The sequence below is a fragment of the Primulina huaijiensis genome, chromosome 18 (assembly GCF_012295235.1).
Source record: "Primulina huaijiensis isolate GDHJ02 chromosome 18, ASM1229523v2, whole genome shotgun sequence".
Taxonomy (NCBI): Eukaryota; Viridiplantae; Streptophyta; class Magnoliopsida; order Lamiales; family Gesneriaceae; genus Primulina; species Primulina huaijiensis.
In genome coordinates, this window is record NC_133323.1 from 15,465,713 (window position 1) to 15,537,801 (window position 72,089).

At 36.4% G+C, this 72,089-nt stretch overlaps 1 protein-coding gene across 3 annotated transcripts; it reads right to left on the bottom strand.

The window, feature by feature from the left end:
* Positions 1–18,948: 18,948 nt before the first annotated feature.
* LOC140964426 (phosphoglucomutase, cytoplasmic-like) lies at positions 18,949–41,048 on the bottom strand. 3 transcript variants are annotated; one of them, XM_073424207.1, is made up of 19 exons: positions 40,877–41,048; positions 40,669–40,760; positions 39,667–39,748; positions 38,674–38,729; positions 29,291–29,404; positions 29,129–29,191; positions 21,842–21,961; positions 21,634–21,734; positions 21,292–21,351; positions 21,094–21,193; positions 20,833–20,990; positions 20,664–20,759; positions 20,499–20,562; positions 20,326–20,407; positions 20,034–20,209; positions 19,856–19,932; positions 19,640–19,775; positions 19,448–19,564; positions 18,949–19,312 (listed from the first exon to the last, which is right to left on the bottom strand). In XM_073424207.1, the coding sequence occupies exons 2-19, from the start codon at positions 40,747–40,749 to the stop codon at positions 19,241–19,243; spliced, it is 1,755 nt and encodes a 584-aa protein (XP_073280308.1). In that variant the 5' UTR covers positions 40,750–40,760; positions 40,877–41,048; the 3' UTR covers positions 18,949–19,240. The 3 variants fall into 3 exon arrangements, with proteins under 3 accessions (XP_073280308.1, XP_073280309.1, XP_073280307.1); XM_073424208.1 differs by having other exon boundaries at positions 40,850–41,048; XM_073424206.1 differs by having other exon boundaries at positions 40,881–41,047.
* Between the last annotated feature and the right edge of the window lie 31,041 nt (positions 41,049–72,089).

Sequence of the window (72,089 nt, forward strand, 5' to 3'; positions counted from 1 at the left end):
GCTACTCTCTTTATGAAAATATTTCCTGAGATACGTTAGCACAACACACAAAGCTTACATCCCGAAATAGAGGTGGTCGGTACGGTATACCGTACCGAAATTTCAGATACCGTATACCGTATCAAAAATACCGGTATGAGAAAAATGACACCGTTATCTTATCGAATTTTTTGTATACCGAAAGTCGATATACCGAAAATTCGGTACGGTATCGGTAAAATACGGTCATACCGAAAATATATATATAAAAATTAATTATCTTGTAATTTCAAGGCCAATGATTACCAACACTAACAAATCCCTCAAGACAGTCAAAGAAACCAGGAAATATATATACAAAACAAATCCATAAAAAAATAAATACCAACCACAACATGTGTCTGGATATCCAAGACATCGATTAACACCTATAAACTTCAACCGCAACATATGCGACTTCTTCATCCGCTATATTTGCAACAATGTCTGAGGTCCTGTGATTTCTGAAGCCTGTCAGCTTTTCAACAAGTCGAGGATCAGCATCAAGTCCTCTAGCTAGCTGTAAGGTTAGGCTATAGAGATAAGCCTTTTCAACAGTTTAGATTCTCAACTATGAGTTGAGTTGCTTCACTGAACTTTGATTTTGACTATTGCAACATGATGAGTCCAAACAGAAGTTAAATCCTTTATTTTGGTACGGTATCGATATATATCGTTTTATACCAAAAAAAAATATTTTTTAATTTATATATTATTTCGATATTTCGGTATTTCTGTATATATCGAAAATTTCAAATTCCATACCGTTACCGTACCGAAAATTTCGGTATTGGTACCATACCGTACCGAAATTTTCAGTTTACCAAAAATTTCAATAAATTCAGTATTTTTCGGTACGATAACCTCGGTATACCGAATATTTGGTATTTTTACCGACCCCTATCCCAAAATACTAATCTTAAACTCATGCATTGTAGTGCCCAAATTTTGTACACGTATAACCCATGCATTTATTTAAATTGTTAATGCACTTGATTAAATTGTTAATGCATTTATTTTATTGAGTTTTAGCCATGCATGATTTATTTAAATGTATTATTTTAAATTATTCATGTTTATTGTGATGCACGTTAAAATATCTTTCGAGTTTCATGTTTCAGAAGATCATTCGAAGCGGGATTGAGGAAAAGACCGGTGACGATTTTGGTAATTTAAAATGTGGTATTTTATTTTAAGTTAGGATTGGAGCAGAGTTAAATGTTTTATGTAGTTTTAGCATTTTGAAAGCCTAAATTATTTATTTAGTAAATTTATGAGTTTAAAACTTTTAAGAAATTATCACTTGTGCAAGTTATTTTAAATTGAGGGATTTTATTAATTAGGGGAGAATTATCATTTTAAATTAGCTTGTTAATTATTGAATTAAGCAATAATTTCCCCTAAATTAATTACTAACACACGCACGCACACACATTCTACACACTAGAAAGCGTGAAACACACACAACACACACTACACAACTCATTCTCAGATTTTAATTGAAAGAAAACTAGGATTCTTGGCAAGAAAAGTAGCCGCCCCTTCCATTCGATTTTTCCAGCAAGTTCTCGTCGGTTTTATTGCAAAATTTAGCGCCACAATCGTCCCGGATCGAGCCTCGCACCGTCTTTGCTTCGGTATCGTCGTATCGGTATTTTTAAATATCAAAAGACATGTATATTCCTTCGTTTCTGTATCGATCATGTCATATTATGTGTGCGTTGTTATTTATGCATAAAACCATGTATATAATGTGTAGAAGTTTGAGCAATCATGTTTAAATCCTTTTGAAACCCTTTTTAGATCTAAAATTTTCGTTGTTACTGTTCTGATTAAAACTGCGAATTTTCGGTCAAAGTTTTGGGAAAACTTTCAACGCAAAAAACGTATAACTTTTTGATACCTTCGATTTGATATAAAATTCGAAATTTTTGGACGAAAATTGAGTGAGTCATGGCGTTTTTTGTGGGACTGCTCAAACTGCGACTTTTACGTAAATTGTGTTCTTGAAGTTAATTGTTGCAGGCTTCGTTGGGGATCAACGGGTGATCGTTGCTGCGTAAAGGCACATTGGTAATGTTGTTTGAAGTACTTTTGAGGTTTCGTTTCAGGTCTTTAGGCCCTTTAATACGTTAGAAGTCGTAGGAAGCGATGGGGTGTCAAGCTTTCATGTTTCGGGTTGTATGTGTCGTAGGTTGGACGTCGTTATTTTTTTTTTGGGTGTTCGTACGTGTTTAGTTCAATGCTTTGGTGTCTTAAGATGGTCTCAAGGTGTTTAATTTTGTTCCATTAGTTGTTCGATTGGGAGAATAGACATTCTGTAAGTTTTCCTCGCAGGTTCAGAAAAATCGAGGCCACACGGACCCTGGCACGGGGTCCGTGCCTTTGTTTCCTTCGAGTAACCATTTTTGCGAGATGACACGGACCCCCACAAGGACCAGGGCATGGGGTCCGTGCCTTTGTTTTCTTTTGATGTCAAATTTGCGCAGGTACACGGACCCCCACCCGGACCTCAGCACGGGGTCCATGCCATCCCTTTTCTTCACGAGTCATTCCACCGCACCTACACGGACCCAGAGCCGGACCTGGACACGGGGTCCGTGTACTTGAGTTTTGGGAAATATTATGGTATGCTTTGAGGTTTGATGTCTTGGTTTAGTGCAATGTGTAACAATCTCGAGTCACGAGAATTTTAGAACGTCCTAAGGAAATGTATGAACTTGTGGGTAAGCTTGATTGTTACGTTTGAGTTACACCCGTTAAGTTTATGAATTCACGTTAGTATGTTGCAGCAACGACCCCGATCGAGGTCCAACGAATCCCTCAACGCCAAGTAAGTATGTATGACATGCAAGAAAATATTTTAAGTTTTTAAGTATGCTAAATGTCTTGTGACCAAATTATGTTTTGGATTGGAAAGCGTTAAATTATGAACGGGGACCAATCAGCGCGTTAAATTATGAACGGGGATCTCATGTATGTGGCAGTGGATACGTTCCTGTCAGCCCAGTACTGTGGTTTAGTCTGATCAAGCGTTTATTATGTATGGGTCACTTGCTTTGAATCATGTCTCTACGAAAAATGATGAAGTTATGTATGTTCAAGTATGTTCAAGTATGCAAGCATGTTAAGAAAGTTTATGTTGACGGCACGTCTAATTATGTACGTACGTATGTTCAAGTTCATTTTGCAAGTTCAAGTTTCAAGTATGTATGTCCTATTTTATAGTTGCATGTGGTTTTATTATGTATTACTTGCTATTCCAGTTTATACGTGTTGAGTCTTTAGACTCACTAGACTTGATCGATGCAGGTGAGGATGTCTATGAGGAGACAGGAGGTGGCGACCAAGGAGAGGGCTTGGACTGAGCGGGAGGCTAAACCCGAGGACCGCCCACGTCATTTTTAATATTTTTATGCAAGTTTAAATTTACTCTGATTTTATGTTTTGAACAATCTTTTCTTTTAAAAATTTTTTTATTGGAGATGGATGATTCCAAAGATATTTTTATGAACGATGAGTTGACGACCGTATGGATGTTTATATTTAAGAAAATTTTTAATTCTTCCGCAAATTTTAAGTAGAAAAAGTACGGTACGTGACAGTTGGTATCAGAGCGGTGTTCTTGTAAAGGGTTACGCCTACTGCCAGTTGCAAGAAGCTCACGAAGTCACACCTCAAGTCTGTAAGTTTTAAAGTTTTGCATTATGTATGTAGTGAGCATTGAATCATGATTTCAGCATGTCCATGTATTAAGTTTAGATTTCGTGCATCTTATAATATTGTTATTATATTCATGCATTTTGGGTTTACGTGTTGGGTAAATCGTTGGAACAGTATGCCTCCCAGACGGGTGATTAACCGGGAAGTCAGGGACTAGAACAGAGAGCATCGAGATGAGGAGAGGGTCACTCCTCCTCGTCCACCTCCAGATATGCAGGCGCTGATGCTTGCAGGTATGACACAGTTTTTTGCGCAGTTTGCGGGGAACCAGACTGCAGTTAATGTAGAGGCGAGGCCCCGACCAGAGGCTGTGTACGAAAAGTTTAGGAGGATGGATCCTAAGGAGTTCTCGGGGACTACTGACCCGATGATAGCTGAGGGATGGATTAAGTCCATCGAAGTGATCTTTGATTTCATGGAGCTGCCGGATGCAGACCGAGTCCGTTGTGCCATATTTCTTCTAGCGGGGGATGCCAGGCGTTGGTGGGGTAGTGCGTCAGTGGCAGTTAATTTGCCGACCTTGTCTTGGAATGGGTTTAAGGAAATATTGTTCGCCAAGTACTTCACTGAGGAGGTACGATCCAGGCTTACCAAAGAGTTTATGACGCTGCGACAAGGAGACAGCAGTGTTGCAGAGTTCGTTAGGAAGTTTGAGTGAGGGTGTTACTTCGTACCCCTCATTTCGAATGATGTCCAGGCAAAACTGAGACATTTCTTGGATGGATTGCGGCAAATCTTGTGCCGAGACGTCAGAGTAGCTGGTCCTACTACTTATGCAGTTGCCGTGTCTAGAGCTTTGGTGGCAGAGCAAGACCAGCGGGATATTGAGGCAGACAGGCAGGGCAAGCGGCCCTATCAGGCTCCACCACAGCAGCAACAGCAACAGCAAAGACCCCCATTCAAGAAACCTTACCAGGGGCATCCAGGAAAGAAACCTTATCAGGGACCGCCTAAGGGCAAGGGTCCGATTCAGCAGCAGGGGGTGCCTCAGAAGCCCGCTGTTTTCCAAGTGTGTCCTAAGTGCAACCGTCAGCACCCGGGGCAATGTTTATATGGATCGCGCAAGTGTTTCAAATGTGGAGCCAGTGACCACATGCTGAAGGTGTGCCCACAGTGGAAGCAGCCAACTTAAGGAAGAGTGTTCGCCATGCATGCACAAGAAGCAAACCCAGACACGACTTTGCTGACAGGTAAACTTTTCTACCTAAGCTCAGTATTATTTTTGCCTTGCATGTTTTGAATTTTAATTGGTATTGTTAAGGTGCTAGTAATATTTTTCGAGTGATTCGGGATAGTAATTTTCTACTATGCTTGAGGTTAATGTTAGAATTTTTGGGGATATAAGTTTGTGTTGTGCTAACGTCCCTCAGGAAATATTTTCATTAAGAGAATAGCCACTCAGGCCCTGATAGACTCAGGGGCCACCCATTTTTTTATATCAGAGACGTTCGCCAGTCACTTGGATATCAAGAAGATTGGTCTCGACGTGAATTACTCAGTGACAGTCCCATCAGGGGAAGAATTATCAGCTACTAGTGTGGTCAGGGACATTGATTTGGAATTGCAAGGCCACTTAGTGTATGCCGACTTGATCGTCTTGCCAATGCCGGAATTCGATATTATCTTGGGTATGGACTGGTTGACAAAGAACAGAGTCTTGATCGACTTTCAGAAGAGATCAGTTTTGGTTAGACCATTGGGCACGGAGTAGTTTCTGTTTGAACCAGCCAGATGGAGAAGTTTCCCTCGTATGATCTCCTGCATGCAGGCTAGGAGACTCATTTCTAAGGGATGTCAGGCTTTCTTGGCCAACATCGTATCCACACCAGACATGACCACTCAGTCCTTATCAGACGTGCCAGTAGTCAGCGACTTCCCAGACGTCTTTCTCGATGACGTCACAGGTCTTCCACTAGAGAGAGAGGTGGAGTTCGCTATCGATCTTATGCCAGGCACAGTGCCAATCTCTAAGGCACCGTACCGACTAGCTCCACCTGAGATGTTAGAGCTCAAACAGCATATTCAGGAGCTTCTGGACAAAGAATTTATTCGCCCTAGTTTCTCTCTATGGGGCGCACCAGTGCTGTTCATAAAGAAGAAGGATGGGAGCATGAGGCTGTGTATCGATTACCGAGAGCTGAACAAGGTAACGATCAAGAACAAATACCCACTTCCAAGGATCAAGGACTTGTTCGATCAGTTGCAGGGAGCTTCAGTGTTCTCTAAGATAGATCTTCGATCGGGGTATCATCAGCTGAAGGTGAAAGATGCAGATGTTCACAAAACAACCTTCAGGACCAGGTATGGGCATTACGAGTTCTTAGTGATGCCGTTTGGATTGACGAATGCTCCAGCAATTTTCATGGACCTCATGAACCGAGTATTCCAACCTTATCTTGATAAATTCGTCATAGTGTTTATTGACGATATCCTTATTTACTCGAAGAGCCATTAGGAGCACAGTCAACACTTGAGGACGGTTTTACAGACCTTGCAGAGTCGCAAGTTATTTGCGATGTTCAGTAAGTGTGATTTTTGGTTGGAGAAGGTAGCGTTTTTGGGGCATATAGTGTCTAGCAGTGGTATTGAGGTAGATCCAGCTAAGGTAACAGCCGTTAAGGAATGGGTCGAGCCGAAGAATGCTTCAGAGATCCGCAGTTTCCTAGGCCTAGCAGGCTACTACAGGAAATTTATTCAGGGATTTTCTTCGATAGCAGTGCCACTCACTTCACTGACAAAGAAGAATGCAAAATTCGTGTGGAGTGATGAATGTCAGAAGAGCTTTGAGACATTGAAACAAGCTCTTATTTCAGCGCCGGTATTAGCCATGCCAGCAGGACAAGGCGACTTTGTGTTGTACACCGATGCATCTAAGCTCGGTTTAGGCGCAGTATTGATGCAGCATGGTCGGGTTATAGCTTATGCTTCCATGCAGTTGAAAGTGCACGAGAAGAACTACCCGACTCACGAGCTTGAATTAGCCGCAGTAGTCTTTGCGTTGAAGATTTGGAGACACTACTTGTATGGCGAGAAATGCCAGATATTCACAGATCACAAGAGACTCAAGTATTTCTTCACGCAGAAAGAGTTGAATATGAGACAGAGACCGTGGTTGGAGTTAGTAAAAGACTACGACTGCGAAATTAGCTACCATCCGGGGAAGGCTAATGTTGTCGCAGACGCCCTGAGCAGAAAAGTAGCAGTCATAGCACAGTTGTCAGTGCAGAGACCTCTTCAGTCTGAGATTCAGAAATTTGGTCTAGAGATTTATCGCAAGGGCAAAGCTCCGAGGCTGTCTAATATGACAGTCCAAGCTTCTTTGCTAGACCGTATCCGAGCAGGTCAGTCTTCAGATGAGCAATTAGAGAAGTGGAGGCTGAAGGATGAAGCTAAGGGCAGTGCACTTTACACAGCTTCAGATGGAATTGTGAAATACAGAGGTAGAATGTGGGTGCCTAGTGTTAATTCGATCAGACAGGATATTCTGATAGAGGCACATGCATCTCCGTATTCAATCCACCCAGGAGGTACCAAAATGTACAAAGACCTGCAGATCTTGTATTGGTGGCCAGGGATGAAGAGAGACATCCGCAGATTTGTGTCCGAATGCCTCACTTGTCAACAGGTGAAAGGGGAACACCAGAGGCCAGCAGGGATGCTTAAGTCACTCCCTATCCCAGAGTGGAAATGGGAGAATATTACTATGGATTTTGTTATTGGTTTGCCAAGGTCAATCAGAGAATCGAATCCTATTTGGGTGATAGTGGATCGACTCACTAAGTCGGCACATTTCTTGCCAGTGAAGACGACTTTCTCCATGACGCAGTATGCGGAGCTTTATATCAGGGAGATCATTCGATTGCATGGAATCCCAGTTACTATTGTGGCCGACAGGGACCCGAGGTTTACTTCATCCTTTGGGAAGAGTTTGCATGCAGCCATGGGGACAAAGTTGCTATTCAGTACAGCTTTTCACCCGCAGACAGATGGCCAGTCTGAGTGAGTGATTCAGATTTTGGAGGACTTATTGCGAGCCTGTATGATCGATTGCCAAGGGACTTGGGAATCTAAGCTACCTCTAGTGGAGTTTACATACAACAACAGTTACCAAGAATCTATAGGTATGGCTCCCTATGAGGCATTGTATGGAAGGAAGTGCAGATTGCCGATGCATTGGGATGAAGTCGGGGAGAGAGCAGAGCTTGGGCCAGAGATACTACAGCACACTGCAGATGTGGTGGTCAAGATTCGAGACAGAATGAAGACCGCCCAGAGTCGTCAGAAGAGTTATGCTGATAAAAGGAGGAGAGATCTCGAGTTTGCCGTAGGTGACCACGTTTTTATAAAGATAGCACCTATGAAGGGGGTTATGAGATTTGGGAAGAGAGGCAAGCTGAGTCCGAGATTTATTGGACCTTTCGAAATTCTTGACAGAGTTGAGACACTAGCGTATCGTATTGCCCTTCCGCCGAATCTGGCCGGGGTACACAATGTGTTCCACGTCTCAATGTTGAGGAAGTACCTAGCTAATCCTTCGCATATTTTGAGCTATGAGCCGCTACAGCTTACTCGAGACCTGTCTCATGAGGAGAAGCCGATTCAAATCCTAGACAGGCAGGAGCGCAGACTCCGGAACAAGGTGACTAAGCTAGTCAAAGTCCGGTGGCTAAACCAATCCGTGGAAGAGGCCACATGGGAGTCGGAAGATGATATATGACTTCGCTACCCGGAGTTGTTCGGTAAGATTTAATTTCGAGGACGAAATTTTTATAAGTGGGGGAGGAACTGTAGTACCCAAATTTTGTACACGTATAATCCATGTATTTATTTAAATTGTTAATGCACTTGTTTAAATTGTTAATGCATTTATTTTAATGAGTTTTAGCCATGCATGATTTATTTAAATGCATTATTTTAAATTATTCATGTTTATTGTGATGCACGTTAAAATATCTTTCGAGTTTCATGTTTCAAGCTATCATTCGAAACGGGATTGAGGAAAAGACCGGTGACGATTTTGGTAATTTAAAATGTGGTATTTTATTTTAAGTTAGGATTGGGGCAGAGTTAAATGTTTTATGTAGTTTTAGCATTTTGAATGCCTAAATTATTTATTTAGTAAATTTATGAGTTTAAAACTTTTAAGAAATTATCACTTGTGCAAGTTATTTTAAATTGAGGGATTTTATTAATTAGGGGAGAATTAGCATTTTAAATTAGCTTGTTAATTATTGAATTAAGCAATAATTTCCCCTAAATTAATTACTAACACACGCACACACACACACACATTCTACACACTAGAAAGCGTGAAACACACACAACACACACTACACAACTCATACTCAGATTTTAATTGAAAGAAAACTAGGGTTCTTGGAAAGAAAAGCAGCTGCCCCTTCCATTCGATTTTTCCAGCAATTTCTCGTCGGTTTTATTGCAAAATTTTAGCGCCACAATCGTCCCGAATCGAGCCTCGCACCGTTTCTGCTTCGGTATCGTCGTATCGGTATTTTTAAATATTAAAAGGCACGTATATTCCTTCGTTTCTGTATCGATCATGTCATATTATGCGTGCGTTTGTTATTTATGCGTACAACCATGTATATGATGTGTAGAAGTTTGAGCAATCATATTTAAATCGCTTTTGAAACCCTTTTTAGATCTAAAATTTATGTTGTTACTGTTCTGATTAAAACTGCGAATTTTCGGTCAAGGTTTTGGGAAAACCTTCAACGCAAAAAGCGTAGAACTTTTTGATACCTTTCAATTTGATATAAAATTCAAAATTTTTGGACAAAAATTTAGTGAGTTATGGCATTTTTCGTGGGACTGCTCAAACTGCGACTTTTACGTAAATTGTGTTCTTGAAGTTAATTGTTGCAGGCTTCGTTGGGGATCAACGGGTGATCGTTGCTGCGTGAAGGCACATTGGTAATGATGTTTGGAGTACTTTTGAGATTTCGTTTCAGGTCTTTAGGCCCTTTAATTCGTTAGAAGTCGTAGGAAGCGATGGGGTGTCAAGCTTTCATGTTTCGGGTTGTATGTGTCGTAGGTTGGACGTCGTTATTTTTTTTTTTTGGGCGTTCGTACGAGTTTAGTTCAATGCTTTGGTGTCTTAAGATGGTCTCAAGCTGTTTAATTTCGTTCCATTAGTTGTTCGATTGGGAGAATAGACATTGTGTAAGTTTTCCTCGCAGGTTCAGAAAAATCGAGGCCACACGGACCCTGGCACGGGGTTTGTGCCTTTGTTTCCTTTGAGTAACCATTTTTGCGAGATGACACGGACCCCCACACGAACCAGGGCACGGGGTACGTGCCTTTGTTATCTTTTGATGTCGAATTTGCGTAGGTACACGGACCCCCACCCGGACCTCAGCACGGGGTCCGTGCCATCCCTTTTCTTCATGAGTCATTCCACCGCACCTACACGGACCCGGAGCCGGACCTGGGCACGGGGTCCGTGTACTTGAGTTTTGGGAAATATTATGGTATTCTTTGAGGTTTGATGTCTTGGTTTAGTGCAATGTGTAACAATGTGGAGTCACGGGAATTTTAGAACGACCTAAGGAAATGTATGAACTCGTGGGTAAGCTTGATTGTTACGTTTGAGTTACACCCGTTAAGTTTATGAATTCACGTTAGTATGTTGCAGCAATGACCCCGATCGAAGTCCAACGAATCCCTCAACGCCAAGTAAGTATGTATGACGTGCAAGAAAATATTTTAAGTTTTTGAGGTATGCTAAATGTCTTGTGACCAAATTATGTTTAGGATTGAAAAGCGTTAAATTATGAACGGGGACCAATCCGCCCGTTAAATTATGAACGGGTTTAGATCGAGATTGGAAAGCGTTAAATTATGAACGGGGACCAATCAGCCCGTTAAATTATGAACGGGGATCTCATGTATGTGGCAGTGGATACGTCTCTGTCAGCCCAGTACTGTGGTTTAGTCTGATCAGGCGTTTATTATGTATGGGTCACTTGCTTTGAATCATGCCTTTACGAAAAATGATGAAGTTATGTATGTTCAAGTATGTTCAAGTATGCAAGCATGTTAAGAAAGTTTATGTTGACGGCACGTCTAATTATGTACGTACGTATGTTCAAGTTCATTTTGCAAGTTCAAGTTTCAAGTATGTATGTCCTATTTTAAAGTTGCATGTGGTTTTATTATGTATTACTTCTATTCCAGTTAAACGTGTTGAGTCTTTAGACTCACTAGACTTGATCGATGCAGGTGAGGATGTCTATGAGGAGACAGGAGGTGGCGACCAAGGAGCAGGCTTGGACTGAGGGGGAGGCTAAACCCGAGGACCGCCCACGTCATTTTTAATATTTTTATGCAAGTTTAAATTTACTCTGATTTTATGTTTTGATGCGAGATGTTTTGAACAAGCTTTTCTTTTAACAAAATTTTTATTGGTGATGGATGATTCCAAAGATATTTTTATGAACGATGAGTTGACGACCGTATTGATGTTTATATTTAAGATAATTTTTAATTCTTCCGCAAATTTTAAGTAGAAAAAGTACGGTACGTGACATGCATAGTTGAAAATCTCTACACAATTCACCAAAAATACTAACTAGGACACTAATAATCCGAAAAAAAATTCGGAACATGCAAAGCAAAATAACACTGTACTGATTTAAATAAGTTACCAGTCAACAGGGTCGTATCTTGGTTCGCCTCCTCTGCTTGCATGGCGAACACTCTTCCCTGGGTAGGCTGTCTCCACTGCGGGCAGTCTCTTAGCATATGGTCGCTGGCTCCACATTTGAAACATTTTCCTGATCCCTGTAAACAATGTCCCGGATGATGGTGGTCGCACTTTGGGCACACAAAGTACTCACCGGGCTTCTCAAAGCCTTCTGCTAAGGAATAGGACCCTTGCCTTTCGGCAGTCCTTGAAATGGCCTCCTCCCTTGTTGTCCTTGAAAAGGCCTCTTATACTGGGGTCGTTGCTACTGCTGCTGTTGAGGTACCTGATAGGGCCTCTTGCCATGCCTATCACTCTCGATATCCCTTTGGTCATGTTCTGCCGCCAAGGCTCTAGACACAGCAATGGCATAAGTAGTAGGACCAGCAACTCTCACATCACGACGCAAGATCGGCCGTGATCCATCAATAAAATGCCTCATCTTCTCCCAGGCATCATTTGCAATCAGGGGCACAAAGTGACACCCCCTCTCGAACTTTCTGATGAACTCCGCCACACTGATGTCTCCCTATCGTAGCGTCATGAACTCTCTGGTCAGGCGGGAGCGTACTTCCTCAGTGAAGTACTTGGAGTAGAAGACCTCCTTGAAAACATTCCACGTCAGTGTTTGCAAGTTCACTGACACTGATGCGCATTCCCACCACAGTCTGACGTCTCCGGTCAGAAGGAATTTGGCACACCTGATCCTGTCTGCATCCTACAGCTCCATAAACGCAAAAATTACCTCGATGGACTTAATCCACCCTTCAGCTATTATCGGGTCAGTAGTTCACAAGAACTCCTTCGGATCCATTCTCCTAAACCTCTCATAAACCACCTCTGGTCTAGGCCTCGCCCCTGTGTCTATCACAGTCTGGTTCCCCGCAAACTGTGCGAATAACTGAGTCATTCCTGCAAGCATCTAAGCCTGCATATTTAGGGTTGGACGAGGAGGAGTGGCCCTCTCCCCATCCTGAGCTTCTCTATTCGCATCCCTTGCTCCACGGGCAACCATACATCTAGGAGGCATACTGTTCTATTATTTACCCAACACGTAAACCCAACATGCATGAACATAATATCTATATCATAAGATGCATGTAATTCGAGCCTAAAACAAGTACATGTTGAAATCATGACTTGAAGCTTACTACATGAAAGAATTTAAAACGTTAAAACTTACAGACTTGAGGTGAGACTTCGTGAGCTTCTTGCAACTGGCAGTAGACATAACCTTTTACAAGAACAACGCTCTGAGAACAACTGTAACATACCATATTTTTTTGAAATAATTGAAATTTGCGGAAAAATAAAAATTTTCTTAAATAAATAGTAAACTTTCAGATTTCGATAAAGATAATCTACTCATCTAAAATATTTGAAGTAAAACCATTACAACCAAAGTTTGCAATAAAAGCACTTGTTTAAACATCATAAAGATATCCCGTGAAAATCAATAAGAGTGGTTGAAATTTACATAAAAATTCTCAAAACGTAGGCGGTCCTCGGGGTTAGCCTCTGCGCATTCCTAGCTAGCTCACTGATCCCCACCTCACGTCTCCTCATGCTCGTACTCACCTGCATCGATCAAGTCTAGTGAGTCTAAAGACTCAACATGTATAAACTAAGATTAACAAATAATACTTGATAAAACCACATGCATTTTTAAAGTAGACCATACATACTTGAATGTGAACGTACTAACATAAACATTGATGTGCCAACATATCGTAAAACTTTTCATAAACATACTTGCATCATACATACTTGAACATGCATAAACATAATCATTTTGTGTAGAGATATGTTTCAAAGCAAGTGACCCATACATATGCGCCTGATCAGACTAAACCATAGTACTGGGCTGGCAGGAATGTCCACTACTACATGAGATCTCCGGTCATGTTTTACTGGGTGGATTGGTCCCCGGTCATGTTTTACTGGGTGGATTGGTCCCTGGTCATGCTTTACCAGGGTAGAGAGGTCCTCGGCCACGTTCACAGACTTCCAAACCCGTTCATATTTGGTCACAAGATTTTGCATACCTAAAAAACATAAAACACTTTCTTTGCATGTAGTACTTACTTAAAAAGCGTCGAGGGCTTCGTTGAAATGCTCTGGACATGCTGCCCTAAACAAAGCAGCAAAGATTCAGGAGATCCCAACGAATCCCACAACCAAACTTGAGAAAATATGAAGAACATGCACAAATTTTTACAGCTTGAGCGGGTTTACGATAAAAATCATATCTCTCTCATTTCTTATCATAAAATTACGAATTTACTGTTAAATCGAGGATAACACAGAGTACTGCAAATCATATGTTGAAAACATGTCTAGAAAACCAACCTATAAGTCACAAAATGCGAAATAACAGAAGGTGATGAATTTTGTGACAAAGAAATTTGACAGCTTGAGCAGTCCTACGAAAATGATCATAACTCACTCGTTTCTTGTTCAAAAATTACGAATTTACTGTCAAATCGAAGGTATCAAAAAGTTATACGTTTTATATGCTGAAGGTGTTTCCATAAAATCGACCAAAAATTCCCAGTATTCGAAAATACAGTAGACTCGATTTTTGATATCCAAAATTTTGATCGAAAATCGTTTCATATATTTTTGCTCAAACTTTTGCATGACATACACATGTTTTTCATGCAATATACATCAAAATAATTACTATGACAAGATCGATGCGAAAAGGAAAAAATATACATGCCTTTGATCTTTAAAACTCACGATACGTCGAATAACGAAACGACGCGGTGCGGGAAGCGATCCGGGTGACTTGAGGCACGATTTTGCTGCTAAAATCAACGTGGTTGCTGGACAAAGAACTAAGAACCCTACCAATTCTTTCGAAAAAGAAATGAAAGGGTGCAAGAGATGTGTGTGTGCATAGGCCAAGTGTGTGTGTATATATAGTGCATGTGTGTGTGTGTAACGTGTGTGCGTGTGTGCGTGGGTTAGTGGGTTAGTGGGGAGTGCATTAAAGGGTTTAATTAGGATATTAAAATACTAATAACCAATTAGTATGCTAAATAAAAAAACTAATTCCCCTCTAAAATAATAGCATCCCTAAATTTGAATTAAAATACACATGTGTTAAACCTTAAAAGTTTAAAATCTTAAAATCACTTAATAAATTAAATTAAGCTTTAAAAATACTAAAAACTTAATGAATCATTTTAAAATGCCACTTTCTTGACTTGAAATAAAATACCACATTTTAAAATCTCCTAAATCGTCGCCGGTCTCCTTTTCTCGATCATGCATCGAATATTCGCCTGAAACATGAAACTCGAGAAAACATTTTAACGCGCATCACATAAACTTGTAAAAATTCAAAATAATGCAATTTCATAAATCATGCTTCGCTAAAAATCATTTTAAAATTAATTAAATAGGTAACAATTTAAATAAATGCATTAGTTTTACGTGTACTGATTTTGGGCTCTACAAAAACGGTAATTTTACACTTAGGAAAATACGAAAACGCTTGGCAGCGTCCCGAAGGATCATAATGCATGTTAAATGATATTATATGATTTAAAATGATGATCTTGATGATAATATGTATTTTTTTATTTATGGTAAAGTTATGCAATTTACACTGTTCAAAATGCTATTTTTGGAAAGCTGTCTTATTTTACGATTTTTAAAGAAAAGAAAATATTTTGAGGGATGTGAATTGACTGTGACAAAAGATATGATATATAATATATGATTTTGTGGGGATATCGTGAGGGGAAAGGGCCCAGTGAGAGCCCGTCTATAGGAGAAGGCCCCCGAAGGAGCCCTGACGATTGTATTTCCATGGTGGAGCCTAGTGCACACCCACATGGACTATGTGGAACTAAGACTGCAGTCGACCAAAGGATAAAAGCTAGTCACTTTCAAGGATCAAACTTCAACCAAAATGATATATGATTGAAAGCTTATGATTAAAATGATTTTATGATATATGATTTATGATGAGGATTATGATTTATTTATGCTTAAAGCTTATTTTAAATGATTTTTAAAGGATTTATTTGTGCTTAAAGTTATTTTAAAATGATTTTACGATTTATGATTTAATTGTGCTAAAATGATTTTAAATGGTTTATTTATGTTCAAAAGTTATTTTAAATAAAAATATGATTTTTAATGCATGTGATTGTATATGTATTAATTGCTATCCATACTTAGAACGTACTGAGTCTTTAGACTCACTAGATTTGTATGATGCAGGATTTGATGATTTATGGGAGGCGCTGACGCTTGATTTGATCGAGTGCAGCAGTACACACTCGAGGGCCTTTATGTTTCCGCACTAGCTAGATATATAAATGATTTAAAGATTATGTTAATGATTTTTATTAGAGATATTTTTATGCTTTATTTTATTGTTAGCTGATCTTTTTAAAGGTCGATTTAGGAATTTTGTTTAATCGATGATTTAGGATTTTATTTTATGCACATGAGATTTGATATGTTAAATTATTATGATTGCTGATTATGTTAAGTTATTTTATTTAGATAGTATTTTTGAGTTTATGATTTATGATTAGTATAAAAAAAATAGAAGTCGCTTCAGTTGGTATCAGAGCCAAGGATCCCAAAGGGTTGTGTACTGTTACTTCCAGAATTCAAATATGTGAGTTTTTACTACTTTATATTTTATATGCTTAAATATTTTTAAATGCTTATATGATGCATGATATAAATTTTAGTTGCATGCTGCATGAAAAATGATTAAATGCATGTAGGTTACGTGGTTGGACGACGTGTACAGAGATGCCTCCTAGAAGGATTTTGCATATGACTGATGAGGTTAGACAAGAGGAGAATATTCCACAACCTCCACCTGTTCAAGATGCTAGTGCCCGTGTACTAGCCGGTATGGCCCGTTTTTTTGAGAAGCATGTAGGGGATGGAGCAAGGGTTAGACCAGAGGCTGCTTATGAGCGTTTTAGGAGGATGCACCCTGATGATTTTCATGGCACTACTAATCCATTCGTTGCTAAGGGATGGATTCGATCTTTAGAGGTGACTTTTCGCTACATGGACATGGCGGACGCTGACCGAGTTCGCTGTACTATCTACATGTTGAAAGGCGACGCTTCCTTATGGTGGGAGGGAGCGGAGCAAGGAGTGAACATGGTGACATTGACTTGGGAGGAGTTCAAAAGGGTATTCTATGACAAGTACTTCACATCTGATGTTCGTTCTAGCCTTAAGATGGAGTTTATGAGTCTCCATTAGGGAGATTGGTATGTTGCTGAATTTGTGCAGAAGTTTGATAGGGGCTGTCACTTTGTGCCCTTGATTTCCAATGACGCTGCTGAAAAATTACGACACTTCCTAGATGGTTTGAAGCCGACTATCTGTCGTGATGTGATGCTCAGCGATCCAACTGCCGTTGCGAAATCTTTTAGAGCCGAGCAGTCACACAAGGAAAATGATTGGGAGTTGCAGCGAAAGAGGAATCGTGCTCAGCAAGCTGGTCAGAGTAACAAGGAGCCTTATGCGGGACCACCAAAGCAACCAGAACCACCTAAACCGCAAGGGCAACAACCTAGAGGGAACATTCCGAAGGCTGATTAGAAATCACTTTGCAAGGAGTGCAATCGTCAACATCATGGCAAGTGCATGTAGGGCACTTTCAAATGCTTCAAGTGTGGAGATTTGGGACACAAGTTATTTTAAATAAAAATAATTATTTATGCTTAAAATGATTTTACGATTTATGATTTAATTGTGTTAAAATGATTTTAAATGGTTTATTTATGTTCAAAAGTTATTTTAAATAAAAATATGATTTTTAATGCATGTGATTGTATATGTATTAATTGCTATCCATGATTAGAACATGTTGAGTATTTAGACTCACTAGGTTTGTATGATGCATGATTGATGATTTATGGGAGGCGCTGACGCTTGAGTGAATGGAGTGCAGCAGTACACATCCGAGGGTCTTTATGTTTCCGCGCTAGCTAGATAGATAAATGATTTAAAGATTATGCTAATGATTTTTATTAGAGATATTTTTATGCTTTATTTTATTGTTAGTCGATCTTTTTAAAGGTCGATTTAGGAATTTTGGTTAGTCGATGATTTAGGATTTTATTTTATGCACTTGATATTTCATATGTTAAATTATTATGATTGCTGATTATCTTAAGTTATTTTATTTAGATAGTATTTTCGAGTTTATGATTTATGATTAGTATAAAAAAAATTAGAGACGAGTTATGTTGACATTAGAAAAAAATATGTATCAGTGTAGAGAAAGTTCTCGAATAAGATAATGAAAGTAAGAAACGATAGACAAAATTATGTACGTATACCTTGACGAAGTAAACATAGAAGTGTATTAATATGTATAAATATTGATGGATTTTGATCTAGGGATAAAGGATGAGGTCGGACGGATTTATTTATAATTTGGAATTCAACTTTATAAAGTTCACAATCTTTAATTTTTCATGAAAAGGGCAGTCACATGCATGCTCGGTAAATTCATTCACTTTTTACTCACGTATCGATGTATAAGAACCTACTTTAGACTAGTTAATTTAACTATGGCTGAAACTAATTAAGGACTGAGAAAGTCCAATTAAGGATTAAAAAAACCCCTTGGTCTATAATGAAAAATCTATAAATAAAAGGATCATGTCATTAATCAAAGTACATTTTTATTTTTTACTCTCAAAGCTTTTTAGCTTTCGGAGTATTATCTTTATGTGATCGTTGACTTGAGCGTTAGAGATTTGTCACCATATATCAGCTGCTCGTTTAACATTGTTCGTGACACAAATGACGACTTTATATCTTAACTTGTCAGAAGAACTGATCATTTTTTCGACTGATCATCCTTATCCACTTGGTTCGGGTAACATTATACTTATATATATAGATAGATATTTGTGTGTACATGAACGTGTATATATTTTTATGTACATTTAACTTAATCAAACGATAATTAACCAATGAGTATATCTAAACTACTTAATTGTCATCCACAAAATTTGGACTAATTAGTAGGAAGATGACCGATGCATGGTTAGAAATCTTGAAACCGAACGAGTACCAATATTATTGCAAATTCTGACTAATTTTACTCTTTTACGAAGAAATAATTCAAATTTTAAGCAATACAAATTAACTTGCTATTTTTTACTTTTCATAAATTAACCCAAGAAAAATGATATTTTATATTTAAAAAGGCATGAAGATTTCAAATTATTTCACTCACTGAATTTACATCAAGTTTCTAAAACATGCGAAGAAAGATAAACATCGAGATTAAGCATTAACCATAGTAAAATGAGGCATCTTAGACGAATCTTAAACATAAAAAACAAAAAAATACCCCAGTAAAGATGATAAATAAAATAATATAAAAATACAATTCATAAATTTCGTAGTGAGCGAAATTAACGTACCCAGAATTTTTCAAAGAATTTCAAATTAATCTAAATATTTTTATATTATATTTTATCAAAAATGTTAAATTCTTGAAATATTAATCCTGAAATTAAAAAACAAATGCTTTCGAATCAATACATTTTATCCACACTTCAAAATGCTCTAGACAAAAAGAAAAGACCAAAAGTAGTAATGAAGGCCTACCGGAGCTTCGATTTATTTGTTTTTTGCACAACAAAATCGTCTCGCCCTTTGATATTCTATCAAAAGATAAGTCTCGTTGCATGACTGGGATATTAATAGGTGCAGAATTTATATTCCAGCTCCGCAATTCTTTTATTTTACTTCATATCATAGGAAAATTCGTAGTTGCTGCATCTATGTGATAACTGTAGGGGCAGATCGACCGGTAAATTCTTGCATCTTAGAGAGCTTTAGAGCAACCTCAACCTGCAAGCCAACAATTGAGAAAGTAAGTTGGGTGAGGATGCAGGATAGTGAGGCAATCGAATCGGCAGACTTAAAATATACACTGAAAATAACCATTTCATACTTGGTCATATACACCGAAAATAAGAATCTCACCAGCGGAGCAAGCGCTTGTTGGGAATCCCTCCCGGTCTTGGATGGATCCTTCTCATATTGCTCAATGTAAAGGCGGATGGTCGCTCCCTCAGAACCCGTTCCAGAAAGACGGAAAACCTGGTGCATTATCCCAAATGGATCAGCATTGATATTTTTTATCTTGAAAAATTGAATTGTTTTAAGATGATTTACCAGTCGGGAACCATCTTCAAACAAATATCGGATGCCCTGGTGCTTTGCAACAGAACCATCAACAGGATCTTTGTACTCGAATTCATCAGCATCAATGACTTTAGAGACATCGGAGCGTATTCCTTTCACAATAATACTAAAATTCATGGAGAATTTTTCAGAACTCGTCGTACCAATTCAACAGAAATATAAGTTTACATGGAAAAGAAAGCTTACTTGTTAACTTCACCAAGGGAGGATTGCAACGTGACCAGATAAGCCATAAGTTCCTTCGCACCACCAGCATCAACGTTCTTGAAAATGCAACAAATGTTTAGCACATGATTCAAGGAAAAAATATAATAAAGTTACGTATAATACAATTTATTACGGACCAGCTGAGTTTTGTGCAAACCTCATAGTCATAACGAGTATAATAATGACGCCCATATGTACCCCAATGTTGGGTAACAATGTCTTCGACGGTCACGAGCTTGTCTCCAGCGAGATTATCCTTGTTCTTATAGGCGATGATAGATAGCCAGGCCAATACAGCCCAGATTCCATCTTTTTCTCGTATGTGGTCCGAACCTGTGACATAAAGTGTTACATGAGAAACAACCGTGGTAGTCATCTCATTCCAGCGGAGAAAATAAAATGCCAGTGATTCACCTGTGCATTGTGGAGAATAAAATGTGTTATCTTACCGGTTCCAAAGCTTTCTTCACCGCAAATAGAACACATTCCAGCATCCATCAGGTTACCAAAGAATTTCCAGCCAGTGGGCACCTTACCAGCAAGAACAGAATCATTATCAGACCAATAAAACTAGTGCATTAAAAGAACAAAATCATCCTGGAAAGTTTATTTAACACACTACCTCAAAGAATTTCAGATTCAAGCTTGCCGCTACAACGTCAAGAGCAGCTGATGTGGGCATGCTCCTGCACCAGGACTAAATATATAAATTGTGCATTATCCATAAAGTCACATGCATTCAAGAGCTGAAAAAGACTCGAAATATATAAAAGAACTAGAGCCAAACCTTGCAACTCCTTTTAGACCACCAGAAAAGTAAGGAATGGCTTCTACAGCATTTGCAGCAATGATAGCGACAGAGTCAGACGGAGTCACAAAAAACCTTAGAGCAGCGCACAAGTCAAAAGCATGAAATTATCCTCTGGAAAAACAAACATTAATGTCCAAAGAGTCACCTTTTGCCAAGAATCATATTGCGGTCTGCATCTCCATCAGCAGCAGCGCCAAATTCTGGTGGATCCTGCTCACTGTTTGTCTTACTGAGGCCCATACGTGCGACTAATTCTTTTGCATAGGTGAGATTGGGATCAGGATGACCTCCACCAAAGTCTTCCTGTTCGGATTACAGGGAAAGAAGGAGAAAAAAAATATTGCATCAATGATTCATTACCATAACTATGATAATTTAGTCAAAAACCAGAGTAAAAGCAAAAAACCTTTGGCACACAGTTCAGTAGAGAGCTTTCATTTGCACCAAGCTCTTCCACAAATATACGTGTCGCATAGGCCCCAGCAACTCCATTAAGAGCATCATAACTAACAACAAATGCAAAATTTAATGCAAACAAACAGACTATTAACGCAAAAGAAATGAAAAAATAAGCTAAAAGTCATCAAAGCAAGATTGTGCATACCAGAAAGTGAATTTTGGAGATGACAGTAACTTCTGTATAGACTGGAAGTCAAAAATGGACCTGGAACGTATCAGAAAACAAAAGTTGGAATGGAACAGCGATTGTGTCACAAGATTAGGAGAATTTCCATTAAAAAGACAACGCTGATATCAATATCACGGGGAAATCATCAAAGCTAAAAACTGGCATGTTTATTAATTTATTATTAGAATGAGCAATAATCTGATTTACTTCCAAATTATCATTCCCACTCAAAAGAAATTATGGAATGCACAATATTTTTGTATAAATTTGGACAATAGCAGGAAAATACAAAGTCCAAATAATTAGAAAAGAACATACTTCATCAATTTGACATATTCGTGGGCTGAATAAAAAACATCAACGTCAAACTGCCCTTCCGGACCAGCAAAGCTAGTCAATCCTACCGTAGAGATATCTACCTGCAATGTAGTTTGAATGTCATGAGAAAATTGTTTAATTATGAAAATTCATACATACGTGTGAGTGCAAGTTCTTTATGCACAAATGGATATGAGTAGAAAAATACCTCCGGCAGCCCTTCGGCGATGAAGTATTCCTTTATTGTAGTAGTGTTCTTGTAGATCTTGTCAGTAATTCCTTCCGGTGCAGGTCCACCGTTCTCCATGTTGTATTTTATTCCAAAATCCTGTTAAAGAAATATATAAATATGGAATCAAATAGTTATCTAAGGCACATGAAATATGGCAACCACATGCAGTTAAAGAACGGAAATTTCAGATATAGAAAATTTCAGATCTAGCTCCACAGCCATCCCCTCCTGCAATGATAGGTGCAAGAATGAGTCAAGGTATATACCAGCATACTACAAGCTCTTATTACGCAGTCTGCTTTGGTAAATTTGTAGAAAATGAAAGAAAATATTGTAATTAGTTTCAGAATATTTGATTGATATTTATTCTCGCGGTTTGTCTACTAATTAAGGTTAGATCATGAATGTAATATAGAAATAAGTTTGTATATATAGTGTAGGGTTGTTTTGTGATTAATAATTAAGAATAAGATTATTTTGTACCTAGTCTCTGATACCCGCTGCAAACTTCGCGAGCATGTCAAAACAGAATGAAGACCAGAGTACAATATCTTCGGGCTAGAGTGGTGGTACGAAAGGTGCTAAAGCACCAAACCTATATCCTATGAATCATATTGGGTTTGAAGGCTCCATTCAATTGACCATCCATAAGTTGAATGACAAAAATTATTTGGAGTGAGCTCAGTCAATCAAGCTTGACATTGATGGAAAATGGCGTTTAGGTTACCTAACGTGAGAAATGGTAGAGCCTGCCAAAGATGATTCAAAGTGGATAGGCTAGAAATCTGAAAACTCCATGGTAATCGCGTGGCTCGTTTCATACCCACCGCAAAAGAGGTTTGGGAGGCTGTTCGGGAGACTTTACTCTGATTTGAATAATTCATCCCAGATATTTGACTTAAAGACCAGACACTAGCAGTCTGGACAAGGAGAAAAAATTGTCATCGAATACTGTGACGAAATGAAAGGGCTATGGCAGAAACTGGATCTATGCTAAGATTATAAATGGAGTACGAAAATGATAGCATGAAATATCACGACGTATGGAAGGTGACCGGGTATATTTGTTTTTGGCGGGGCTTAACCGTGACTTGGATAAAGTTAGAGGAAGAATTCTGGGAAGAAATCCTTTGCAATTATTAAGTGAAGTGTTTGTTGCAGACTTGCAGTAAAGAGGGAAGAAGGCAGAAGGAAAATCATGTAGAGCGAGAAGGCATCATCAGATTCAGAAATTTCAGCCATGTTCAGCAAATATTTTCCTACTGCACCTCAAAACCGACAGCATACTGTTCAGCCAAGAAAGGGAGAAATTGTGTGTGAACATTGTAAAAAGCCCTGGCATACTACAGAAACATGTTGGTACTTACATGGCAAACCACCCAACTGGAAACTAAAGCCTTTCAGACAAAAAGGTAGTGGGGGGTTCAAGGGCTCATCAATCTGGACTGGAAGAACAAAACAGCGCTGAAAAATCTTCGGGAACTGCTTCCTTCAATAAGGAACAATTAGAATTGTATAAGCTTTTTCAATCCACACCTTTTTCACAATCTACTCCAGTGTCTTGTTCCATAGACCATAAAGGTACTGACTTACGATCTACTTGTTTTAATCTTTCCACCCTATCCATATGTCCTTTGATAATATATTCAAGTGCTACTGATCACATGACGGGATCATAGTTGTCAAGGGCGCAAGACGCACAAGGGCCATGGAGCCTGAGGCGCGAGCCTTACTAAAGCAAAATGCACATTTTTATTTTTAAAAAAAATATATTTATGTTAGAATAAATATTTTAAAATATAAACTAATTAAGTCACAATGTCACTCAAAACAAAAAATAATTAATAAGTTTATAGTAATTAGTAACATGATTAAATTCTTCAATTATCCAAATAAAGCTCATCTTCTTCCATCGAAACATCAGAGTCCTCCAAAACTTTCGGACTTGTATTCTTCTTGATCTTCATAATTTTTGTGACTGACATCAATTTCTTCTTCCTCTTTATCAAAAAGATGTGAAATCGGTCATTTTCTGGTTGTTTTATATGTAGATTCCCTCACCTCGTTCTTTTGTTCAGTGCTCTCTTTTTCCGATTCCAGTGTTGGAGTGTAAGGGTTGCTAGGCTTTGGGCTTGAGCTTTTTTGTTTTAAACAAGTAATTTAAAAAATTCACTACGCGCACCTGAGTGAACTTCCAAGGCTAGTCCAGGCGAGCGCTTGGGCTCGCTTCAGTGAATCGCCAGATGCAGGGTCCTCACCTGGTGGCGCAGGCGAGAGGCTTTGACAACTATGGACGGGATCCTCCAGATCACTTCATTCCTATATCCCGAGCACTGGAAATCAGAAAATTAAAACAGCTTATGGTTCTTTATCGGCTATTGCTTGAAAAGGGTCTATTGTCATCTCCAAAACTTTGACTCTTCAAAATGTTTTGCATGTTCCTAATCTATCTTATAATTTACTTTCTATTAGCATATTAACTCATGATTTAAAGTGTCGTGCTATGTTTTCCTCAAATTTTTGTGTATTTCAGGATCTGAACTTGGGGACAACGATTGGCACTGCTAAGGAAGAGGCCTTTACTACATTGAGGAAGAAAGTCACCCATGTGGCCAAGCCCAACAATCTAGTATCATACCAAACTCTAGTTCTAGTAGCGATGAGATAATGCTTTGGCACCGTAGATTACGACACCCAAATTTTCATTATATGAAGCATTTGTTTCCAAAGTTATTTAGTAATAAAAATTCTTTTGTTTTCCAATGTTATATTTGTCAATTTGCCAAACATCATCATGCATCATTTCTTGTTCATCCGCATCAAACATTGAAACCATTTGCACTTTTTCATAGTGATGTGTAGGGACCATTTAAAACGAGAAAACTCTCAAAAAAATGAAGGTTTATCACTTTTACTGATGATCACAAACGTTGGAGTTGGGTTTAGTTGTTGATAAATCAGAAACCCAACAAATTTTCAAAAATTTCTATGCAATGATTGAAGCACAATTTCATGAAAAAGTTCAAGAGTCCAGAAGTGATAATGGGAAAGAATATTTCAATAAACTTTTGGGTCAATTTTTTCAAAAATATGTATAATTCATCACAGTTCTTGCACTCAAACCCCACAACAAAATGGAGTAGCAGAAAGAAAGAATAGACAACTTCTATAAGTAGCTCCACTAACTTATGGAAGGAAGCTATTCTCATTGTTACATACTTAATTGACAGAATGCCTTCAAGAGTGCTTTTAAAACTTCCTTTCCCATGTCTCATTTATATTTTGATTGACCTCTCAAAGTGTTTGGTTGTGTGGCTTTTGTTCATGTGCATCATCATACTCGTGATAAACTAGACCCCCGTGATGTAAAATGTGTGTTTCTAGGATATTCTCCGACCCACAAAGCGTATAAAAGTTTTGAACCCCGTACAAAAACTTTTTTTATCTATGGCTGTCACATTCTTTTAATCTAATTTTTTTTCACCAGTCCTCTTCAGTGGAGAGTAAGTTGGAAGACTCGATATTTGATTTAGGCTCAAAGAATGTAGACAGAACTGAAGTTTTGGTTATAGAAACACCTCATGTAGTGTCAGAGCAAAATCTTGATACTAAAACACGAGTTGATGATGATAAGTTGTTTGAGAAAGTTTACAGGAGGACAAGACGGCCCCAAAGTAAGCAAGACTCCATAACTCCACACGACCAAGTGCTGAACCAAGGACATAACCTGAAGTCCATACTCATTTGTACCCAAATCCAGATAACTTCCCTAAATCCACCTCTAACGTACTGGACTCCTCTATGTCGTTCAAAAATCCTATTGCACTTAGGAAATGTGTTGTAACTTGTACTCAACACCCAATCTCAAATCACATGTCCTCCAAAATTTATCCACACCCTATTCGAGTTTTGTCTCTCAGTTACAAAGTGTGGATGTTCCTAAGACTACACAGGAGGCTCTTAAGTGTTCCAGATTGGAAGAAAGTTGCCCTTGAGGAGATGAATGCACTGAACAAAAGTGGAACATGGGAAATAATGCATCTGCATGATGGAAAACGAATAGTGGGATGAACAGCATATAGGATTCCTTACAAACGTTGTTTCTATCTACTATTATCTAAAAATAATCAAATTCAGATGGATCGTTGGAATGTTGTAATGCAAGACCTGTCGCTAAGGGTTTTACACAGACATATGAGATTGACTACCAAGAGACCTTTGCACCAGTCGCAAAACTGAATACTATAGAATATTGTTGTCCTCGGCTGCAAATCTTGATTGGCCCCTATATCAGATTTATGTAAAAAATACCTTCCTGAATGGAGAATTGGGGGATGAATTGTTCGTGGATGAAGTGTTCGTGGATGCTCCACCAGGCTTCGAAAAACAATTTTGAGAGCAAATACGCAGATTAAACAAGTCTTAGTATGGACTAAAGCAGTCACCACGAGCTTGATTTGAGAAATTCTCGAAATCAGTCAAGAAGCAAGGTTATGTTCAAGGGCAATTCGACCACGCAATGTTTGTAAAGCACACTAGAGAAGGTAAGATGACAATTTGAAGAAAAAATTCTCACGGGAGCTGATGAAGAGGAAACAAACCGTTTAAAGGCTGCCTCGCATTGGAATTTGAGATAAAGATCAGGGAACCTTGAGATGTTTTTTAGGGATGGAAGTTGCTAGATCAAGAAAGGGAATCTATACATCCCAAAGAGACATGAAATAGTGGATGCAGACCCAATGATGTACCCATGGATTCAAATCAAAAGCTAAATGAAGTGTCTAGAGAAGCTTACGTCGAGAAAGAAAGATATCAACGTCTTGTACGTAAACTTATTTATTTGTCCCATACAAGACCTGAAATTACTTTTGTTGTTAGTGCGGTTAGCCAATTCATGCAATCATCACATGAGGAACACACAAATGTTTTCTACAAGATTTTGAGATATTTAAAAGCTCTCCAAGAAAAGGTTGATTGTTCCGAAAGAACAATCATTTCTTATACGAGGTCTAATTCAGGGTGGGTACTGTACTTTTCTATGGGGTAATCTTGGGTCATGGATGAAGTAAAAACAAAATATTGTGGCTCGTAATAGTAGAAAAGCTGAGCTTAGGGCTATGGCGAATGGAGTGTGTGAGTTACCATGGCTAATGCTAGTTGAAGTTAGACTAGGAAGTGCCAATGATGTTATTCTATGACAACAAGTCAGCAATTAGCATCGTGAATAATCCAGTACAACATTATCGTACAAAATATATAGAAGTTAAAAGACACTTCGTCAAAGAACTCTGAACAATAGATTGCCAATGCCTTAAGAAAGAGTCATTTCAAACCCAATTTCGAAGATTTCATCTGCAAGTTGGGCATTACAGATATCTTTACTCCAACTTGAGGGGAAGCGTAGCAAAGGAAAGAAAATATTGAACTTAGTATCAGAATATTTGATTGATAGTTATTCGTTATGGTTTATATATGGATTAAGGTTAGATTGTGAATTTAAAATAGAAATAAGTTTGTATACATAGCGTAAGGTTGTATTGTGATTCAGAATAAGATTATTTTGTACCATACATATGATGTCCCTATTGTTCTTGTTTGTCCTCAAAATTATCTCTTAAAGGGACCAATTACACACCCAATTGGGCATAAAAATAAGTCGATGTATGGATGAAAATCCAAGGGGTAAAAGTAGAATGTGCAAAGTTTTCCACATTTTTTCCTGTAGTAGCTGTAACGCAAGTCACATTTCTCTGATGTTGCCCATTCTATGCCACTCTTTACTATTGCAAACCTTTCCATCCCAGCAATGTCCACATGCCACATTGAGTGTACAAGAATCATGGAAGACTAATTAGTCACGCTTTAAATTGATCAACTTTTAAGTCAGCAAAGGGCACCAAAATTTGAGGAGTTGGCGGCTTTAATTTTTGGTTGAGCTGTCAAATTTATTATTACAAACAAAAAATTGAAAAAGAAGATAAAATTCCAATTTATAAAAGGTATGTTGTATGCCAACAAAAAAGGCATTTGCCTGCCTCATTTTAAAAATGGTTGATAAAAAGTGAATAGAGTAGATATCTGAGTACATTGACTACGCTTTGAATTAGCAGAGACAAAATAGACATACTGTCATGCCCCCCGCACCTGTGTGACTGCACAATTGGCCCCTATAGCAACTACTTCGTATTCGTCGCTTTACGAAAATGATTAACTCAAGTTGCTATAGAAGTCCATTGTAGCTCATTATAAACTCATTTTGAATCTTCGATTTTTACCATGTGGGACAAAAGGTATCACATTCACCTCTCCTTCAGAACGCGACGTCCTCGTCGCGCTTGACCCCTCGATGCACCAGCGCTGAGAATCTAGAAATGACTCTTACAGAGTCAAGAGTTGGCTCTCATTATGTAGCACTTTGCCCCGCAGGTTCAAGAGGTGCCTCCCATGCACATAACACTTTGCTCTGCATAACACATATTTCCCGGTGTTTCTTGCCGGTGACCGTCTCTGATACTATCTGTCACGCCCCGAGCCGGGGCCCGTACCTGAGTGACTGCACAATGGACCCCTATAACAACTATTTCGTATTCGTCCTCACTTTACGAAAATTAATAATTCAAGTTGTTTTAGAAGTCCATTGTAACCTATTATAAACTCATTTTTTAAATCTTTAATTTTTACCATGTGGGACAAGAGGTATCGTGTCACACATACTTTCAAGTTTCAAACATTTTCCTAAACAGAAGTATTGAATATATCTTACACGGTCAATTTTGGCAACTGTTTCCATAAATTTGTCATCTTCCATGACAACATATAAAAGTGGGCAACAGTAGCAAAAAAAAGTTCAAGAAATAGTCACTTTCTTCAAATATGAATGATAACAATACATAAATTCAAGTGAAATTCGATTCAAAATTACAGACAATAATGAAAGAGGCATTAAGATATTTCTTATATATAATCAATGGAACATGGGTGAAAATGAATGTCTTTAAATAATTTAAAAGTTTAGGAGCTAAAAAGCTGATAATCAAAGTATGAACACAAAAGTGAGCGTCAAATATCTCACTGCGGAAAACAAAACCCAAATACTTGAAACACTTTAACAGGACAGAAGACATGGTTTTGGTCTGATAGTATGGGTCATCGTGATTAGATCTCATGAGTTCAATTAAACAGACATATTTCCATTTCGAATATCTGCTGAAAATGCTTCAGGACATATAAGCATATAGAAAGCCCGTAACATCAAGAACATACCTCATGGGGCCCACCTGGGTTATGGCTCGCTGTCAGTATAAATGCCCCAGTTGCCTTGGATCCCTGCACAGGTTTCACAAATACTTTTCAAAAATTACATATGTGAATGTATATAAAAATTGGAGAAATGGTTCTATGTAGGTTTTCCAAGTTGTTGCTTACATCATGGCCTACTCTTTGACGTACAACACAAGATACGGCAGGAGTGGACAGCAATCCATTTTGACCAAGCCAGATACGCCTTACTCCAATAGCAGCAGCCATTTTTATAATGACCTACCATTGGGTAAGAAAAAAAATCATATTAAGAATTTCATTACAGAGGATAATCATAATTATCCAAAACCCAGAAGTAAAGACACTTAATTTATTACAACAGAATCAATGAATTATCATCATAAACGATAAACTTTACAGTTCTGAAGCGACACAGAGACATTAAAATTAAATCTCTTGATACAAGTGAACCAAGAAAAATTATCAAAACCTTCAAATTTAAAGAACGCACACGAGAGATGCTCTCCATCTAATTAATTGTTCCCTTTTTTAATCCAAAGTAATGACTTGTGTATCCAAACTTCTCAACAATGTGAGCATGGAGCTTTGATAAGAGCAAGCTTTGCACTTAAATTCCCAGGGAATTTGCATGAAAATGTGCGAATATCGAGCGGATTTACGTGTTTTGGTAGTTTATTTCGTTTGCAGGAATCAAGCATGAGCACATAACGTGCGACCAACGAGGAAGTGTGGGACAGAAGACACTCGCATCCGTGCGGGTTGATCATTCCAGGGCAGAAGCTCGCGCGTGGATGAATAATCCATAGGCGGAAGCGCGCAATCCCGCACACCAACGCAAGCCCAGGAGGCGCAGGAAACAGAAGAGCGCCGCGCGCACAGGAGAGGAGAGAGCGGAGTCGCGAGCACCTGCGCAGAAGTTCGCGCACTCGCGCGCGACGCAAATCTGACGGGCTTTTTCTTAGGCTTTCGCAACCATTACGCACTTATAAAGATCGAAACCCTAGCAACAGGAGAGAGGAGAGCCGCAGTCACACACAAAAATCTAGAGAACGGGAAAGAGAGCGAGAACGAACAGCGAAGACGAAGAGCGCATCTACCGGGACAGAGTCGCAACTCTGATTCAATTATTCTTCCCTTCTTCTTGCTTAATTTTAGTTTATTAGTGATGTTGAATAACATGAATTTATTTTGTCGTTTTTCATTCATTAACTAATTTATTAAATCTAGAGGACGATGTAGCTTGATCGAATCTTTATTTATGAATTGTTGATTTATATATACGAATTATTTCTTTGTTTATTTATATTTCCGGATCTTATTACTTTCAATTACTTGATCACTAATTAAATGGTCATATTTATTTGAGATCTATCACTCGAGAGAGAGAATTTTGAATAGGACCGTAGGAAAATATATCGTTTGTGTTTATAGAGTTCATAAGGCCTATAAATCCAACGAATAAATTAAAAAAATTATTGTGCTATTGAAATTATTTATTGTTTGATTTTTAATAAAGATATTTTAATCGACTTTAGATAATTGATTCTTACGCACCACTTGAGAAATGGATTGAGAATAGCTGAGAATTCTTGGGCAATAAACGGGTTGAAATTATATAAATATAGATGTCAATGATTATTTAATATAGCAAAGACTAAGTGAAATCGTACCTCTAGATTCTTATTTTCACTGATTTTAAATTGTTTGCACGCTTTCATTACTTTTAGTTCATAATTAACAACAAATATTCTATTAAATTTTCTAAATAAAGTTTGATTATTTTAATTGTGTAAATAATTTATAATTAAATTGCATTCTCAATGGGATCGATATTTTTCTCTACCGAGTACTAAACTTGACATCATATACTTGCGGGTAACAAAATAGTGCAACAAGTTTTTGGCGTCGTCGACTGGGAGTGCTTTAATTAATTTTAATATTAATATCGCTACAAAATTAGTCTAGACTTTAATTTAGATTTGTTTTTTATTATTTATTCACAAATCTGGTTGCACGCTCTCGACTCGTTGCTTTTTGACCCAAAAATTGAAAGACAGCAAGAGCGAGAAGCACGAACAGAAGAGGTTAAATCAATGGCTGAATACAGAAAGAACGAAAACCCACTCCCTCTTGTGGTGCTTATCAGAGACCATTTCAAACCGGTGATCAACGCCCACTACTCTGGCATAGCTCGTAGAATGATAAATGCTAACAGTTTCGAGCTAAAGCCAGTACTGATTAACAAGGTTCAACAGAACCAGTTTGGGGGAGCGGCAACTGCAGATCCTCATCTGCATCGGAGGACATTCCTGGAGATTACAGACATGGTAAAGATTAATAATGTTCCTGATGATATTATTAGATTGCGCCTATTTATGTTTTCTCTCAGGGATCAAGCTAGAGGTTGGCTACAATCACTGCCGCTAGGGAGCATAACTACTTGGCAAGAATTGGCTACAAAATTCCCTGCGAAATATTTCCCACCTGTCAAGTCTACACAGATGAAGATCGAAATCAGCACCTTCCGGCAGAACGAATATGAGCAGCTTTACGAAGCTTAGGAGCGTTATAAGAAACTGCTCAGAAGATGCCCAAACCATGGATATGAAGACTGGGTGCAGATTGATTTGTTTGATAATGGGTTTAATGGCCAGACACGGACGACGGTTGATGCAGCCGTTGGCGGTACAATATTTGTGAAATCTCCTGACCAAGCATACGACTTGCTTGAGTAAATAACTATCAACAGCTACCAGTGGCTCAGTGAGAGATCGGGATTGAAGAAGACGGCCTGATTGTATGCAGTTGACCCCATCACTTCACTTACTGCGCAAGTCTCTGCACAGACTGCCAAACGCAGCAATGAATAAAGGGCGATATACATCTGAAGTAGCAGCTATGAATAGACAAGAAGGGTTGAGCATGGAAACAGCACATTACGTCAATAATCATGGATATGGCGGCTATCGAGGTAACTCTTTTCATAATCCATACCATCCTAGCACGTTACCATGAGAATTTTTCGTATGCTAACAAGAAGAACGTGTTGAATCCTCCGGGGTTCAATGCACAAAAGGTAGAAGGCAAACCATCAGTTGAGGACTTGGTCAGTACTTTTGTGACTGAGTCTTCAAAGAAGATGGAGCGGACAGAGACTAGGCTTGACAACCTAGAGACGCACACTGCCAATGTTGGCACTTCTTTCAAAATCCTTGAGTCGCAAGTGAGCAGATAACGAGGCAGTTCACGCCTCAATCTTCAGGCACAGTACCAATGAACGCCTTTTTTAACCAGCATGATGAGATTGGAATGGCAGAGGGAGAAGAGGAGAAAGTTGAGCCCACACCCGTTCGGGAATAATATTCAACTCCAAGCAAAGGCATCCGAGGTAAGAAAGGTAAGGAATGCAATTTGTATCAATGCATTGATATTTCCTTACTTCCCTTCCCACATATTTATGAAGTTGAATGCTGAGTTTCAAAGAAAAAAGGTCTTGAAGATTTCAAGAACCTACACATTAACAGTCATTCTGTAGATATGGAGGAAGTGACACTTAATGAAGGAGGCGATGAGGAGATACAAAGACATCTTCCACAGAAGCTGCAAGACCCCGAGAAATTCGTTGTACCATGTGCAATAGGGGGCCAAATAGTGGGAGAAGCTATTTGTAATTCAGGGCAAGCGTGAACGTAATGCCAAGTTCTCTTTACGATAAACTCACAGTTATTTAGGGCGCAAAGCGCACTAAAGCGTAAAGGTACCCTAGAGCCTACAAGACGAAGTGCATGCTTTATCGAAGTAAAGTGCATTTGGCAAAAATTTTAAAATTCAATATATATATAAAGTGATTTATACTACAAATCTATAATATTACATAAATTTGTTAAAAGTAAAAATTTACGTTAACAAGTAAAAATCTCAAATTCACAAAATATATTAAACTACAACACACTTTATAAAATTTTCTCCTCTCAATTGTGTTTTTTCTTCACAAATTGAGAGACCTATTTATAGAATTTCTTTGGAAATAATCCAAAAATAAATACATCATTACATACATCATCACACACTAATCTTCAATATTTACAACTCTTATTTTCAACACTCTCTCTTGTGATTATGATCATGATACAATGATTGTCTTCATTAGGTGTTTTTATACTGCTTCGTTAAAAACCTTACTAGGAAAAACTCATTCGGATAAAAACCATAGTAAGAGAAAAAAGTGCATTCACGTAAACTCCCCCTCATGTTAACACAAACGATTTTTCACAAATTTGGTTGATTGCGCATCCCACTATTATATATATGCTTTCTGAATATTGTCGTCAGAAGTGCCTTTGTGAAGAGATTTGATGAGTTTTCACTTAATTGAATGTAACAAATATCAATATCTTTATTTTTCTCAATCTCTTGGGTAAATGCGAAGAACTCTGGGGGAATATATTTAGTTCTGTCACTTTTTATCTATCCTTCTTAAATTTGAGCAACACATGCAGCCTTATCTTCATATGGTGTCACAGGTTTCTAGTCGAATGATAATCCACATGAGATTTGGATATGTTGGGTCATTGATTTTAGCCACACACATTCACGGCTTGCTTCATGTAGTGCAATAATCTCGGCGTGATTTGATTAAGTTGTTACGAGTGTTTATCTCTGTGAACGCCAAGAAATTGCAGTGCCCCACAAGTAAATACATATCCGATTTGGGAACGTGACTTGTGTAGATCAGATAAGTACCCAGCATCAGCATAACCAATTATACTTTGATTGGTATCTTTTTCTTTTGAATACAAAAGTCCCAAGTCTGTCGTTTCTCGTAGATTACGGAATATATGTTTAATTCCGTTCCAGTGTCTCTTTGTTGGACATGAGCTAAATCTTGTTAATAAATTTACAGCAAAAGATATATCAGGTCTAGTACAATACATAAGGGCACCAATAGCACTTAGATATGGTACTTCTGGACCAAGAATAACTTCATCATCTTCGCATGGATGGAATGAATCCTTTTCTATGTTTAATGATCTAAGTACTTAAAGGATTTGAGAAACGTAATTGCATCCATAACGGGATAATACGTTTCTTCATAATCAATTCCAGGTCTTTGAGAAAAACCTTGTGCAACAAGTCGAGCTTTATATCTTACTATTTCATTTTTCTCATTTCTCTTTCGAATAAAAACCCATTTTTACCCAACAGGTTTTACACCTGAAGGTGGAAGGACTATAGGTACAAAAACGTTGCGTTTATTTAGCGAATCCAAATCAATTTGGATGGCATTTTTCCATTTTAACCAGTCCTGTTGATTTTTACATTTACCAAAAGATTTTGGTTCATAATCTTCATTGTCATTTATGATGTCAAATGCCACATTGTAAAAAAATATCTCATCAATTTCTTTGATATCTTTTCGGTTTCATATTTTGCCAGTATTAATATAATTGATAGAGATTTCACTATTTTCATCAGTTTGTGGTTCTAACAGAAAATTTTTATCCTTGAAACCGATTGGCCTTCCACGCTTCAATCGTTTTATGATATCATGAATGTATTCAATTTGTTTCTTTGGAAATTTCAATTCGAGCATGGGCATTTACAACATGTATATATGATTTAGTTACCTCTTTTGTGTCTGCAAATACATCTAGTATTTGATTTGCTATTCTTTGCAAATGCACAATTTGTTGTACATCTTTTTCATATTGTTTAGTTCTTGAATCCAGATGTAACAATTATGATGTATACCATGTAATTTCCTTTTCGATGTGTTTATTTTCTCCCCCTAACATTGGGAATATTTCCTCATTAAAATGACAATCAGCGAAACGAGCTGTAAACACGTCACCTGTCCGAGGCTCAAGATATCGAATGATTGATGAGCTATCATAATCGATATAAATTCCGATCTTTCTTTGAGGTCTCATTTTTGTTCGTTGAGGCGGTGCAATACGCACATGTACTATATATCCAAAAATTCTCAGATGAGAAATGTCTGGTTCTTTACCAAAGGAAAGCTGCAATGGGGAGTATCTATGATATACACTTAGTCTGATTCGAATTAATGCAGCAGCATGTAAAATTACATGTCCCCATACAGAAACAGGGAGTTTTGTTTTCATAATCATTGGTCTAGCAATCAATTGTAGACGTTTAATCAATGATTCGCTCAACAGTGATTCTCATTGACATACAATAATCATTGAAAGTCTGGGAAGTAAATTCACCAGCATTATCAAGTCGAATTTTCTTGATTGTATGATGGGGAAATTGATTCCGCAATTTTATTATTTGAGCAAGTAATCTTGCAAATGCCACATTGCGCATTGATAATAAGCATAGATGTGACCATCTGCTAGAGACATCGATCAATACCATAAAATATCTAAATGGTCCACATGGTGGATGAATTGACCCACCAATATCACCACGAATACGTTCAAGAAACATGGGTGATACAGTTTGGATTTTAGCTGGTGATGGTCATATAATAAGTTTTCCAGGAGAACATGTTTTACATTTAAACTTATTATTTTGAAAGATCTTATGGTCTTTCAGGGATGACCATGTGTATTTTCTATAATTCTTCGATTCATGGTTAAACCAGTATGTCCTAATCGATCATGCCAATTAATCAGTATTGAAGAATTATCAACTATCATGTTTGATTCAATTGGACTTATATGTGTATAATGCAATCCAGTAGGGAGCATTGGAAGTTTTTCAACTACATATTTCTTTCCTGATTTATATATGGTAAGACACATATATTTCTCATTCCCTTCAGTTATTGTTTGAGTATCATACCCATTGGAATATATGTTATTAAAACTCAACAAATTTCTTTTCGATGGTCAGTAGGGTCCCTAGGTGGGCTGGTCAGGGGTTGGCTCGAGGTGGCTTGAGAGTGGCTCGAGAAAAACGAGACTTGGCTCGAGGGGACTTGTAGGGGTTCGAACTTGGGTTGGTAGAAAAGAAAAGGGTCGAACCATGGTCCTAGGGAGTTGAGTCATGGTCCACGATGGTATTTTAGGTATAAAATGTCTATGTTTAAAATTTGAATTAATTCGGGAATTAAAACGCTTCATCAATTAGTAATTAAATAATTAAATCGAAATCCTCGAATTTACGTCAAATAAAAATATCTAAAATTTAATTTAAACTTAAATAATTATTTGGGATAGTCTAGAGTCAATAAAAGTAAGAAAAAGTAAAAATCGAGAAATTTTACGTCTAGGGGCAAAACGGTCATTTTACACCTGAGTAATGCGAAGAAGCTCGGCAGCATCCTGAAAGGTCATAACGCATATGAAATGATATTTCATGATGTTTATGATGAAAATATGATATTTTATGATTTATGGTAAAACTGTGCAATTTTAACTGTTAAAATGTTATTTTTTTGGAAAGTCATGATATTTTATGATTTAAAAAGGAAAAAAAATATTTTGAAGGATGTAAATTGACTGTGACAAAGAGGATAGAGGATATGTGGGGAATTCGTTTATAGAAGGAACGGTGAACTTACAACTTTATGGGAATATCGTGAGGGAAAAGGCCCCGGAGGGAGACCATTTACAGGACAAGGCTTTCCATATTTTTACGTCGGTGCCTATGGCTCGTCCCCATGCGCAATGGTGAACTAAGACTGATCAGTCGACCAGAGGATAAAAGACTAGTCACTTTCAAGGATCAAACTTCACCCAAAATGATAAATGATGCAAAGCTTTACGATTAAATGATTTTACGATTCATGATTTATTTATGCTTACAAGTTTATTTTAAATAAAAATATGAATTTAATGCACGTGCTTGTATATGTATATTTGTTACTCCTGTTTAGAACGTGTTGAATCATTAGACTCACTAGGTTTGAATCCTGCAGATGATGTTGTTTTTCAGGGAGGCGCTAATGCATGAGTGGATTGAGGCACAGACAGTACACTCTCGAGAGACATTATTTTCCGCATTAGCTTGTTAGTTAAAAATTTTAAAGGATTTTTGTTAATGATTTTATTAGAGATTTCATGCTTTATGTTGAAATTAATTTTGATCATGTTAAAAGTAGGAGTTAATATTGGTAATTAACGATTTTAGGGATTTTATGCACTTGCGATTTAAATTGTTAAATTATTTTGATTTATGGAAATATTAAGTTATTTTTAATTGTTGGTTTTCATATTAATGGATAAAAAAAGAAAAAATTTAGTACAATTTTAAAGTTAAAAAATAGAGCGTCATTTCAGCTACAGTGTCCGAACATTCCTAAGGCAGATCCTTGATATCCGAGCATATTGTATTTTACATGCATCATATCAGTTTGCATGCTTGTACAGTCTTTTATTGGGCGATTGTCGCTCATGTCCTTGTCTTCATCTTGGGCACCCCATTCCACGGGGCAGGTCTTAGGTTGAACGGTTCGGATGACCAGGACAGTGGCTAGAGCAGTTGGGTTTTCGGTGGTGATCCAGTAGAGGTTTAATTTGGTTTCTTCTATTCTCGTTCAGGATTAAGTTTTCGATATGGTTGTATTAACGTTTAAGACTGAGATTATTGTTCTGATTTCGTTTGACTTGTAAGATGATTAAGTTATTTTGTTTCTCCTATTCAATTGTTGTTATCAAGTTTAAATTGTGTATGCTTATTAGTCTGTTTAGCAGTGGCTCGAGTAAGAGCGCTACAATATTTGTGCTCTACCGAGTACTAAAATTTGACACCTTACACTTGCGGGTAGCAAAATAGTACAACAAGCTTGAAGACTGGAATAATGACTATCGTTGGCATGACACCAGTGGGAAACATCGTCCATGCAGGAAGAGCCAAAAGTAGGTTGTTTGTCCCAACTTTCAATACTTGAGTTATATAATGGTTTTCATTGATATGCTAAGAGTGTATTCGATTAATTGCTTTAAATAAATTCTTGTTTTAAAAAAAAAATTCACCCAAGTTTTTCTTCCCCGACACATCCACGTCAAAATATTCAATTTTTACATCTCAATTTTCTCGCCCAACTACCAACCCATTTCCATCCCTTTTTTTTATCTCAATTGTACCCTTTAAGACACATCTAGTATATTATAATGAACAAAATCCCCCAAAAAAACATTTACATTAATCACATCACTTCAAAAGCATGCCATCCAAGCACCATCTCAAAATTTCAGTATTAATTCTCAAAATAAATATGAATCAGAGCTTTTTACCAATAGATGAGGGATAAGACCTATTGATTCCCAAATCTTGCATATCTTAAAAAAAGCATTAACATTCTTACAAATCGGCACTCTGAAACAACCATGCATGGTCCAACCTTTGTTTTTCCGTGATATTGAAAACATCAAGGGTTGATCATGTAAAGTTATGTGTTATTGTGATTTCAGATTATGAAAAAATTAGAGATGTCAAACATTGTATTCAAACAAAGACTAAAAGCACTTATATATAAATCATACAGAATTACCATTGACATCAATAATAACTATCCAAACTACAAATGATAAAAACAGAAAGGGTTATTGGTTTACCTGAATAGCATCCTTTGAGAAGTAGCGACCATCACCCGATACAACAAGTGTAGCACCTGAAAAAGAAATCCAAGCTAATTTAGGTAATTACAGCAATTGGCATGCATTTAGTTCATGGGTGTATGTGCATATAGGTGTGTGTTTGCGTGCATGCATTGTTCGGAACCAGTTGATACAGACATGTATGCCTTTCTTTCTCGTCCATCGCTCTTTTAATAAACCAAATCGTAACTGCATTTATACAAAAAGTTCTCTGACAGGAAAATAAGTCAGATACAATCCAAATCTCATAATGACTAATAAATATCTTCCTCTGATTCGATTTATAAAAGTCCCAAACAGGAATATGACACAGCCAAAACATGTTTGTTTTTCTATGCAGAAAAAGAATCTAAGACTCGGTGAGTTGTAAAAAAAATTGAGTTAAAAAAAAGATTGATATTGGAACAATCAGAAGACTCATAAGATAAATGACAAGGGCAGGCACTTTAAGCCTGCGGATAGCCTGTTTATACCATACACAGATTTCAAATGATCATTGTAATTTGTTTCTTTATAGTTACATATTCAATATAAAATGACCCTAGGAAGACTTCACACCGACATGTTCATATTATTAAAATGAGTATGCATTCAAATGAAAAGAGATGAAATGCATTAACAAGTGTGTGCCAGCATCATATACAGAAAAAGGAAAATTATTCACATATTCCTTAAGAACGGTCAATAATTTGATACGCCTGATAAAAAGTCAAGACCCGTTTTCAGACTGTTAAAATACATTAAATCTATGCTGATCTTCATGTTTTCTAGTAAACACTGCAGTGCCTTTCACAACAGAATATAGACATTAAAAAACTGTGATCCAGAAAAGGAGATGCAAAGTTTTCTACCTCAGAATTCATGAAAATTCACTTTTGGTTCAACTCAAGAACAGGAACAAAGGAATTTGACGAATCACAAATATAATATATATGAATGAAAAACACCAACCTCTGACTTTGTCAGCCCCAAGGGCATTAAACGTGGCCTGAACAAAGTTTTGCAAGTAATGTGGTTGCTTAAATACCTTAACCTGAATCATTCATGACAACTGTATATCAGAATCAACTATGAGAGAACACCAACCACTACTTGAGACTAAAAGTCTAATAAATAAACCACTTTGAAAATTTCAAAAATAAATGAATCGGGGTCCTCTCTTGACATGGAATTGCATAGTAATTGCTTCACCTGGACTTCTCATTCAAAACTGACTGTACCGCCATTCCAAAATAACTAAATACACTTTCTGTTACTACTAATCCATGGAACTGCATATTTGGGAAATTCCCATTTTGATGTTCTGTGATCATAGCAGAAACCACAAGATTCAGTTCATTCCACGGATGAATTAAAAACTTAAGTATTATGATACTGATTTCGACCTTTCTGTAACTATTTAATTTTCTTTTCTAGAAGATGATCATGTCAATCCTTCTATTTTCCTTTCCATATGATTCAAGACAAGCTCACAAGATAATTCATGACATAAAAACATCATGTATCATTTGCACCAAAAGAAACTTAAATAAGACGATCACCAAACAAAAACATGAGATCTCACTTTACAACCATACATAATTCGCACATAAATCAGTGATTATGGCATCATGGCATGAGATTCCACGCTAACAGGATCAATTTTATCCATCTTATGATGGTACTCCATGACGTTAAAACCAATAGATCTATCAATGTTGATCACTAACACTTAAAAATAACACGCCAGATCTAGTTTTGATAAGCCAATCAAGTCTTTCACCAAAAATAAAAGAGAAGAAAAGATATACAACACCGTAACGCTTATTAATCAGCAGTAGCCAAGAGGAAAGGCCACATTTTTAAACCAAAAAAGAAACAAACGTCCCACAAATCAAAAGTTTCTCATTGAAGTTCATCTCTAAAATAAACACAGATTCACATTCCCCACAAAAAAAAATCCAAAAAACTCGCCTTCTTCCTAAGACCAGATGTCCCGGGTTTCTGGTCATCAAAAGGCGTGGTTTCGACGCGGACAACTTTGAACACCGCCATCTTCACTCAACCTGAAACAGAACCCAAATTTTAACACGAAAAACAAGAAGGGGACACAAATGGGCTCAAGCTACGAACAGAACACGATCATCAAACTAACTGCAAGAATTCAACTGAATCAGATTACGCACGCGGGTATATGTGAAAATGTGCGAAAGAATCTTTCAGAAAAGGGGTGAAGGGACGAGAAGGTGACGGATTTGGAGCGAGTGTAAACGAAGAACATAAATAAAAAAGAATGGGGAAAAGCAAGTATATAAAGAGAGGATGAAGCGATGAGTCATGGGTGAGAAATGGATTATTCTCGGCTGCATCAAATATTCTATACAGTTCTCGTAAACCACTAGATCCCCGATTTTCACTCCTATTTTCATCCTCTATCTTTTTTTTTTTTCTTTTTTTCCATCTTGGATTATTGTTTATTTAATCTTGATTCTCTAATAGGTAGCTCATTTACATTTATTCATATTACACAAATAAAAAAATAAAAAATAAAAACCAAAACAAAACAAAACAAAACTACACTCAATATTTCAAAATATGGTGAAAAATTCTTGTTATTTTCTTTACTTTTGTTTACATAGATTTTAATGTGTACAATATAAATTATATTATTTTTATATTATATAAGTCAAATAAGACAGTATTAGTTCCGAATAAGTAATATTTGATATGTTCAATGGTTTCGAATGGAAAAAGAACAAAAAAAATTCAATTAGTGGATTGAAATCAAACATCGATATATTACATGATTAAAACAAAAATCATACCAACTTACATGACTAAAATTACAATTTTCCTAAATTTCATGTCTCAAAATTTATGGATGCATTTTAATTGTCGAATTGAATCTTATATGTAAGATTTGCAATTGAATATTATATGTTTGGTAATTCAATAAAAATATGAAATGTGGAAAGTTGATATAAAAATCATTGAACAATGTATAGAAATGTATTATAGAACAAATTTTGATTTTGATCAATTGGAAGGCATTTTCATTTTTTTATAGATAGGGTGAAGTTTTTTTCGCTTTCATAAACATATATTTTATCATCACAAGTATGGTGTCATAAAAGGATATTTTCAAGAAAAATGAATAAAAATTTTATAATTCAGGGGTGTTATATATGTTAGAGTAGATGTCCTGCAAGCCAACGGTTGGCTAGGAAATTTATTGACTCAAGTGTAATAAACAATCTTTATTTTAATATAGTATAACTTTTTATGGTTTCGTTTCACTTTATCTGTATACTCATGCGATCAGCATAGATAAAGTCCTTGATTATGCTTTAATACAAATGAATCGTAATTCAATGTTGAAACTCATTTGTAAACACTGCATATTCTAAATTCGTTCCTAGTCGATTCAGCCGCCTAAAACATGGATAAAGGTCGCTTGAGCTCGAGACTAGCATCTGTGATGTTGTGTACTGCGTTTCTTGGTAAGGGCATAGAGATGTCCAATCATGCATATGGGTAGTCATATGAAGATTATACTGAACAACCCTCCCTCGGACTTTCCAAGTGGTTATCATTTATCTAGAGGATAAGTCTGTGGTTATGATTATACGCCATTAGTCCTTACGACCCGAGACAACACTGAGGTTCTATATGCTAGGGCTGTACTTTGACTCGTTTACCGGCTCCATGAGAGTCATCAGGTGGCGAGATTGGGTACAGTTGCGACACATATAGGAGCTAGTGTATTGTAGTCGGGGATTCACCGCTCACCTACGGGTGTGGATATACTATGTGATCTGATGAAATAATAGTTTGTGGAATCTCTGTCCAGAGTATGAGATGTACGTTAGAGAAGGAGTTCTCCAATAGTACATGCGATGCCACTATTATATGTGTCACATAGTTATCGAATTGATATGCAACCCTCGATGAACCAATGGTTGCAGATTCGATCGGGATATATGGGATGAAGGGACCGTACTGCACGCTAATCATAATCGACTTGTTCTTGCAGGCACTATCAGTGATACCTAGGGGATCATGGGGCGATGCTACTAGACGCTCTTACCATGATCCAATAGGTGCAATCAGAAATGAGTTCTGACATTCTTGATCAAGGTGTTGATGAAAAAAATGGAGCTAACTAGGGTAAGCCCGAATAAAGGAAATTGTCGTGAATCACAAAGAGTTGTGAACCTATCTCTGAACCATTAAGGGTCACACAAGTATTGGATTATTTTGTTCCCGTTGAGATAATAAATTCAAGGATTTGAATTTATAGAAAACGTTTAGATAATAAATTCAATGAGTTGAATTTATAATAAATAAGTTTGATATGATCAATCGATAAGCTTATAAAAAAAATTATAAAAGCTTATAGAAATTTTGAGAGCATGACTGTTAAGATAGTCAAAGGAGTTGTAGAACCCGTAAATTAGACTACGTATAAGCCATGCATAATTCTAGTATTTTAAATAAAATTATTTTTTTTATTTCATGAGTATTTAAATTCTTTTCTTTAAATTTATTTATTTTACGTAGTAGTTTAATTGTCACCTTTTCAGTTAAATAAGTGAGGCCGGACTGGAGATGGAGTATTGAGATAAGTTAATAAAGACTTATTTAAGAAGTGGTAATTTAGCATGTTAGTAAATATAATTTAAAAAGTTGGCATGCATGCAAGTTATTAAATTTCCTTGGCATTTTAATTAATTAATTTTTTTAAAAAAAAGCATTAAATGCATGTTTATTTCATTAAATTGTGTTTAATTATTTTTATGCATTTTATGCATAATTCATACATGATAGGATTTAATTCATGAAATTTTAAAAGTTCATGCATTAGGGTTTCTAGGTGCATATCATGTTCGATCGAGGAACGGAGATCGGAGAATTTAAGGAAAATTATTTTATTACACGATTTATTTTTATAAATTAATTTAAAGTATTTTTAAGTGTATTTTTCGAAAATGAGATTTTATTGGGTATTTTTACCCGCAGGACTTTATTTTTAACGGTACGCAAATTTTGTCCAATTGGGGGACTTTTTGATGGTTCGGTTAATATTTTCAAAATCTTTCCAACACGAAATATTTTTCGGGAGTACGTTTAGATTTAGTGGGCCCATTTTTAAGCCTATTGGGCTTAATTATCTTTGTAAACCTTTAATAAGCAAATTAGGGCCCATTAAACTCTTGATTATTATTTATTTAGTGCTAACCCACTCCTTAACCCTAAACCTAGTCATTTGTTCCCCCAACCAGCCGACATCCCATTCAGAGCACCACCTCCCTCTCGTTTTCATCAATTACAGCTAAAGGCCCCATTGGTTTTCCACTTGTTCTTGCAAAGAGTTTCCTCCAGCCTTCATCTCGGGTCCCTCGCGCGTGTACATCATTTAAGGCACGCATTGTATCCATTATTTTCTCATCACACATGTCTTTTATACTGTTGGATGTGTTTATGCATGCAAAGTTTTCGATCCATCCCTACACATGTCATATGGGTTCGGTTTTCACATGTTCATGCTATCTTTTTATTTGTGCTCATGTTTTCTGGTTTGTGGTGCAAGGGGCTGTTGCGTAAGGTTGTCAAGGTCCTGTAAAAAAAAATCGGGAGTGTGAGGCGTAGGCACTGGAATGGGAAATGATCGGGTTCGGGTGAAAGTATGAAGGGCTGTGCAGATCGGGAGCCTTTGGCGTAAGGGTTCGGTCCATCGTTTCTCTACACCAGTAGCGCGAGGGCCTTCTCCAGCCTTGGACCAGACCCTGGTGGGTCTGATTCAGGGTCTGGAATGGCCCGAGCCATGCTGGAAAGGAGGGAACAAGCAATAGAGCAAGGGTGAGATGGGTTTGCCGCGGTAGGAGATCCTTGGTGATTCACGGTTCTTAGAGGTTAGCGGCTTGCCTGGGGCGGGTGGCTTGGTTCAGGGGCATTCCTTGGAGTCTGTTCTAGGTCCACAATAGGCTGGTTCATGGTTGGCACGATGGATTAGCTTGAGGCGTGAGTTTTTGGGGTAAAGGTGTGCATGAGGTGTTGAATTGTGATAGGACCGAGAGATTGGCAAGTTCTAGAAATTCCAGCCGTGGGTTTGGGGGCATAATGACATTGTTTTAGGACCTATTAAGTGTTTTTAAGATATGGTAAAAAGTTGAGAAAATTTTGGTTAAGATTCGGTTCGATTCGGGTTAAAACCGGGACCTCGGTCCAAGTTTTAAAACGAATCGATTAAGTTTGAGTTTGGGCTCAAGTTTACATCTAAGATCACTTTTAAAAATGTTTTGGGACATTTTAAGGAGTTTGATAAGCTTTGGGTCAATTTTAGAGATCCAGGGATGAAACGATAATTTTCGGGTTTCGAGGGGCAAAATGGTCATTTTGCACCTGGGGTGAGATTTTAGTCCTAGCAGCGCCCTGAGCACAAATCGTAATATTTTTAAATGTTCATGCATCACGTTTACAATTTTTACGCCATTATAATAATTATGGTGCATGCTTGGTTTAAAGGAATTAAGAGAGAAAAGTAAGAACGTGAAGGGCACTCCGTCTCCGCCGAGCCGCGTCGTTATATCGTTTGTTTTCTGTCAAAACAAACCAAGGCATGTTTATATCTTCTTTCACTCTTCAATCAAGTCATATAGGTATTTTTAAATATTGCAAGTACATGATTTTAATGCAAGAAAATCGAAATTGTTCATATTCAATTATGTTATTTAATTATATTACGTGCAAAAATATTCATTTTGAGATTTATGCGATATTGCTTGTGGTCACTTTACTATCATGCTTAAGTCCGGTCGCCAGTTACCGGCCCGGTCGCCAGTTACCGGTCAGTTCAGTTGTTTCACCCAGTATACTGTGGCAGTAGTCTGATCAGACATACATTATTAAGTCCGGTCGCCAGTTACCGGCCCGGTCGCCAGTTACCGGTCAGTTCAGTTCAGTTCAGTTCAGGGACCACTTGCGTAGACCATAATCTCACCAGAAAATTATTACAAGTTATTTCATTACATGGCTCCAAGGAGCAAACCTTTTCACTATGATATTTTCAGTTCAGTTATGCACGTATTATAATTACCAATGAAATGATATTTTACGTTACACCTCAGTACAGGAAATTTTCACTTGCATGCGATTTTATTATTTATTTACTTGTTATTTACGATATATGCATGCTGAGTCTTTAGGCTCACTAGACTTGATTGTTGTAGGTACTGATGATGTCGGGACCGAAGGCGGGGATCAGTGAGCCAGCTCGAGTCGGCAGTAGTGGGACCCGAGGACCTCATTTTCAGCATTTATTATTTTTATCGCTCAAACATTTTTATCTACCGTTGGATAAAATTTTTACAGTTATTTTTACAACATTAATTTCTTCCGCTGCTATTTTTAAACATGACACGCTATTCAACAGTTTATTTTATGAACTGGATATTTTATTTAGTTTAAAAGAAAATTTTTAATTTTTCCGCAAATTTTCGAATACGGATTTCTAGGCCTTACAGGAGTACACCTGTCTTATTTAGACACTGGTGATCTCGAAATTAGAGTGTGCATCATAAAAACAAACAAGTTGAAATTGTCACATCGATGATATTGGATCGTCGATCGGGATTATGATGAGATTAATGTAATGGGAGCATGGATCATGGGCTTGTAAGAGTATAAGCTCATCATGCAAATTTATTAAAGTGCAAATGGACTTTAATAATGAAATTATATTTTAATGAGTTAAAATATAGCCCATTAAGTTTTTATAAAATATGGTATTGATTTATGTAATATGGAAATATTCATGATAGCATAATTTTAAAAACTTTGCACGCAAAGAAAATTAATGCATGATATTCTCATAAATATATGCATTAAAAGAAATCGAGATTAGCTATAGTTGGCATGCGTTTTAGAATCTTTTATTAACTTAATTAATTAGATTAATTAAGTAAAGAAAAGATTAGAAAATATAATAATGATTATTATTATTATTATGATGCAAGTGTGATTCGGTGGAAACAATTGAATTGGAAAAAGGATGGCATGCATTTAGAATATTAAATTTACTTAATTAATTGGATTAATTAAGAAAATATTGGATTATAAAGAGAATTAGAATTCTTTATTATTAATGCTTGGATTCTTTCGAAAGTTAGAAAAAGACAAGAAAGAAACTTTCGGCTCTTCCATGGAGTTCTCGAAAAATCCCTTCTCAAAATCAAGAAAAATTTGGTCACTCCAAGTTTGAAAGTTGTGCCAATTTTTGGTGTTTTATCTCAACGCAAAATATTTTCAAAAATTACTAGTGCAATTTTGAAGAGGATTAAGTATTCCAGTCGTAGACCGGATTAGAAGTTCTTGAAGAAAGTTCATAGAGAATTACAACAAGAGCTATGTCCGCTAATTTCGGAGTAGTTGGAGCCAAATAAAAATTATTTACTAAAAGTATATTACTAAACATTCTATGTTTATTTAATTAAAACCATACGAGTATCCAAACAAATATATCTTGAATGTCAAGATCTAAATTTTTTTTAAAACTTACGCTGCGTTTTGGGCACGAGAAAACCGAGATCTAACAATATATGAGTATATCAAATTACACCATAACAATATGGGATGACGTTTTTTTCGTATTCACACACATTCCAATATCGCGCATTCAAAAAGTAGTGGATACGTGGAGAGTTAGCGCACGACACTACAACTCATTCAAGTAGGTAGGAGACAGATAGAAAACCACAAAACTCATCGCTCAAAAAACACAACAACATCTTTGCAAAAGATTATGCCTGGTTGGGTTCTATCATTGGCGCCTGGTTGGGTTCTATCACCAATCGGATTTTGTTATTGAAATAATCATCTTTCTATTACTTAAAAAAAAAATTAATTCGGTTCAATTGTTGGGATACTATTTTCTCACAATCAAAGCGCAGAGAAAGTTTAAAATTTGTAGTTTCGAAGCTCGAAACTTTCCTTTGGGTGCCGTATGTATTTAAACATCCACATGGTGTTATCAGCTTAGTTTAGAAGAAAAATTCCCGCAATGTGTGAGAACACTTTCGTATTGTATCCAAAGATCAGTTCTCTCACACACACACACCATCACCCAAATATAGTCTTGCACAAAGACATTAAACTTGTGTATGTAGTATTTGACACACAGACGTTAAACAAGTGTTGGCTGGAAGGTGCTGCCTTCAGTCTAGTCTAGGAGTTCAGTTAGGTAGTGGGTAAATCCTAAGCTGAGTGGCTTTGTACAAGGGTTTGTATAAATCAAAGTCTTCTAGTATATCATAACCGAGGAGGTAGAAAGGGTGACGTAGGAGCAGTTCAAGTCTCCGAACATCCATAAACATATCATGTGTTTTTTAACTGTTTAACTTTTGTTTTCAACTGATTTGATCAGTTAGAGCATCCGTCAGTTCAGTTGTCACCATAACTGAACTGATATGTGCCACAATTGATTCCCTTATTTCAGTTATTCAGTTACACAGTATATAAAATTTATCAGTTTTTCTTAACGAAGGATTACTTCGAGTGTTTTCCGCTTGATTCTTAATCAAACTCGATTTAATTCATCGGTGTAAATATTCTTAGAATATAACCTATTGCAGCTCTTGGATAATATTGTGTTTGAAGCACCTCTGGTGCCCACCACACGACCCTTCAATTGGGCACAATGTCTTTCGTTTGTCCTCTATTCTTTCTCGCGTCGATATTCGATATTTCATGCATTTAACGTGAAGGCATGTCTAAACCTTTTTTTTATGCATCGATCATGTTACATACTGCATTTTGATATAAAATATGCATGAAAACTCATTGGTTTAATTATATGTATGCTATAACATTATTAAAACTCGTTTCGATACTAGATACGCGAGAACATCTACGTTTTCTTCGAGTTTTGATTGTCGTCTTCTCTAGATCCATCATATGGCTTGTTGCTACGTATGGGCATGTTAAGGGGTGTGTTTACATGTCGTTAGGTGGTTCGGGATGGGCCGATAGGGCGCTGGTGCAGTAAGGAATGGAATCTGTGCAGCCGCGCGCATTAGAGGGATAGCTGCGGGTTTCATGTCGGGATGGTGGCTAGACTGAAATAGAGTTGTGTCTAGGATCTAGTTAGGGTCTTAGGGTCCCGGGGTAGGCTTGGTATGGGTCGGTTAGGGTCTGGTTGGCTAGCATAAGTGCTGGAGCTGTGGGTGCCGTGAGTGCGCATGAAGGTGACGCGTGATTTAGGGGCTACGATTTTGTATGGTTTAAGGGGTTTTGCGTGTGTATGGGCTGGAACGGGCTAGACCAGAGTCTTAAATGATGTCTAAGGGTCGAATCTAGGGCTTCGGGTTTGGTTCGAGTTAGAATTGATAGGAAGTCGTACGGAACACATAAGTGTCATAGCATAACTCCTTGGGCAGCTTGTGTCTAGATTGTTCGTGGTGCATGGTACGGGGTTCGAGCATGGTTCAGGGCTGGTCTATGGCCTTGGGAAGTAGGTTAGGATGTGTTTTATGTATGGGTCGAGTCTCGAGTCTATTGGTACGTCCCAAGTGGCTATATTTAATTTGGGAGTCGTATGTGTCAAAATACACCTTAAGGGTTGTTTTGGGTATAAATTTTTAGTATGTTAGGACAGCAAATCCAAGGACAATCTGACGAAGTTCATGACATTCTTAAGTATGTATGATGTGCAATAAATTATTTTTGAGGTATGCGATTTGTCTAGTGGCCAAATTATGTTACGGGTTTGGAAGTCGGAGAACGTGTCTGGGGACCTCTCCAACCTCTTCGAATGAATTGTGTTATGTTAGGGAGTGGACATCCAGTACAAGTGCTGTGGTGATCCCTATCATCCAGTACTGTGGTTGAGTTTGAACAAACGATTTATGTTATAGGCCACTTGCACTGAACAGAACTCTACGCAAAATGATTTTCGATTACGATTACTATGATGAGCACAAAAAATATGATTTTATGAAAATGTTTATGCAGGAAAGTTACTTATACATATTTATACTTATATTATGCTATGTACGAGCTATATTTAAATTGCATGGATTTTATTACGTATCATTTGTTATTTACGATTTATGCATGCAGAGTCATTAGACTCACTAGACTTGATCGATGCAGATGATGTAGTTGAGTAGACGCAAGGCGATGACCATTGAGCAGGCTCGGACTAATGGTATTGCAAATCTGAGGACCTTGTAGTTCACGAGAGTTTTTATTATGCACGTTGAAAACTATTTCTTTAATTTTATATCTTAATATTGGTGACTAATAAGTTGAGATTTTTTCAAATTATGGTGGATGTTTTTAACTTGGATTTTTGGTTGTGATTTCAAATAATGGAGGTTAATATTAACTTTATTTTTAGTATTGAGTGTTGACCGTGATTTATTTTAAGAGTTATATTTATAACAAATTATTTAATAAGAAAATTTTAAATTGTTCCGTGAATATTAAAGTAGTAGTATTTTAAGACACGGTTCGTCACAGTTGATATCAGACCGCAAGGTTTCTTGATATAGGGTTGTGCCTACTGCTGGTTGCGAGAAGCTCAGTGTAACGAAAAACTTTGAAGGTCCACACTAACCACATGCATGTAAGTTATTAAATTCCTTATGTATTTCAATTAATTGTTTTAATTGCATAAATTAATTATGTTGTGCATGTTGACATGTTTAAAATATACTTTTCTACATGGTTGCATTAAAATGTATTTTTAAAGGTTACTCGAGTTGCGATCGAGGGACAGATATCGGGGGCTGAAAAATAGAAAAATGTTTTTATTATTTAAACTAAGGGTGGTGTTTTTCTTATTTTTTAAAATAAGGAGTTTTGAGGTGATTTTATATGTCGGGACGTAATTTTTATCGGTGTTGGATTTTCAACAAAAATACGAACGTTTTGGCAGCCCGGCTAATAAATTCACAAAATTTGTTAAACAAAATATTTTAATTAATCACTAATGGGCTAAATGATCCTAATTAACATTGTTAATGTTCCTAAGCTAGCCATTAGAGTGTGATTGTTATTTAAAACTAAAACCCTACCCCAAGGCCACACATCACACGTCCACACCCCATAAAACACTCCAAATCTTCTGCCCACCAAATACACGGCACCCACACAATAATTTCCAGGGGAAGCATCGATATTTCTTCAAGGTTCCAAGCCAAGGCATCGTCGTAATTGTTCTTCGACGAATAATCGTGCGTTAAAAACGTAAAGGCACGCCATATTCTTTCCTTTACTCGTCTATCACACCATAGTATTTGTTTATATATGTTTTGCATGAAAAACAAGTGAAGCTTTCAAATAATTTCGTGTATGCATCAAAGGTGAATTTTTAAAGCATGTTGTGGATCCAAAAATCATGTTTTTATGTGTTAGAAGGGGCTGCCATGATTAGGAGTCATCAAGGGTCATGTTTCACACGAAATATAGAGTCCTAAGATGCACAATATGCTGCACAACACAAATAACAGAAGCTAGAAACCGTAGGTTTTGGCCAAGAAGGAACCGTAGGTATTGGTGTGCATGTGTGGTTCAAGTGACTCGTTTCTTGTGCATGGGGCTTTGGGGCTCGACCAAGACTGGGGTTGGGTCCCAAGGTCGTGGCTAGGTTACGAAGAGTCATAGCATGGATAGGACTCGGGTACCCGACTGGGGAAGAGTCCACGAAAGCTAGGACTCTCCCCAAGCCTTCGCGTGATCAGCTATTGTAAAGGGGCTATGGCTCGGTTTGGGGCTGGGATAGGTGGTCCATCAGGGTCCTAGGATGATGGGCAGGGGTCGGGCCAGTGGCTGGAGTGGTGGGCTCGCTGCTGTCTCGATCAAAACATGATGAAGCGCATGGCAGCAAAATTTGAGATCAAAATAACGAGTTTTGGATTTATTCGAGATTTAATAGTCACAAAACATTAATTAAAGAATTAATTTAAACGCCTAGAGTTAAGCTTCATAAATTTATGAAAAATTATATTTAAACTCAAATAATTATTAAAAGTCTAAGTTTTTAATTTGGGAATTTTATATTAAGGTTTGGTTTAATTCGATATTAAAACGCATTAATATGTTATATTTAAAGATTAATTTAAAAGTCATCGATTTAAGCCAAATAAGAATATGAAAAAATTCATGTAAGCTTAAATAATTATTTGGGACATGTTAGAGTCAATGAAATTAAGAAAATGTCAAAAACTGGAAATTTTACACCTGAGGTAAAACGGTAATTTTACACCTACAAATTAGTAAACGTCATGGCAGTGTCCTGAATGCTGTTTTATGTGCTAATAGGATTATTTTAAATATTTATGGATTTTTATGGATTTTAATATGTTAAATGTTTATCTTAAAAGGTTTGTGGATGTTTATGATTTAAATATGTTAAAATGTTTATTTTAATTGTTATTAATTTATATGATGTTAAAATGTTTGTTTTAAATATTTATGATCTAATATGTCAAAATGTTATTGTAAATGTTGATGATGTTAAAATGTCTATTTTAAATGTGTATGGAATTTCATGATTATTTATGGAATTTTATGATGAAACGATAACATTAAAAGATATGTTGCATGCTTGTTTCTAAAAGAAAAATGATATTAAATGCATGTTTTTATAAAGTGATGAAAATGTGAAACGTGGGAGAAAGTGAAGTAATTGTGACTATTATGATGTTATGATTGGGGATATCGTGATAAAAAAGGCCTCAGAAGGAGTCCATTTACGGAAGAAGGCCCAGAGGGAGCCCTTCTATGGGAGAAGGTCCCAGAGGGAGCCCGGCGGTCGTATTTTGCATATGATGAGGATAGGCCATGGTTCAGTTGACGGGTGAGAGTGCCGCTGATGTTCTCTCCGCCCAGTACTGTGGTTACATGTAGATGGATCCATCGACCTTATGAGGAAAATGAAAGTCACAATTAACGATCCAAATTCAATAAAAGTAGAATGTATATGCTTATGATGTAAAAAGAAAAGGGAAAATGTTTATGATAAAATGATGAATGATATGGATTGATGAAAATGAAAAATGATATCATTGTGTTGATATGAAAATGTTTATGAAAAATTTGATGAAAATGTTATTGTTTAAAGTTTATGCATTATGAAAATGTTTACGAAAATATTCATGTTTAAAGTTTATGCATCGTCTCGAAAATGTTATTTTACATACAAGTATTTTTACTGTTGCATGTGATCTGTATATGAAACGTCTGCTATTCTTATTCTTAAAACGTGCTAGAAAATTTTTTTTTCTTCCTTCTTAGCATCGGCCGAACTATAGAATTTACATAAAATATTTTTGCACCATTTTTAAAATAAAACAACCAACTACCATTTAAAAATCCAAAGAAAAATAGTTTGCATCGTAAAATCGTCAAACATTTTACCCATCCTAAAAATATTATTTGAAAAGTATAGCCCATACTATAACCTATCAAAAATCTGTCATAACAGTCATAGAATATCTTTAACATAACTTAAAATCATAAATCATAACTAGTGCGGAAAACTAGCGTCGGTCCTCGGGTTATGTGCACCTTCAGTCCAGTCAGATCAACCATCAAGACCTCCATTACCATAATCATAATCAATATCACCTGCATCAATCCCACCTAGTGAGTCTAAAAGCTCAACACACCATAATCTTGATAACAAGTACTACATATATAGAACACATACACTATAAAAATACTTGTACTTAAAATATCGTTTTCATGAAGATGCATAAACTTTAAACGTAACCATTTTCATAAACATTTTCATGATGCATAACCTTTTAAAAAAAACATTTTTATAAACATTTTCATATCAACATAAACATATTCATATTCGTATCCATATTCATATCAACATATTCATATCATCGTATTCGTATTCATATTCATATTCATATTCATATTCGTGTTTGTTGATTTCAGATCATGATTGTGACTTGTATTCTTAATTGTATTGGGCGATGGATCCATCTAGAGTAAACCACAGTACTAGGCGACGGGTACACCAGCGACAATCTCACCGGTCAACTGGGTTTTGGACAACGTATTAACATATCATCGTATTTAGTCACTTAATAAAAACATGCATAATAATATCGTATTTAGTCACAATCCCTTCACGTCCTAAAACATATCGTATTTCCATCACTTAATAAAAACATGCATAATAATATCGTTTTATTTTGAAACCAAGCATGCAACATGTCTTTTAAATGTCCATTATATAAATCATAAAATCATAATCATTTAAAAATCATAATTTAACATATAGAAATTCATAAACATTTGAAATAAACATATTAGCATATAAAACAGCAATTAGAGCACTGCCATGACGTTTTCTAATTTTCGGGTGTAAAATGATCGTTTTACCCCTAGACGTAAAATTTCACGTTTTTGACTTTTTCTTAATTTTATTGACTCTAACATGTCCCAAATAATTATTTAAGCCTAAATTAAATTTCCCAAAATTTTATTTAGCTAAAACACTAGACTTTTTAATTAATTAGTAATTAGTCGTTTTGAAGGCGTTTTAATCCCGAAAAATCCCAAACTTTAATATAAAATTCATAAATTCAAAACTTAGACTTTTCATAATATTTTAGCCCTCGTGAACCACGACTCGACTCCCGTGAGCCGTGTTTCAATTTAAAAACCAAGGATACCCTAAATTCGAACCACTTGAGCAATCCTATGGACCATCTCTCGGTTTCATCTAGTCAAGCCCGAGCCACCTTGAGCCATCCCTGGACCCGACCTCCCCTCTCGAGCCAGCCTAGCTCACCTAACCTCTCCCTTCCTTCCCTGCGTGAGCTGCACACCTGCGCGCCCCTTGATGGCTCTCAGGTGGTGTCCCAGCATACTAGGACTCCTCCCCAGCCTCTTGACTCGAGTCCTAGCGTGGCTAGGACTCTTCCCTTACTCGGACCATGACCCAGCCCTCACTCCAGAAGAGCCATGCAAGGCCTAGCCCCAAACCCGAGCCCTTGACACCAAAATCATGCAAATTAGGTTCCAACTTAATCAATTCACGTGTGCAGCCTGTTTGTGCCTCCTAGGACTCTCTTAATCATGTAAAAACAATGCCTTTTTACTTCCTAATCATGGCAGCACCTTTATGTATGGAAACAATAATTTTTGGGATTCAAACCATGCTTTCAAAATTCATGTTTATGCAAAAACGAAAATAAATAGAAAGTGTCACTGGTTTTTCACACAATTCATACATAAATAAATATTAGGGTGTGATGATGAGTGAAGGAAAGAAATATGGCATGCCTTTGCGTTTAATACACATGAAAACGTTGTGGCGATTCGAGGGACAATGGCGGAGAGGCTTGCTGAATTTTCCTCATACTTTTTGTGGCTTTCCCAGCAAAGTTACGTGTGGTGTGGTTTGTGGTGGAGGGGAGAGTTTTGATCGTATTGGGGAAGGTGGGCGTGGGGTTTTAATGGGGTTTAGGATAGTTTAGTATATTAAATATTTAATTAATCCACTAACAAGGCTTAGGCCCATTAACAAACTTAATTAGGCCCATTTAGCTCATTAGTGTTTAATTAAAATATTTAAAAAATTTTGCTTAAATAAGTTTGTGAATTTATTAGTTGGGTTGTCAAAATGTTTATATTTTTGTTGAAAAATCAACACAATGAAATTTACGTCCGGCCTATAAAATCACCTTAAAATCCCTTATTTTCAAAAATATGAAAAAACATCGCCCATATTTTAAATAATTAAACATAATTATTTAATAAAAACATTTTCTATTTTTCAGTCATCGGTCTTCGTTCCTCGATCGCAACTCGAATAACCTTTAAAAATACATTTTTAATGCAACCATGTAGAAAATTATATTTTAAACATGCAAATATGCACAACATAATTAATTTACGCAATTACAACATTTAATTAAAATACAAGAGAATTTAATAAGTTGCGTGCATGTGGTTCGCGTTGACTTTTAAATTTTCGGGGCGTTGCAATCTTCCCCCCTTAAATTGAATTTCGTCTCTGAAATTTGCTTATCCTCGATAATCAAAAGTTTAGACTTAGTTCTAGTATCCCAAAAAACCCAAGCTTCCGCTACGCTACTCTGATAAAACTTAAGTTCTAGAATGTCCTTACGTCTCCATGATCCCAATTAATTTTACGTTCTAAATCCTTATCTTACAATTCGCAAATTAAAAAGACCCATAATGACTTAGTGATGTTACTATTATAACCGCGAATTTCAATTTTTCTTATAATTCTCAATATTAAAAGATGGATGACCATACTTATCGTATATTACTTTTTTTTTATTTTATAACCAAAATGTTCATCAACTTATCATATTTAAATCTTAAAATCTCAAATGCATCCGCTAACGCTTAAATTTTCAAGCCTAATATCGATTCATCCGTAAAAACCCTTGATTAAAATTCCTTATAATATTATAACCAAGATATCCCAATGTTCCAAATATTCTTAAAAGTCTAAATCATCGAAAATTCTTATCATTTAACCCATTCAATTCTCACTTATTGCTAAACTAGGTCCCCAAATTCCTTAACAATTGCAAAATCAATTCTAATTTCCTCAAAAATTATCCAATTGTTCCTAAATTTTGAAAATCCTACGATTAACCCATGAGTTTTTGGAATTCTTATTTCCTTCTATAGGTTTCACATAACGAAATTTCAAAATTTTTAAACTTATTCATCCAAAAATCAATTCTTATAACCGATCTTACATTTTCATTAAAACCTAACATCCCAAATTATATATTTTTATATTCCCAAAGTCGTTGCAATCCTCGAATAATTATAACTTATAAGTAATTTCCAAAAATTAATTCGACTAGTAACCACAATCATAAATATTTTCTTAGAAAATCTACGTGTCCCAAAGACATTCATAATATTCACGATTAACTTATCGCCAAAAAAGTATAATGTCAATACTAAAACCCAAAAATAATATAGTCTAATTCCACCACAAAACCAACATGCGTTGAAATCACATAATTTCTTATTTCATATCGTATCACGTATAAAAATTCTAAAGCATATAAATAATATATTATTATAAAGCTATTAAACATGTGACGTAAACATATAATTCATATAATTAGGCAGGTAACATCATATAACTCATATAAAGCATTTAAACTTACAAGTTTGAGGCTTGACGACTGATCTTTCCGGCGCTGATGGTGGCACAACCCTTTACAGGACCTTTGCTCTGATATCAACTGAAACGTCTGCTATTCGTTTATGAATTTCCTTCCTACTTAGCATCGGCCGAACTATAGAATTTACATAAAATAATTTTGCACCATTTTTAAATAAAACAACCAACTACCATTTAAAAATCCAAAGGAAAATAATTTGCATCGTAAAATCGTCAAACATTTTACCCAACCTAAAAATATTATTTGAAAAGTATAGCCCCTACTATAACGTCTCAAAAATCTCTCATAACATAAATATAAGTCATAGAATATCTTTAACATAACTTAAAATAATAAATCATAACTAGTGCGGAAAACTAGCGTCGGTGCTCGGGTTATGTGCACCTTCAGTCCAGTCAGATCAACCATCAAGACCTCCATTACCATAATCATAATCAATATCACCTGCATCAATCACACCTAGTGAGTCTAAAGACTCAACACACCATAATCTTGATAACGAGTACTACATATACAGAACACATGTACTGTAAAAATACTTGTACTTAAAATATCGTTTTCATGAAAATGCATAAACTTTAAACGTAACCATTTTCATAAACATTTTCATGATGCATAACCTTTAAATAAAAACATTTTCATAAATATTTTCATATCAACATAAACATATTCATATTCGTATCCATATTCATATCAACATCTTCATATCATCGTATTCATATTCATATTCGTGTTTGTTGAATTCAGATCGTGATTGTGACTTGTATTCTTAATCGTATTGGGCGATGGATCCATCTAGAGAAAACCACAGTACTGGGCATCGGGGACACCAGCGACACTCTCACCGGTCAACTGGGCTTTGGCCAACGTATTAACATATTCGTATTCGTATTCATATCTGTATCCAAAAAAACATGATCGTCGGGCTCCCACTAGGACCATAACCCTCACGATATTTCCAACATATCATCGTATTTAGTCACAATCCCTTCACGTCCTTCAACATGTCGTATTTCCATCACTTAATAAAAACATGCATAATAATATCGTTTTATTTGGAAACCAAGCATGCAACATGTCTTTTAAATGTCCATTATATAAATCATAAAATCATAATCATTTAAAAATAATAATTTAACATATAAAAATTCAAAAACATTTGAAATAAATATATTAGCATATAAAACAGCAATTAGAGCACTGCGATGACATTTTCCAATTTTCGGGTGTAAAATGACGGTTTTACCCCTATAAGTAAAATTTCACGTTTTTGACTTTTTCTTAATTTTATTGACTCTAACATATCCCAAATAATTATTTAAGCCTAAATTAAATTTTCCAAAATTTTATTTAGCTAAAATACTAGACTTTTTAATTAATTCATAATTAGTCGTTTTGAAGACGTTTTAATCCCGAAAAATCCCAAACTTTAATATAAAATTCCTAAATTCAAAACTTATGCTTTTCAAATAATATTTTTAGGTTGGGTAAAATGTTTGACGATTTTACAATGCAAACTATTTTCTTTTAGATTTTTAAATGGTAGTTGGTTGTTTTATTTTAAAAATGGTGCAAAAGTATTTAATGTAAATTCTATAGTTCGGCGGATGCTAAGTAGGTAGAAAAAAAATTTCTAGCACGTTTTAAGAAAACGAGTAGCAGATGTTTCAGTATATGTAGTACTTGTCATCAAGACTATGGTGTGTTGAGTCTTTAGACTCACTAGGTGTGATGAATGCAGGTGATATTGATTATGAATATGATAATGGAGGTCTTGATGGTTGATCTGACTGGACTGAAGGTGTACACATAACCCGAGGACCAACGCTATTTTTCCGCACTAGTTATGATTTATGTTTATGATTTACATTAAAGATTTTACGACTTTTTATTTATGCTCTGAGAGGTTTTTGAGAGATGATAGTATGAGCTATACTTTTCAAATTATTGCTTTTTAGGTTTGGTTTTATGTTTAAACTATTTCCTTGATTTTTCAAATTTTAGTTGGTGGTTTTATTTTAGAAAATGGTGTCAAAATATTTTAGGCATTTGAATTAGGGTTCCGCCAAATTAGTTGAGGTTTTTGGGGAAAAAAAATTTCTAGTACTTTTAAAGCAAAATGAATAGCAGAAGTTTCAGTTGGTATCAGAGCAATGGTTCTGTAAAGGGTTGTGCCACCATCAGTGCCGGAAAGCTCAGTCGTCAAGCCACAAACTTGTAAGTTTACATGCTTTATATGATTTATATGTTGTTACCTTCATGATTACATGAATAATATGTTTATGTCACACGTTTAATAGCTTTATGAGAATACATGTTTTATATGTTTTAGAATTTTTATACGTGATACGGTATGAAATAATAAATTATATGATTTCAACGCATGTTGGTTTTGTGGTGGAATTGGACTATGTTGATTTTTGGGTTTTAGTATTGACGTTCTACTTTTTGGGCCATAAGTTAATCGTGAATATTATGAATGCTTTTGGGACACGTAGATCTTTCTAAGAAAATACTGATGACTCGTGGTTACTAGTTGGGTTAATTTTGGGAATTACACATAAGTAATAATGATTCGAAGACTGCGATAATCTTTGGAAGTAAGAAAATTTATAAATTGGGATTTTAAGTTTTGATGAAAAGTAAGATTGGGTATATGAATTGGTTTTTGGGTAAATAAGTTTAAAACTATCAAAATTTATGTTATGGGAAACCCGTAGAAGGGAATTAAGAATGCCAAGAACTTATTGGTTAATCGTAGGATTTTCGAAATTAAGGACCAATTGTATAATTTTTGAGAAAATTTAGAATTTATTTTGCAATTTTTAAGAAATTTGGGAATTAGTTTAACAATAAGTGATAATTGAACTGTGTAAACGAAAAGAATTTTCGATGATTTAGGCTTGTAAGAATATTTAGAACCTTGGGATATCTGGGTTATAAGGTTATAAGGAATTTTAATGTATTGTAGGATGAATCAATATTAGGCTTGAAAATATAAGCGTTTAGTGGATGCGTTTGAGATTTTAATGTTGAAATATGATAGGATGGTGAATATTTTGGGTATAAAATAAAGAAAGTAATATACGATAAGCGTGGTCATCCATTCTTTTTATATTGGAAATTGTAAGAAAAATTGAAATTCGAGGTTATAATAACATTGTACTAAGTTATCATGGGTCGTTTTAATTGCGATTCACAAACGAAGATTTAGAAGGTAAATTTAATTGGGATCAAGGAGCCGTAAGGACATTCTAAAACTTAATTTTTATCAGAGTAGCGCAGTGGAAGCGTGTATTATTGTAATACTAGAACTAAGTTAAAACTTTTGATTATCAAGGATATGCGAATTTTGAGGACGAAATTAAATTTAAGGGGAGAAGATTGTAACGCCCGAAAATTTGAAGGTCCACGCGAACCACATACATGCTAGTTATTAAATTCCCTGTGTATTTTAATTAATTGTTTTAATTGTATAAATTAATTATGTTGTGCATGTTGACATGTTTAAAATATATTTTTCTACATGGTTGCATTAAAATGTATTTTTAAAGGTTATTCGAATTGCGATCGAAGAACGGAGACCGATGGTTGAAAAATAGAAAATATTTTTATTAGTTAATCGTTTTTAATTATTTAAACTAAGGGTGATGTTTTTTCTTATTTTTGAAAATAAGGAGTTTTGATGTGATTTTATACGCTGGGACATAATTTTATCGGTGTTGGATTTTCAACAAAAATACGAACATTTTGGCAACCCGACTAATAAATTCACAAACTTTATTAAACAAAATATTTTAATTAAGCACTAATGGGCCTAATTAACATTGTTAATAGGCTTAAGCTAGCAATTAGAGTTTGATTAGGATTTTAATTGTTATTTAAAACTAAAACCCTACCCCAAGGCCGCACATCACACGCCCACACCCAATAAAACACTCCAAATCTTCTCCCCACCAAATACAAGGCACCCACACAATAATTTTCAAGGGAAGCATCAATATTTCTCCAAGGTTTCAAGCCAAGGTCTCGTCGTCATCGTTCTTCGACGAATAATCGTGTGTTAAAAACGCAAAGGCATGCCATATTCTTTTTTTACTCATCCATCACATCATAGTATTTGTTTATATATGTTTTGCATGAAAAACAAGTGAAGCTTTCAAATAATTTCGTGTATGCATCAAAGGTGAATTTTTAAGGCATGTTGTGGATCAAAAAAATCATGTTTTTATGTGTTAGAAGGGGCTGCCATGATTAGGAGTCATCAAGGGTCATGTTTCACATGAAATATAGAGTCCTAAAATGCAAAATATGCTACGTAACACAAATAATAGAAGCTGGAAACCGTAGGTTTTGGCCAAGAAGGAACCGTAGGTATTTGTGTGCATGTGTGGTTTAAGTGACTCGTTTCTTGTGCATGGGGCTTTGGGGCTCGACCAGGACTAGGGGTTGGGTCCTGAGGGTTGTGGCTAGGTCCTAAGAAGAGTCCTAGCATGGCTAGGACTCGGGTACCAGGCTGGGGAAGAGTCCACGAAATCTAGTACTCTCCCCAAGCCTTCACGTGATCAGCTGCGGTACAGGGGGCTGTGGCTCAGTTTAGGGCTGGCTAGGTGGTCCATCAGGGTCCTAGGATGATGGGCAGGGGTCGGGCCAGGGGCTGGAGTGGTGGGCTCGCTGCTGGCTTGAGCAAAACGTGATGAAGCGCATGGCTGCTATCTCGTTCAGATAGGTTGCTTCTCGCGTCCAAGGGCTCGGGCTGGTCTGGGCAGGGTCTGGGGGTGGTCCAGGGATGGTTAGGGCCATGAAGGGTCAATTGGTTAAGGGCTGGAAGTGTCCTAGTTGGGTTAGGAGTCCTATTTATGCTAGGATACTCACGCACACACACATGGATCAAGTTTCAGGTGAGTTTGATCGAGCTAGGGCTAGGTTCTATGGGCTGGGCTTAGTCAAGAGGGTGCCTCGGTGGGTTGGCTCGGGTTTGGCTCTAAGTGGCTTGACCATGGCTCGAGTATTTTGGGAGATGGCTCGGTGTGTTCGATTATGTGTCAATTTCGAGATTTTAAAGAAAAAAATTAGAACCATGGGTCCACGGGAGTGGTTCATGGCTCACAAGGGTAGAATAAATAATAAAAATATTATGTTTAAAATTTGGGATCAAAATAATGAGTTTTGGATTTATTTGGGATTTAATCGCATCACAAAACGTTAATTAAAGAATTAATTGAAACGCCTAGAGTTAAGCATAATAAAATTATGGAAAATTATATTTAAGCTCAAATAATTATTAAAAGTTTACTTTTTTAATTTGAGAATTTTATATGCTTTGACTTAATTCGAGATTAAAACGCATTAATATGTTATATTTAAAGATTAATTTAAAAGTCATCGATTTAAGCCAAATAAAAATATGAGAAAATTCATGTAAGCTTAAATAATTATTTGAGACATGTTAGAGTCAATGAAATTAAGGAAATGTCAAAAAACGGGAAATTTTTTGTCTGAGGGTAAAACGGTAATTTTACAACTACAAATTAGTAAACGTCATGGCAGTGTCCTGAATGCTGTTTTATGTGCTAATATGATTATTTTAAATGTTTATGGATTTTAATATGTTAAAATATTTATCTTAAAAGGTTTATGGATGTTTATGATTTAAATATGTTAAAATGTTTATTTTAAATGTTATTAATTTATAAGATGTTAAAATGTTTATTTTAAATGTTTATAATCTAATATGTCAAAACGTTATTGTAAATGTTGATGATGTTAAAATGTCTATTTTAAATTTGTACGGAATTTTATGATTATTTATGGAGTTTTATGATGAAACGATAACGTTAAAAAATATGTGGCATTCTTGTTTTTAAAAGAAAAATGATATTGAATGCATGATTTTTATAAAGTGATGAAAATGTGAAACGTGGGAGGAGGTGAAGTAATTGTGACTATTATTGTAACGTCCCGAAAATTTAAAGATCCACGCGAACCACATGCATATAAATTATTAAATTCTTTGTGTATTTCAATCAATTGTTTTAATTGCATAAATTAATTCTGTTCTGCATATTGACATGTTTAAAATATATTTTTCTACATGGTTGCATTAAAATATATTTTTAAATATTATTCGAGTTGCGATCGAGGAACCGAGACTGAGGGCTGAATAAGAGAAAATATTTTTATTAAATAATTATTTTTAATTATTTAAAATATGGGTGATGCTTTTTCTTATTTTTGAAAATAAGGGGTTTTGAGGTGATTTTATACTTCTGGACGTAAATTTTATCGGTGTTGGTTTTTCAACAAAATGCGAACGTTTTGGCAACCCAGCTTATAAATTCACAAACTTTATTAAGCAAAATTATTTGAAATACTTTAAATTAAACACTAATGAGTTAAGTGGGCTTAATTAAGTTATTAATGGGCTTAAGCTTAATTAATGATTAATTAACTATAAAATAGTCAAAACCCATCCCCAAACCCTCATTGTGTACGCCACTTTTCAGAATTTATTCTCCAAAATTTCCCTCAAGTACATGGCACACACATACCCCAATTTGAAAGGAAAAGTCGAGAGTTTCAAAGGAAAAATTCAGCCAACTTCTTCTCGCCGCCGTTCTTCGATTCGTCGACGATTAATCGTGCGTTTAAAAAGCAAAGGCACGCCATAATTCTCCTTTTACTCATCCATCACACCATATTATGAAATTGTTTATGAATTTGCATGAAAACAAGTCACACAACTCACAATTTTCGTAACTATGCTTACATGTGTATTAAACTCGTGAATTGTGGTTCCAAAATCATGTTTTCATGTTGTTAAAGGGGCTGCCATGAATTATGATGTTAAGGGGCAAGTTTTTACACAAGTTTAGGGGTCTTAGAACACACTAAAAACGCTGCAAACGAGAAAGAAAACAAGCTGGAATCGTAGGATTTCAATTGCCAAGAGGGGCCGAGAGTTTTAAAGGTGGGTGTGCTTGTTGGGGATTCAAGGGCTCGGCTATGTTTGCATGGGTTGATGGGGCTCAACCAGGGCTCGTCCAGGGTTAGGGGTGGTCTCGGTCTAGGGTTGGGTTGGGTCCTAGGGTGGCTAGGGCTCGCGCTAGGTGGGCTGGAAGAGTCTTAGCGTGAGGGGAGTCTTCACGCATGTTTCTGTGTGGCCGAGAATTTCAGAGAGGGTTGCTCCGTTGTGGGCTGGGCTAGGTGGTTTGCCAAGGTCCTAGGATGATGGGAAGGGGTCAGGATAGGGGCTGGAGTGGTGGGCTCGCTGCTAGCTCGAACAAAACGATGGAACCGTGTAGTAGCAAGGGAACGCGCATGCTGTCTTCTGAATTCAGTGCATCGTGCGTGAGTTCCAGGGACTGGGCTGGTCTTGGTTAGGGCTGGGCGTGGTCCAGGGATGGTGAGGGTTGTGTGGGCTCGGTGGTGGCTTGGCTGGGAGAGTCCTAGTTGGGTTAGGAGTTCTAGAGTTTGCCAAGGAAACTCACGCACAGCATGCAGATTTTTGGCCAAGTTCCAGGAGTGATTGTGTAGAGGCCCGTATTTCGTACTTGAAAATTTGCGGAAAAATTTAAAATTTTCTCTTTAAATTTTTAAAATGTCTCATTCATAAAATATACTGATAAAAAGATCCAATGTTTAAAGTCGCAGCGGCAGTAAATAATGTTTTAAGAATAACAACTTAAAATAATTCGACAAAATAGAAACTGAGTTTGGAATAAAAATAGTAAGTGCTGAAAATAAGGTCCTCGGGTTCCTACTACTGCCAACCCACGATGGCTCACTGGTCCTCGCCCTCGGTCTCGACCTCATCAGTACCTACAACAATCAAGTCTAGTGAGTCTAAAGACTCAACATGCATATATCGTAAATAACAAGTTAATATATCATAAAATTTCATGCCATGTAAAGATATCATGTCGTAAAATGTAACGTGGGAATATCGCGTCATAAAGCGTATCATGAAAATCGTGTCATGAATAATTATAAATACGTGCGTAACTGAATTGAAAATCGTAAGTGAAATGTTTGCTTCGTAGAGCCCTGTCATGAAATAGCATGTAATAATTTTCTTTTGAGATTATGTTTTACGCAAGTGGCCCATGAACTAAACTGAATCGCCTGATCAGACTAAACCACAGTATACTGGGCGGTAGAGATCATCACAGCCCTCGAACTGGATATCCGTACCAATAAATGAACATGAACCGGTTAGTGACCACCGGGTGAGGTAATAATCCCATGATAAGCTGCAATCCCATGATAGTGAGGTGGCCACAAGAAATATCGCATAAATCTCAAAAATGAATATTTTATATTTTTATGCAAGTAATATAATTAAATAACATAATTAAACATCCTGTATTAATTTACCAAATGGGTTGGATCGTTCCCAGGCTCACTGCGACCTAATTCTAACATGAAAAATATGCAAATGATTTAACTTGACCAAAACTTCGTAATTGAACCCAAAAACGAAACAATTACGCTCAACGACTTAGTATTTAACCATGACTCCGTGTCAACCCGAACCAACACCGAACCATCATTTATTCATGATTAAATTACACCTAAAATGATGAAATAATGCTCCTAAAGTTGTACAAGTCGAAATTTTGGTGAATGGAGGCCAAAACATGAAACGTCTTTCGAGAGTCACTTTGGCACATTGCACCGTAAATTCTCTTACGACCTCTAAACTTAACCAAATCACAAACGGCCAAAAACATGACCTTCATAACTCAATAAGGTACTGTCCAGTCCTAGGCCATAGGCTAAAAGCCAACCAGGAACTCGAAACACACCTCTGAACCGCAGGTACAGTTGCTGTAAAAAAAATACAGCAGCTGTTGGTGCGTTTCCTTGCGTTGTTTTCGGGACTATCGGCCATTGGGGCTTGAACCACCGACCAGAGTCTCTTACCAACATCCCAAGGTGTGGTTTGAACCATGGCTAAGGGCCCTAGGCAAGCCAAAATTCCAACAACACCAGCAACCACTCGAAGCTCCCACCCGAGAACGCATATGCACGCGCGGGGTGACTCGCTTGTTCTTGCTGTCACGGACCATTCCAGTGGTCATTTGATTGGCCACGGCATGATATAGACATCAAGAGGTATGGTATGGACCATGGCTAAGGGCTAGAAGCCAACCAAGATCCCCCCAACACCTCAAGACCGAAACTCAAACTCACACACAAAAAATTTGAACTTGAAAACCGAAGGGACACTTGTGTTGTTTCTTTTAAAATCCAATGGGGCCATGAACCAAGCCATGAAAGGGCATCTTGGTCACGTCCTAGACATGTCAAGGAGGAGTTCAGACCATGGTTACAGGCCCTAGGCCAACCAAGACCAGAACCCTCCCTTTTCACAGCAAAACAAGAAAACGAGACACAAAAATGACATGATGGGGAGTTGCTGTCAAAACTCATTTTTCTGGGGTGAATGGCATGCAACCGATGGACTAAACCCTTCCTAACACACCCTATAACATGACCATAAGCAGCCTTGAGCTCCTGGAACGAGCCATACCCTAAAACCATAAAAAAAAATACCAACATGAAGCATGAAGGGAAACAGAAGAATCTGTGCAGAATTTTGTGAAGTGTTGCTGAACAAATTTCGGTTTTTGCTATTAAAATCATGAACCAAGATGGTTTAAAAACATGTATATGACTTGATTGAAAAGCAAGGAAAGATATAAACATGCCTTGGAAATTGTTTTGAAGAAAACAAAAACGATATGACAACACGGCGCGGTGGAGACGGAGTTGCTTTGCTTCTTGTTTTTCTTTCTTGTTTTCTCCCTAGCTATTCTCGATTTTTCTCTACTGAATATGCTCTGAATTTTCAAAAATGGAGAGGGAGAGAATGGCTAGGAATGAGAGGAAAGTTTGCAAGATAAAAGAGAGAAATGAATCTTGCTATCTTCCTAGTTTGTGAGATAAGGAATGATTTGATATCAAAAGATTTTTTTGAGGGATAATTAAGGGTGCACATGGTCGAATTTTTTGGTCTAGGAACAAGGAGAAAATTGCTTAATTATTTAATTGCTGGTGATTTAAAAGTGGGGGAAATTATCTACCTAGAAAAGATTAAGGAAAGATAACAAGGAATGAGTTGTCAAACCAATCAAGATTTGTTTCTAAGGAGGGGGGCCGAAAATTTGGATACTAAATTAGATATAAATATTGCTTAATTAATAATTTTTTTGTTGATTAAAAGTGTAGGAATTATCTACCAAGAAATGATAAGGTAAGGAAATAAAAATGGAGAGTTGACAACTTAATTAAATCTTCTAATGGGGTGGCCGAAATCTATGATTAAAATGAGGTAAAATATTTCTTAACTCTTGTATTTTAAATATTTAAAGTTTTATCTACTCATTAGGTATTTTAGTGAATTAAATAAATTAGTTTAGGATGGTAATTATCTTGCATGCATGGCTAATTCTTTTAAATTAAATTACTAACATGTTAAGTTATAATTTATTAAATAAAATAAGCCTATGTTAACTTATCTCAATTGGTCACATATTTTATTTTAGGCTTTTAATTAAATTATTGGACATAAAAATTTATTTACTACTTATTTCTAATTAATTAATTAAATTCTTAAACTTTCTTTTACATTAAAATAAATTATTCTTTAACTTAAATTAAATTTAGGAATATTTTCTTCTCATTAAATTTTATCTTAAAACTCCAACTCCTGTCCGGCCTCACTTATTTAACTGAAAAGATAAAACTAAACTTATGCGATTTAAAATAAATAATCATGACTATCAGATTTAAAAATGCTTTATTTTTAATTTAAAATACTAGAAATTATGCATGGCTTGTACGTAGTCTTATTTAACAGGTTCTACAGATTGGGTGAGCTAGGGGCTGGTTCTTTAGGTTGGGCTTGTTCAGGAGGGTCCCTAGGTGGGTTGGCTAGGTTTTGGCTCGAGGTGGCTCGGGCGTGGCTCGAGTAAATTAGGAGATGGCTCAGTGTGTTTGATAAGGTGTAAAAAAAGAAAATTAAAGAACTAAAATTTAATCCAAGGGTCCACGGGGGTGGCTCATGACTTGGAAGGGTAGAATAAATACTAAAAATATTATGTTAAAAATTTGGGATCAAAATAACGAGTTTTGGATTTATTCGGGATTTAATCCCCCCACGAAACGCTAATTAACAAGTTAATTGAAAAGCCTAGTTTTAGGCTTTATAAAATTATGAAAAATTATATTTAAGCTTGAATAATTATTAAAAGTCTAAGTTTTTAATTTGGGAATTTTATATTAAGTTTTGGTTTAATTCGGGATTAAAACGCAGTAATACGTCTTATTTAAAGAATAAATTAAAAGTCATTGAATTAAGCTAAATAAAAATATGAGAAAATTCATGTAAGCTTAAATAATTATTTGGGACATGTTAGAGTCAATGAAATTAAGAAAATGTCAAAAACGGGAATTTTTGCGTCCATGGTAAAACAGTCATTTTACACCTAGAAATTAGTAAACGTCATGGCAGTGCCCTGAATGCTGTTTTATGTGCTAATATGATTATTTTTTTTTATAGTTATGGATGTTTATGGAATTTTATATGTTAAATTATATTTTAAACATTTATGGGATTTTATATGTTAAAATGATATTTTAAATGTTTAGGGAATTTTATATGTTTATGATTTAATATGTCAAAATGTTATTTTAAATGTTTTGAGGTTAAAATGATTATTTTTAAATGTTTATGAAATGTTCATGATTAAATTACGATTTTTAAATGTCCATGGATTTTTATGATTTAAAGGTTGACATTTAAAAGACATGTTGCATGTTTGGTTTCAAAAGAAAAATTTGATGTTATGCATGATTTTTATAAAGTAATGAGAATGTTAAACGTTGAAGGAAGTGAAGTAATTGTGACTAATTCGATAATGTTGGAGATATCGTGAGGGTTATGGTCCCAGTGGGAGCCCAACGATCGTGTTTCCATCATTACGAATATGTGGTAACGGTTTTGTGGTAACGGTAAGAATGGGAATGTCGTGAGGGGAAAAGGCCCCCGAGGGAACCTGTAACGCCCCGAAAATTTAAAAGTCCACGCGAACCACATGCGCAAATTATTAATTTTCTTGTGTATTTTAATTAATTGTTTTAATTGCATGAATTAATTATGTTACGCATATTTACATGTTTAAACTATATTTTTCTACACGGTTGCATTAAAATGTATTTTTAAAAGTTATTCGAGTTGCGATCGAGGAACGGGGACCGAAGGCTGATAAAACGTAAAATATTTTTATTAAAGAATTGTTTTTAATTATTTAAAATTTGAGTGTTGCTTTTTAGTATTTTTGAAAATATGGGGTTTTGAGGTGATTTTATACGCCGGGAAGTAAATTTGATCGGTGTCGGTTTTTCAAATAAAATACGAACTTTTTAGCAATCCGGCTAATAAATTCACAAATTTATTTTTATCAAACTTTGTTGATATTTTATTTAAAACCTAATTAGACTAATGGGCTTAAATTAATGGCATAATAGGCCTAAGCCTAATTAGTAAATTAATTAGCTAGTTTTATTATATAAAAAACACTTAAAAACCTACCCCATGCACTCATTCTCACGGCAACAACTCCCAAAAATATGAAAAACTCTCCCCAAACCCTCTCTAACCCACGGCACACACACAGCACACTTTTGAAAGGAATTTCGAAGGATTCAAGGGAAGAGAGCCAAGGTTGCGTCCCGTTCTTCGTCGTCAACGTATATTCGAGCGTAATCTACGCAAAGGCACGCCGTACATCTCCTTTTCTCATCCATCATATCATATATTGTTTTAAATATTGTATGCTCGAAGAACATGAACTTATTTTCAGTATTTTCGAAATTGTGGCATGAACAAGAGGAAAACTCATGATCCCATGTTTTAAAATCATGTTTTTATATTGTTTAAGGGGCTGCCACGAATTAGGATGTTAAGGGGCAAGTTTTACACAAGTTTTAAAGGTCTAGAATCACACCAATAGGCTGCACAAAGAAGAGAAAACAAGATGGAACCACCGAGAAAAAAATACAGAAAGGGGCCGAAGGTGTTGTTGTATTTGCAAGGGGCATGGGGTCGGTTCTTTTGCATGGGGCTTAGGGTCTTGACCAGGTCTTGAGGAGGGCTAGTTTGGGACGGGGCTAGGTCCTAGGAAGAGTCCTAGCATGGCTAGGACTCGTGCATCAGGCTAGGGAAGAGTCCACGCAGTAAAGGACTCTTCCCGTAAATTGATGGGGGTTGGCCGAGATTTGCAAGGGAATGGCTCGGTTGATGGCTGGGCTAGGTGGTCTGGGTGATGGCTTGGGATGGTCCAGAGAGGGGTAGGAAGGGTCAGGGCTCGTGGTGGCTTGAGCAAGAGTCCATGCGAAGCAAAACACTGACGCACGCAGGAAGGAAAAGGGGGCGCAGGTAGTGCTTTGATCCAGGAGCTTCGGGCTTGGGGTTCCAGGGTAAGGGTTGGTCTGGGCTGGGTCTAGGCGTGGTCCAGGGAAGGTTAGGGTCGTGTGGGCTCGGTGGGGGCTTGGTTGGAAGAGTCCTAGTTGGGTTATGTGTCCTAGACATACAAGGAAGCACACACACAACACAACAGATTTTTGGGTCAAATTCCAGAAGGCTTTTGAGCGGGTTAGGGCTTGTTTTACGGGCTGGGCTTGCACAGTAGGGTCCCTAGATGGGTTGGGTAAGTTTTGGCTCAAGGTGGCTCGGGCGTGGCTCGGGTAAATTAGGAGATGGCTCGGTGTGTTCGTCGAAGGGTCAAAAACGAAAATTTAAGAAGGAAAAATAGATCCAAGGGTCCACGGGGGTGGCTCATGACTTGGAAGGGTAGAATAAATACTAAAAATGTTATGTTTAAAATTTGGGATCAAAATAACGAGTTTTGGATTTATTCGGGATTTAATCGCCGCACGAAACGCTAATTAACGAGTTAATCGAAAAGTCTAGTTTTAAGCCTTATAAAATTATGAAAAATTAGGTTTAAGCTTAAATAATTATTATAAGTCTAAGTTTTTAATTTGGGAATTTTATATTAAGGTTTGGTTTAATTCGGGATTAAAACGCATTAATACGTCACATTTAAAGATTAATTTAAAAGTCCTCGATTTAGGCTAAATAAAAATATGAGAAAATTCATGTAGGCTTAAATAACTATTTGGGACATGTTAGAGTCAATAAAATTAAGAAAAAGTCAAAAACGTAAAATTATACGTCCAGGGGTAAAACGATCTTTTCACACTTAAAAAGTAGTAAACGTCATGGCAGTGCCCTGAATGCTGTTTTATGTGCTAATATGATTATTTTCTATAGTTATGGATGCTTATGGAATTTTAAATGTTAAAATGATATTTTAAACGTTTATGGGATTTTATATGTTAAAATGATATTTTAAATATTCAGGAATTTTATATGTTTATGATTTAATATGTCAAAATGTTATTTTAAATGTTTTGATGTTAAAATGCTTATTTTCAAATGTTTATGAGTTTTTACATGATTAAATAATGATTTTTAAATGTCCATGGATTTTTATGATTTAAAGGCTGACATTTAAAATACATGTTGCATGCTTGGTTTCAAAAAAATGAAAAAAAGTTATGTTATTCATGATTTTCATAAAGTGATGTGAATGAAAAATGTTGAAGGAAGTGAAGTAATTGTGACTAATTCGTTAATAATGGCGATGTCGTGAGGGTGATGGTCCCAGTGGGAGCCCGACGATCGTGTTTCCATTATTGCGAATATGAGGTTATGAGGTTTGAGGAAGAATGGGAATATCGTGAGGGGAGAAGGCCCCAGAGGGAGCCCATTTATGGGAGAAGGCCCCAGAGGGAGCCCCGACGATCGTATTTCTATTCGATCATGTTAGGCCAAGGCTCAGTTGACCGGTGAGAGCGTCGCTGATGTCCCCGCCGCCCAGTACTGTGGTTATATTTAGATGGATCCATCGATCATGTCATGTGAGGAAAGTCACAATTAACGATCTGAATTCAACAAAGGAAAAGGAAAAGGAAAAATGTTTATGATCATGAAAAGGGTTTTATGTCATGTCATGTTGAGGAAAAGGAAAAAGTTAAGGTTTATGTTATGCATATCATGAAAACGTTTTAATTAAAGTTTATGCATCAAGAAAATGTTTAAGAAAATGTTCATGTTTAAAGTTT

Coding starts and splice junctions, on each gene's coding strand:
- LOC140964426 (XM_073424207.1), bottom strand. CDS start 40,749: ATGGCGGTGTTCAAAGTTGTCCGCGTCGAAACCACGCCTTTTGATGAC. Junction 29,405..38,673: donor TCTCAAAGGATGCTATTCAG/GTAAACCAATAA, acceptor ACCCAATGGTAG/GTCATTATAAAAATGGCTGC. Junction 29,192..29,290: donor GTCAAAGAGTAGGCCATGAT/GTAAGCAACAAC, acceptor AAACCTGTGCAG/GGATCCAAGGCAACTGGGGC.